Source organism: Porites lutea, chromosome 9 (genome assembly GCF_958299795.1).
Source record: "Porites lutea chromosome 9, jaPorLute2.1, whole genome shotgun sequence".
Lineage (NCBI taxonomy): Eukaryota > Metazoa > Cnidaria > Anthozoa > Scleractinia > Poritidae > Porites > Porites lutea.
In genome coordinates this window covers 32,477,867-32,549,620 of record NC_133209.1, presented here as the reverse complement: position 1 = coordinate 32,549,620, position 71,754 = coordinate 32,477,867, and the positions used below count along the sequence as shown (strand labels likewise).

General features: G+C 39.0%; 5 protein-coding genes and 2 non-coding genes across 7 annotated transcripts in view; 4 read left to right on the top strand and 3 right to left on the bottom strand.

Annotated features, from left to right (window-relative positions):
• LOC140949253 (tolloid-like protein 2) overlaps positions 1 to 8,446 on the top strand; it is an 18,485-nt gene extending 10,039 nt beyond the window's left edge. Inside the window, exons 3-6 of the mRNA XM_073398478.1 lie at positions 689 to 1,063; positions 2,322 to 2,720; positions 4,343 to 4,768; positions 6,333 to 8,446. Coding sequence (XP_073254579.1) covers positions 689 to 1,063; positions 2,322 to 2,720; positions 4,343 to 4,768; positions 6,333 to 6,406 — 1,274 coding nt within the window. The 3' untranslated portion in view covers positions 6,407 to 8,446. The remainder of the gene's footprint in view (positions 1 to 688; positions 1,064 to 2,321; positions 2,721 to 4,342; positions 4,769 to 6,332) is intronic.
• A 30,507-nt stretch (positions 8,447 to 38,953) lies between these two features.
• LOC140949206 (uncharacterized) lies at positions 38,954 to 46,647 on the top strand. The gene is made up of 3 exons (XM_073398433.1): positions 38,954 to 42,686; positions 42,819 to 45,440; positions 45,677 to 46,647. The coding sequence occupies exons 1-3, from the start codon at positions 38,954 to 38,956 to the stop codon at positions 45,967 to 45,969; spliced, it is 6,648 nt and encodes a 2,215-aa protein (XP_073254534.1). The 3' UTR covers positions 45,970 to 46,647.
• A 1,437-nt stretch (positions 46,648 to 48,084) lies between these two features.
• LOC140947577 (adenosine receptor A2a-like) lies at positions 48,085 to 49,795 on the top strand. Its single transcript, XM_073396718.1, has one exon. The coding sequence runs from the start codon at positions 48,170 to 48,172 to the stop codon at positions 49,262 to 49,264; it is 1,095 nt and encodes a 364-aa protein (XP_073252819.1). The 5' UTR covers positions 48,085 to 48,169; the 3' UTR covers positions 49,265 to 49,795.
• Positions 49,796 to 52,335: 2,540 nt separating this feature from the next.
• Positions 52,336 to 57,204, bottom strand: LOC140948637 (retinoschisin-like). The gene is made up of 6 exons (XM_073397901.1): positions 57,156 to 57,204; positions 55,702 to 55,789; positions 54,631 to 54,750; positions 53,878 to 54,018; positions 53,133 to 53,449; positions 52,336 to 52,523 (listed from the first exon to the last, which is right to left on the bottom strand). The coding sequence occupies exons 1-6, from the start codon at positions 57,201 to 57,203 to the stop codon at positions 52,377 to 52,379; spliced, it is 861 nt and encodes a 286-aa protein (XP_073254002.1). The 5' UTR covers position 57,204; the 3' UTR covers positions 52,336 to 52,376.
• A 538-nt stretch (positions 57,205 to 57,742) lies between these two features.
• On the bottom strand, positions 57,743 to 62,655 carry LOC140948578 (retinoschisin-like). The gene is made up of 6 exons (XM_073397832.1): positions 62,560 to 62,655; positions 61,103 to 61,190; positions 60,032 to 60,151; positions 59,279 to 59,419; positions 58,534 to 58,850; positions 57,743 to 57,924 (listed from the first exon to the last, which is right to left on the bottom strand). Exons 1-6 carry the CDS (start codon positions 62,605 to 62,607, stop codon positions 57,778 to 57,780), a joined length of 861 nt encoding a protein of 286 aa, XP_073253933.1. The 5' UTR covers positions 62,608 to 62,655; the 3' UTR covers positions 57,743 to 57,777.
• A 3,641-nt stretch (positions 62,656 to 66,296) lies between these two features.
• Positions 66,297 to 66,368, top strand: Trnap-agg (transfer RNA proline (anticodon AGG)). The gene has a single exon. It is a non-coding gene; the product is annotated as a tRNA-Pro (tRNA).
• A 735-nt stretch (positions 66,369 to 67,103) lies between these two features.
• Positions 67,104 to 67,177, bottom strand: Trnat-agu (transfer RNA threonine (anticodon AGU)). The gene has a single exon. It is a non-coding gene; the product is annotated as a tRNA-Thr (tRNA).
• Between the last annotated feature and the right edge of the window lie 4,577 nt (positions 67,178 to 71,754).

Sequence of the window (71,754 nt, the reverse complement as noted above, 5' to 3'; positions counted from 1 at the left end):
ATTCATAAGCAGAGTTTGCTATATTTTGCTTATGACATTGTTGCTTATCTTCAAGTGAAAACTAATAATGTCATACATGCAGATGCAAGCAGAATTGGGGGAATAAGCCAATAAAAATAACTTAATTATGAAGCTGGTTCATAAGGGAAATTACATGAATCTAACTCCATCTCCTGTTTTTGGCTTGCATTTGGAGCTATATTATTTTTAGAAAACAATTTTATTACATCAATAGCTTTGTTATTATGTTGTGATGAATCTTCTTGTAACATAAATGTTACAAATCATTTGAAAAATTGGCTAATTTTATGAAATGATTTACATTGTATAGACAAGGTAACTTTTTCTATTAAACTTCTAAAGTAATAAGATTTATAAAAAATAATGGTTGATTCTTATTTAATGTTATTTTCAAAATACAGTGTAACTTTTTATTTTATCAAGTGGTGCTGGTAATTGGAGTGACTAAATGATTTTGGAGCAAACTCCAGTGAATGAGATTACTATAGAGCCTTTTGCAGCAAATTCAAAGTGGGATATTTATAGGTTTAAATTTAAACTAAATAACTTTTTGCAGTATTGATCCTTTTTTCCCCACATGTACCTGTATTCTACCTTAAATACAATCAAGATGTGTTGTGTGAAAAAGTACTCAGATGTATGCATTCTTGTTTTTAACTCCTTATAGCTTGCGTAGCTGGAGTTAATATCAGTGGGGCATCAAGTGGATTTGTAGCAAGCCCCAATTTTCCAAACAACTTTGGTCCTTCACAAGTGTGTGTTTGGACTATCACAGTTCCCAGTGGACGAATCAAGTTGTCTTTTTTGAATTTTACTTTGGAGCAAGGTCAGACTACTGATTGTAGAGGAGCACCAGGTGGTGCCCTTGTTGAAATCACAAACATTGCATCAAATGATGGTCGTGAACCCTTTACGCTGTGTGGTCAAAACATTCCTGATCCAGTGTACTCTGATACCAATTCCATTCAGATTACCTTGAAGACGGCCTCCAATGAACTTCCAGGATTCAATGCTTCATATGAGACAGTTACTGATGAAATGTGTAAGTTCCTTTGTGTTATTCATGTGTTTTCCATAGTAACATGTACAGATGTACAATATTGATTTTTTCCAAAGCTCTCCTAAACAGCCACCTCAGAAAATTTAAGCTGGTTGCTTACTAGAATGAGCTCTTGTAAGCGAGCGCGTGGTGAAACAATAGAGGGTAGTCGCTTACGAGAGCTTCAGAACCTTATTAATAAGTCATAAAGAAAATACAGAAGATAATTGTCTTTATATCTGATATAGGCACGGCTAAACTTTACATCCAATTTTTTAGACCCTTAGCATTGTGTGCAGTTTCAGTTAAGGCACTGTGCAAAGAAAGTAGTGTCCGATAGCCCGGGGCTAGTGGATTTTGCTATCGGGCTAGTGAATTCTGTTATTAACTTGCCCGATGGGCAAGTGAATTTTTTTGAGGAATTCAAATTACAGAAGAATTACTGTGAACTCAATCTGCTGATCAAAACGTTTTTGGGGCTAGTTGAAATGACATTTTGGGCTACTAAATGTTAGCTTCAGCTTGCCCGAATGGCAAGCTGTAAAAATGACTTTCTTTGCACCCTGATTAAGGTGATGAATAATACTCTGAGTGGTCACTTACAAGAGCTTAAAAACAAAGAAAACGTCTAGTTGGGTAAATTACGCCAAAAGGTGGTCGCGGTCACTTGCGGGAGCAGTTGCTTATGAGAGCTTTTGATTACAAAGTTTAATTAAGTCACAGTTCAAACAGGGTTTCATAAAGGTGGTCGTAACTAGAGCTGGTTGCTTATGAGAGTGATCACAAGGAGGGCATTGACTGTAGTTAAGTCAAGGGTGTTACATGTGTCATTAAAACAGTGTTTTTTTTTCTTTCCTTTTAAGTTCCTTTGGGCCCTATTTTTTGAAGCAGGATTTGGGTTTTTACCAGCACATTCTAGTGCAATGTAATTCAAATGTCATCTCTTGTCTGTCTGTCTGTTAATTGTTTATTATTTTATTTATTTACATTGTACAATGTATTTATCCCTTTTAAGCTACACTTTAAGTGAAGTGGTTATTTTTCAATTGTTACCGGTATTACTTTAGCCGTTTATACCATTGAGGTATGTTACATGTACCCTTCCCTTTGAACTCGCCCCACCATATGTCCTACTATAACTGGAGTTAAAAAATATATATATTTATCACTTTTTGTCATTGTTTCACTGTTCATTGAAATCAGTTAGTTTTATGTCTTTTTAACTGCATTTTATTACATATTATCTTATTTTACTACTTAGTGTGCCCAAGTGGAATAAACTTGACAGACATGTCAGGAGTTATTACAAGTCCATTCTATCCCAGGAAGTATCCTCTTAACCAGAACTGTTTCTGGGAAATCTCTGCCAGTAAAGGCAATTTTGTGAAGCTAGATATTACAGCCATGCAAATTCAACGTTGTGGTGCAGAAGGGGTCTGTGCGTGTGATTATTTGGAAATTCTTGATGGCTTTCTGGGCTCTAGTCTGTCACCAGGTGCTGCAAGTGGAAAGCTATGTGTTGAAGACAGGTTCACTCCACCGTTGTTTTATTATTCAACCAATGAACGTCTGAGGGTGAGGTTTGTCGCTGATGGTCAAATTGAAAAACAGCAAAGAGGATTTACAGCAACTTACACCATGCTGAACTATACCCCACCAGGTATGTGTATCACTGTTGAGATCACAATTGATTTATAACTGGTGCAAAATATAATGTAGTTAAGATATTATTGCCAAATGTAATAAAGGCCACGAAATGTGTTTTGTCTTGACCTCTATACTTTGTGTAAGTACTATTTTTACTGAGAGCCTAGTTAGTTTCGCTTGCGTAAGCAGCGGGACTCATAATCTGCAACGCGTTTTTTATCGTATTTAGGAGACAAAAAAGGAATCATTGTGCCAGGCGTTCCTTGCGGAGACGGTGGAAATTGGGACTAAGAATCGTTGCGTGATCGAAGCCACGCTTGCTTTGCAAAGAAAGCTTAAGAAAGAGTAAATTTAGAGCTTTTCCGAAACGTGTTGGTTCACGAATGCTATGGCTTGAAAGCGTTGATCACTTCGGAACAAGTGAACACTACTGAGTGGTCGGAAAAAAAAAAAGAATCTTAATTAGCAAAACTGCGATGATCGGGTGTAAACTTTTATTGTATGTAAATGGTCTTGTGATGAGCATGCGGTTTATTTTCGGCGATGATTGAAATGACGTACCATGTAAATCACTTTTTTGATCTCTGGCAATGATGTAATTTTTCTGGAATCTAGGCCCTTGAATTTTCGTCTATTCATACACGCGACGCGTATAGCCCGTGACCGCAGACGTATTTCCGGTGGTCTCTAACACGCGTACTAAAGTAATTCAGAAACAGAAAGTACCGACGTCGATGAAGTAGTAAGTAAAAACCTTTAGCGAGTGAATACTGTTTCGTGTGGAATTTATTGCCTCCTTTTTTAAACGTACTAATAAAAAGTGAGTGTTTGTCTGTAAATGCAGATTAATCTAATCCCGGCTAGTTTGTCTGCAAATCAGTGCTGAAAGCATTGTTCTAAACCCCAATGGACTCATAGCCCGTTCGACGCCTGCTACGCAGGCTAATGAACTCAACAAATTACTGTCATGCGTATCGAATTTCCCTTCAACCTTATTGGCCAATCGAACAATGACATTTTTAATGGCCAGTCATGGTGCCTACTCTAATCTTGGTACACAGCTGGGGCACCCAGAGCAAGAAATTCTGGACTGGCTCACAGTTGAAGTCAACCAGCAGCCGTTTAGGTGGATACAATGTATCAGACTACATATATGCCACATAAGGCTCCACACCGTATTATGGTGCAAGGTTTCCTGCTGTGTGTGTACATTACACACCGAGAGGGTGATGTAAACTGGACTCCCTTGAAAGGTTGAAAGTCGAGTCAAAATAAAACAAGGCCCACGGATATAATTACCTGATCACAGCGTGTGTACTTAACTGAGTCGAGTTTGTAACTGAAAAGAAAAAAGGACGGGGGTGAGGTTGGGATGAGACAAGCCAGTCTGCATTTAGACAGCATGGCTTACTTCAATCTTGAGTCTCGAAGGCTGGTGGCTGAAAATGTTTGGTTTAAATAATAATAATAATAATAATAATAATAATAATAATAATAATAATAATAATAATAATAATAATAATAATAATAATAATAATAATAATAATAATAATAATAATGTAGAAAATAACATAAAATGTCAGTCTATAATTATTATAACTTGAACTTACCGTTCAACATCATTTCTTTTTTTAGAGTGTCCTACTGAACCAATCCAGTTATCTGGTAATGGTTCATTCAGCAGCCTTAACTACCCTATGGCCAACTACCCTTCAGGAAGAAACTGTTCCTGGATCATTACTGCTTCAGTTGGCAAACGCGTGAAGGTGGAAATCAAGGACTTCCATATGGGAAATTGTGATGATTGCAGTAGTGACATTTGTAGTCGCGTGGAGTTTTTTGATGGCCAAACAACAGATTCACCATATCTGGGTCGATTTTGCACTGGCTCTAACTTAACGGCAGTAGTTTCAAATGGTCGGTTTATGCGTGTGAAGTTCTACTCTTCATTTAGCCCTGATCGTGGTTTTAGAGCTGAATATGTGGAGTCATTTGATGAACCAAGTCCTACTCAAACACCACCTCCAACGACAATAACTACAGCCAAACCTCCTACTACAGGTATGCATTCACCTGTTCCTTTGAAATTGTAGATTCTCTAAACCCCCTCGACCAAGGCCCAAAAAGGGTCAAATGTCCCATTCCAGGCGATATACAATGTAGCCTCCTTTGCCAAATTGAATAAGACGTCTATTGTCAAGCGAGCTCGTATTAATTTGCCCTGAACATTTTTAAAAGACGTAACGGCTAGCTTAGGGAGAGTTGTTGTTGTAGCCCTTGTAAGTATATTAGGAGAAAGGAGTAATATCCGTAGGTCTACTGCGCATTTAATACATGTACCTCTCTAAACAGAAACCAGTAGCTTAATTTGAAGGTTACCCGCTTGCTTCAGGGCTTACTTGCTTCCCATCCATGAAGCGTCTTCGATTAAACTGTGGATGCCTAATATCCTATATCAAATTAAAACTTACAGATTTGTCTATCCAAGTTTTTCCAACTTATTTGTACAAAGCAAGCAAACAATCGAACAAAAACAAAAGTAGACGGCCCTTCTTTTATAATTTTTAAATGGAAACATCCGAATCAGCCTTTGAAAGCTAAAAGGCGAACCTCTTTTTGTATGTTTAGCTAATTTTTGGACTCACAGCGCGAAAAAAAATGCGATAAAAAGTAACAGAAAATTATTTTTATTGTAAATAAGGCTAAAAATATTGGGATGATTATGCAGAAATGCCTCCTTCCCAAAACTTTGACATCTTTTGCAAACTACCCTTTAAGTTTTATGTCAACAACAAGAGCTAAAAAAAACATTCGGCAGTTAAACAGTCACCGCAGTCGTCAGCCTCTTTCCCAGTTGTCCTCGGCAGTCTTGGATATCACGTCACCTGTCAAACTTATCGGCAACCTCGCTCCCAGGTTTCTCTGTTGAGGGAGAAAGGAAGCGAGAGAACCCTGGGAGAGAGGTTGGCTTGTCGGGAGAGCTCGTGTTATCGCGCTCAGTTCCAAGCCTCCTCAATCACTCGGATCAGGCGCGAACTGCCCTAGGGAAAAGGCTGTATCGTAGGTTTTATTCAGATAAAAGGTTCTACTCCAGCTTGTCCTTTATTTTGAGTAAAAGATCAAAATGTTAACGACGTAGTTGATGGGGGCTGAAGGTACAGTTGAACCCCGCTTTTAGTCCGATACACACAAGGGATTTTGCTCCCGGAGCGTGCTCTAGGGGCACGCTGCGGGAGCAAAGCTCCTCCTTGTGTACCAACGATTTCATAGGTAGACTTCATCCTCGGGAGCAGAATTTCCACCCCGCAAAATGCTCCACGATATTTAACTGGTTAAATATTTGGGAGCAAGCTCCCGGGGCAAATTGAGCGAACTTGAAAACGCTCCCTCGTGTGTACTGACACGTGCAAAATGAGCCTGGAGCATGCTCGGGGAGCAAAACTCCTCGTGTGTATCGGCCTTTACGGACACCCGCTTAATACGGGTACCCCCTCCGTTTATACGGACACTTTCTATGGCCTCTTGAGTGTCCATGTTAACGAGGTTTGACTATAATTATATGGTAGCTTCGCGCGAAAACAGAGCAGCAACTTTGCAACCTCAAGCATTCTTTTCTTATTTTTAGGAGCAGCAGCAATATCCATCATCTTGTTACTGGTCATCCTACCATCATTTATTGCCACAATGTTTTCGCCGTGAAGCAGCATCCCTAGCATATGGCAGTTACAAGTCATTTTCCGTTTTCTGATGTGTTTAGGGTACAGCATACCTTCATTGGGGGTCTACACGAAAGTCCTTGAATCTTGGGTATCACAGTTTGTCTCTGTTGCTTGTAAATTTAAATGTAACTAACGCCATCGTTAACTTTCATAGCGAGTAAAGCGAGTGAGTGGAAAACTTCACCAAATGGACTAGACATCTGTAATACAGTCCCTTTAAAATAATCACCAAAATAATCATCGCATCTGTTGGTGTCTGTATGTGCTGATCGAGACGTTCGTTCTAGTGTTATAGACTCCAAAACAGCCCGTACTTTTGCGTAGGTCGTGACCTCGCGAGCTGTCGTGTGGGACTCACGTTCTTCGCGCCAAAATCTCACGCAGTTTCGTCCTTCGCTCCTCAAAAAACCGATTTTGAGGGAAAAAAGGACTGCTTTGCAGTTTATATATATTACGTAATCTATGATGAGAAATCGTGGACCTGAGCAAGTATTGTTTTTTTTTTTTCAATTTTATTTTTTAAGTAGTTAGTATTTTTTATTGTGGTTCTATTGTCACTGGTTTCCAGAAATGCAGGGCCTCCCTATCTTGGTTGTTGTTTTTTTTTTTGTCGTTTTCAAATTTTTTGTATTTCACTGCTCCTGATTTCAAACAGTAGTGTTTGTGGGGCCTTTTTTCTAGTGGTCTGTTACTTTGTGATGACTTTTGTTAAAAAAATGAGTTTCTTATTACCCTGCATTTCTGGACATATCAAAGTTCAGCACTCTCAAGGCGACAGTGGCGAGGACAAAGTCCCTTGTTTGTATCCATGGTATTTAGATTAGTAGTATTATTCATTATAAATAATAGCCAGAGCCGTAGCTGGACCTGTTGAGCCAGACAAATTAAGTCTGTGAATGGATTTGTTTTCTTTAGACTCAGTTATTTGGATTATAGTGACTTGCAATTGTTTGCCATTTTCATATTCGAAGTCGATTTTTCGGTGACATATTTCATGACAAGTGCTGAAAATAGCGTTTCGGAGCCTCCAAATTTGAAAATCCTCTGGGGGAGGATACCCCCAGGCCCCCCTACAAGGTTCTGGCGATAATGGCCCCCCGTAACAAAAAACCTAGCTACGGCCCTGATGGCACAAGTCGGTTTGTTGAGGGCTGATAGTCAGCGCTCTACAACACAACAATCAATAGTATTGTTCTCCATAGCATTTTAAAAATGTTGCTTAAAAGCTCGGTTTTGGAAATTAGACCCCCTTTTTCAAAACTGAAATAGCACTATAGACCAGTAGCTTTTACCTTTAGCAGCTTCATATTTGATTAAATTGTAACAGGGTGAAAGGGAAATGCGGGAACCGAAGAAGTTCTTCATTGTTAAACATCCTATTGTCAACTGCTGATGTTAATGATCACAAGCGCATTGCTTCCGTTTTGAATGATCTGTGGCTTGGTGAAGCAGTTTTTAATAGTCAGATTAGTGCGAGTGTGAAGTTTTATTCAACGTTTTCGACGCGTTGGTTTCCTCTTTTAACCCCTCCTCCCCTATAATAATACTCAAAGGAAAATTTCTAAAAAATAGTTCTTTGCAGCGAAACTTCTGCCAAGGAGGTTTTATTTGAATGATAACTAAACAGCGGTAGATTTCGTCCTCGACACATTATAAAATAACAAGTTTGCTCCGGTAAAATATATTTGCTTGGAGCTCTTGTTGGTTCGTTTGATCCTGCACGTGTTTTATTGTAACTGGCTAGAGTAGTTAAAAAGAGTTTGGTGTTGGCTGTATAGTGAGTTCCGTCATAAACGAAACGGGCCTGGAATAAATGATTGTGCGTACCTGATTTCCAATGGAAGTGCGAAAGGGAAGAGGATAAAACATCCCTATGAGGATTACATACCTGTAGTTTGCCAGAAGTAGAAGGGTTAAACTCACACATGTAGAATTGTAGAAATGCTGAGTCAATTGAGCAATGCAAAATAAAAGGTCATTTCAGGTTTCATTCCAAAAATAAATGGTGTTGAAACATGGACGTGCTATGGAAAGTCTCTGTCTTATGACCAAGTGAAACAGGGTTCGTACAGGTCATGGAAAACCTGGAAAGTCATGGAATGTAAGAATTTCATTTTCAAGGCCTGGAAAGTCATGGAATTTAATTTTCCGTCCTTGAAAGTCATGGAAAATTCAAGTTTTGTTTGGTAGATTAGTTACTGCAGGTGATAAAGCAAGGATAATACAAGATATTTAAAGAGGAGCAATTAAACAGCGTGAACGACACGCAGTTTGGTGGATACCAGAGTTTGTTTCTGTTTAACTGTTTAAGGTAAAAAATATGCTAAAACAAGTAAAGTTCTGAAAATTTTCGAAAGTGACAGCTAAACCCAAGGTCATAGAAAACTAGAAAAAGTCATGGAATTTGAAGAACTCAAAAGAGTACGAACCCTGTGATATGAACAATCATTTGAGTAACACTCGTTTCATCCTTTTTTTGGCTCCATACCCTAAAGGTTCTGCGACAGCTCTACCCGCGGGGGCATTTGTGGTTTACCTTAACCTACAAAAAGCTACACGTCACCCTGTCCCTGACGACTATCCACGTCATTTTTTTAAAAGGGTAATCCTCCCTGTAGCCTGCGAGGAGAGGCAACATTTTCGCGGTATGAACTGACGTTGCACGCTAGCTCATACGAGAAAATGTAGCCTCTGCTAGCAAGGTATCCTTCCTGGAACCCTAATGGGAAAAGATCTGAGTACAGGGTCATTCCGGTGTGACGAAGTTAGTCGTTCGACAGTCTTTACTGTTCATTACATAATACAGCTTTATTCCCTTACAAACAACTCCGATATTATCGTTTTTATGAATGAACAAAAGCCTTATCCAATAAAGTTTTTGTGATGGCGTAAGAGCTATCGGGTTTCGTGTAGACACATCAGAGACAATACACAGAGTAAGATAAGGACCCCTTTCAAGACTTTCAAAGGATAATTGGCCAAACTTCATTCTACAGTGATATGCTGGTTTGTGTTGGATCCGTTAAATTGACGAAAATCTATATTAGAAAAAGCAGAGGTTATATTAGTGATAATGCGTATTTTTTTCCGCCATTAAAATTCCGTATTCTAAGAGTCCTTTTAACTAATAACAAAAATGTCTGATTTGATCGACTCTTCAGCCTTAAATAAATGTGATTATACTACTGCATGAGAAATTTCTGAAATTTGATTGGCTTAGAGCAGTGGAATTTCAGCCGAGCCTAGTTTGAAATACCTACATGTGAGAATTACAAACCTTTTGCGGGTAGTAGTATAAACAAATAATAGCATGATTTGTACGTGATATTTGGTATAAATACCACTCGTGATATTTCAAAATCATCTCAAATTTCACTTTCCTTACAGCTCGTGAAATTACGTACAACAATTTCGAAATCTCACTCGTGGTATTTATGCCAAATATTATTACAAATCATGCTATTACCTATACAAATATTATACGATAAGAAGAGACCTGAAACATTGTAGAGGTGAGGGGTTTCACATAATAAAAACCTAGCATTGAAATATGAGGTCCACTCAACGCGTGAATAGCTATTCACCAGGTGCTTCTGAAATCGGTCTTATTTCTAAAATCGTACTGTGAAATACTCTGACATGTGGTTGCCTTTTTTTCATGGTGATTAACTACTCAAGGATGAGCCATTTTTACTACCCTGTTCTAGGCTCCAAGATAGTGGGGAAAGCAGATAGAAAAAGATGAAAATGCGCGAAAACAGCGTGGAAGTTATGAAGAGACGAACGTGTTTCGCTCGCTCGCTCGCTTTTTTCCCTGCTCGCCCGCTCCTCGTCTGCACTGACCGACGCCTAGCACATGCTATTTTAAACCAAGGTTAATGTTTTCAGCTGTTACCTCAGTGATATTTTCACCACCAGAAGAGTCTGACAGAACTCTTCAAAAATAGCGCAAACTGAAATGGGTAATCTTGCAGATAATGGCGGTTTATTGCCTTCTTTCAGCCACAGCTTTGACTGAACAACATTAACAACAACAACAAAATGAATGTATCAGCGTATAGTATTCAATACGAATTACTCAATGAGCCATAGCCAAGAATCTCTCACCTTAACTTCTATCGAAACTAAGTGCAAAACCTTTCTTATGAAAAACTGATTTATTGGCATGAGAATAAAAAAACACACATTTTCATATCAATGCTACGCACTTAGCCTATCTCTCAAACAGAAGCTTGGGGTAATTCATTTGCGTATTGAGAATACGATAGCTGCGGGAAGGGAATCATTTGTTGACTGATTACTCTGGTCGTAAGGGTGTTCTCCAACTATCGAGTCCAATTAAAAAAGATAGCCAAGCTGTGACTTACAAATCATGCCATCTGGCGTAGCCACTAGGATGCTTGGATTTCTCCGGAGATCAGCTTTGGAACCCAGTGAGCTGGCAAGTTACTTTACCTGTCACTAGTTCGCAGCAACCTCGAATACTGTGCTTGCAGGTGTGGGCTCCTCAAGCTGTTAATCGTATCCTTGACATCGAAAGAATTCAGCGGCGCGCAACAAAATTCATTCTGTCTTTGCCGTATCGGTCTGAAGTTAGTTATGAGCAGATGCTTTTGAAAATTGGGCTACTACTTAGATTTGGTGTACGTGTTCAAATTTTTAGTTAGTTTATAGGACCCTTTTATTTCAGTCATGAATTCCACTAGAACCAGGCGCACTGTCTCCTCTAAGGGAACGCTGTTGAATACGATGAGGGCCAACACCGTTACCTTTGAGAACAGTTTTTACCGTAGAGCCCCAAGAATCTGGAATACTTTACCAGCCTACCTCCAGAACACTGGCTGTTCAGTAGCGCACTTTAAGAAAGATCTTTTTAATTACTACTTACATCTCACTATAGCTAAGTCTGTTTATGATATCGACACCCCCCAGACCCTTAAGAGTGTGTGTATTAAGTGCCACACTAGTCCGCCATTGAACAGCTTGCTCGATCGTATGTGTTGTTGATTTTTTATCGATGTCCTCCCCAATTCTGTTTTTGCATTGGCATTTCTTTTTTTGTCGTTTCTTAGTATTGTCATTTTTGTTAGTTGTATTACTAATTTTCCTTTTTTTTTTTCTTTTTTGTTCTCTGGAACTCGTAGTGGAGCTTGCTCCGTGAGTGATCCAGGCCTCTTGGCGAAGTTTATAAATAAATAAATAAATAAACTCCTGAATCAGGCAGGGAATTTCAAGTATTCTTTTTTTTTTTTTGTCTAAGAAAATTTTATGCTAGAAACTAAATTGATTTCGCTACTCTTTTTTCAGTATTTTTTTCTTCCAAAAGAAAAGAGTTCAAAAGAGATTGCACTTGTTATAAGTGGACGAGAGTAAAAAAACTAAATTGGGCAGCTTCAGTCACGAACATCTTGTCATTTATAGTGGGCAAAAATAAAAGATTCATATCATATCCAAACAATAAATGAACTTTCCCTTTAGGGATCTGGAAATATGTCCAAAGCAATTTTTTTGTATATATTTATTGCATGAAACTGCTAGAACTTAACACAAAGGTTACATGAAAACAACTAAATGCAGAGTCCATATGAAACAATTTCTTGTTGGTATTGCCTAAGAAAGGGGCATTCCCGGAGGATTTTGTAGATCGGTGTCGATCTACAAATACCCTGTTTCTTGTCGGGTCAATTTCTCTAGAATTTCTTAAGGGTTCAGCATTTATCCTTTTTTATTTTGTAAGACAGTTCAGTGAGCATGATTTATATTAAAAAAATAATAAAGGAAATCCAATATGCTGTGAGTTTAATTAAAAATTAATTTTCTCGCCTAGTATACCATCAAATCAATATAGTTCAGTGACTGTTCAGATGAAAAAGTTTCATATCCGCCTCCCGCCGCCGTAGATTTTTAAGGATCGTAGAATGGGGAAGCATTAACTTCCAGTGCTGGCCAGATTAAAAATAATAATACTAGAATAATCACTGATTTGTTTCTCGAATATATAATACCTATCGAAATAAGTGATGCATGCATTTACAAGTAAATTGTACCGTAGATGTAAAATCATAATTTCGGACCTCCAAATATTTTTGGAAAGTGCCCTCTTCCAAACCTTTCTAGCCAAGCTATCGTATTCATGAGAGTTCTGTCTATTGTTTGCCAAGTTAATAATTCATTGCAGCAAAGCAATCGTGAATAGAGTAACTTTAATTAACCCGTGAAACAGTATCCGAGCAATCATTCCAGTACCTAAAGTAAACATCAGAAAACAATAAAATTAGCCAAAGTGTAACCGGTACACTGTTTATTTTCTGTGTTAAGTAAAATCGCTCTGGCAAATTCATCGTCGTTGACTGGTACACACAGAATGAACTCATTCAGTATTCAAGGCTGCACTAACGGATACGTTGGCAACAAATAAGTAAGCCGGGTAACGAAATGCCTTAAGGCTGCAGGTAGGCTAGTGAATCGAACTTCTATAATTGTTTTTGGAACAATGCCTAATACAAAAGTGGCCTACTAATTGGCACCCTAAGATCGAACTCTTTTTTAACAACAGTGATCAACGTCAATTTTCTCATAATAATAATGCCTAGTCAAGTAGAAGGTTATATGAGTTTTAGTCAAATGATGGCCTGAGGGACGATGTTTTAAAAATGGTGCAATATCTGAATATTAAGCTTTATGAGGTGTGTTAAAAGTGAGTATCCATAGTTAATTCTCTATAAAAATCCATCACCATACTGCTCGTGGTAAAGAGTTCAAAGAACATTTACCCATATTGACAACTTCAATTTGTTATAATTATTATTTGATATTACTTTCTGCCAATCCTTGCACTGTATTTTTTCCCTAAATGGTTAGAACTGTTAATCCTAACACAGGCATTTAAAAGCATAAATAGTGAAATTTTGAGATTGGAGATTTCTCTTCTCTCTTTGTCCTTGGAAAAAAGCCAGAAAGGTAAATGGCCTGATTGTCACAAAATAAATGCAAGAACTAAACTTTATGCAATTTAAAGCCGCTATGTCAATAACATGGATATTTTGCCCTTGGCTTTAAGTGAATATTGGCTCTTAAACATGTTTGATGTTTGAGAGGTGATCTTTTATGTGAAATGTTGGAAAAAACATTACATAAGAATACATACACTTAAAGACACTACCTTATCCGAAGTAATTGCGGTTCTCTTTGTTACTCTGCATACCTACTGCAAAGAGTTAATAACTGAACTATCCCAGGATAGACTACCATAATGTTTGGATCACAAAAGACTTGCCCTCATGAAAGAATATATGGTAAGCTCAGTAACATGTTTATCAGTGACATGCTAAAAGACACTTCCCCTTAAGCCGGCTGGGGGATAAGTTCTCGCTCTTATTAAATAAATGGGCAAGAAAATCCCTCATGCTCTCAAACGCACAGCCAACTCATGCAATGTTTTTTTTTTCTTTTTTTGGTAAGGTAGTAAAGTAGGTACCACTTCATGCCAACTATCTCAGGTAATTGTAGCTAATTTATTGAGGATAAGTCTTAGATTAGGAACGCACCGTAAATTAGGACCTACGTATAGGCCGCTTAATCCTTTTCAGCATAAAACCCAACAGCTCTTTTGTGATTATTATTTTCTTGCCCATGCATTTGAGACATTTAAAGTTGAATGAACTAACAGCTCTGAAGAAAGAAGGCAATTAATACTAGCTCTAGATTTTTTTAGAACATTTTAACCAACACTATTTCCACCTGCTAAAAAATGCTCTCAAAAAAAATTCCTTTATGATGCTTTTCTGTTCTTTCATGTTTTTCTTGTGTATTGCTTAGTTGACTGTGCAATTCGTCTGAAAGGTTTTCGTCTCGTTTACTCACAATTTTTGGCATTGCCTGTTTTGGAAACTAGGGAAACCAAGCACCATGGGCGCTTTATAACTTATTCATTCCAGTCAGTTCTTTTGAACAGATTTTCCTGTTCGTTTACTTTGTGTCTTTCTTTCGTCTTTTTAGACGGAATTTATCTCCGGGCGTAGATAGTTAAAAATATAATAGCTTCAAACGCGTCGGAAACTTATAAGTTGCCACTGATTAGCTTCTCGAGTTTTAGCCTGAATTAACCACTGTGTTAACTCTACAAGGTTTGGAGAGAATTCTTTTTAACAAAATGTAAAACTCTTAATAGCGAATGTCTGTAAATATCGAGCAACCGGCGGCCACGGTCAAAAATTAAATTTCGCTCATATTTTGTCCATAAATACTTATTAGTAAGTAACTAAATGTGGTGTAGTTTGGTTTTCAAAAGGCCGCTTGGATTTGGAGAAAATCGACAAGATCAATTTTCGTGCTCGGCGACTTGAAAACAACCAAAGGAGGCAAAATGAGGGGGTCTCAAAACTTCGCTCGCATGCAAAAAGGAAGAAAGCGTGATAAAATATTCCCCGATAAATCAATTTGTTAAGGGTTTTAGCCCTAGTATGGCGGTTAATTGTTAACTTAACGGTAATGTGGAAGGTACACAATTATATTTTAGTTTTGGTTCTTTCTTAACTCAACGTTTAAATTTACACCTTGAGTCGCGATTTAATTTTCAAGCAAGTGCTACACCTTGGTTTTTCCTGAAACTCAAGCTATAAGTTAGTTAAACATTGTACTAGAACATATGTAAGAAGTGACACTTCCTCTTAAGCCGGCTCGGGGATAATTTCTCGCTCTTATTAAATAAATGGGCAAGAAAATCCCTCATGCTCTCAAACGCACAGCCAACTCATGCAATGTTTTTTTTTTTTTTGGTAAACAAGTAAAGTAGGTACCACTTCATGCCAACTATCTCAGGTAATTGTAGCTAATTTATTGAGGATAAGTCTTAGATTAGGAACGCACCGTAAATTATTAGGACCTATGTATAGGCCGCTTAATCCTTTTCAACATAAAACCCAACAGCTCTTTTGCCCATGCATTTGAGACATTTAAAGTTGAATGAACTAACAGCTCTGAAGAAAGAAGGCAATTAAGACTAGATCTAGATTTTTGTAGAAAATTTTAACCAACACTATTTCCACCTGCTCAAAAATGCTCTCAAAGAAAATTCCTTTATGATGTTTTTCTTTTCTTTCACGTTTTTCTTGTGTATTGCTTAGTTGTGCAATTCGTCTGAAAGGTTGTCGTCTCGTTTACTCACAATTTTTGACGTTGTCGGTTTTGGAAACTAGGGAAACCAAGCACCATGGGCGCTTTATAACTTATTCATTCCAGTCAGTTTTTTTGAAATGATTTGCCTGTTCCTTTACTTTGTGTCTTTCTTTCGTCGTTTTGGACGGGATTTGTCTCAGGGCGTAGATAGTTAAAAACATAATCGCTTCAATCGCGTCGGAAACTGATAAGTTGCCACTGATTAGCTTCTCGAGTTTTAGCCTGAATTAACCACTGTGTTAACTCTCCAAGGTTAGGAGAGAATTCGTTTTAACAAAATGTAAAAATCTTAACCCGTAACTCACCACCGCGGAATGAATAAACCCCAGAAACTGTATCCTTTAACGTCGTTAACGACAACTGAGGACGTCAATGCATGAAGCGATTGCGTTTTAAAAATTATCGAACGAAGAAGCCGTCTTCGATCTGACACATTTCGTACAACTTCCTTTCAAAAAGAGGAAAGAGAGACGTCGACGAGCAGGTAAATCATTCAGTTCTATTTTTTTGAGCCTTGGCCCCCTATTCAGTTGAACAAATTCATTTAGTGCTACTGCAATACGACTTGCATGACGGTGAAATAATATTGCATGTTTGAGTTAAATTCACCGATGGTCACACTAAAACTCAGTAAAAAGCAATCGAGCTTTTTGGGTGCTGTTATGTTTCACACACTCATAATAAATTAAAACAGAATTGTTTCTTGCGAACGGAGTTTTCAGTAACCGGTTTCAAGACACAAAGGAAAAAAACATTATTAAGGGGAACATTATAATATGTCAAATATTTCACGGAAAGTGTCAACGAAAATAGTCTACAGATATAGGGACGGCACTCGCACGTTAGGTTATGTTTAGTTTTATTTGATTTCTTTCACCACTTTCATGAGCATAGTCACGTTCCGGTGTCTAGCATAAAGCTAAATGATTTAGTTACTGATGCTTACGAGTCTTGACCAAAAGTCTTCCCAATTACTAACGTTTTCGACTACCCGCCAAAATACCTTCGACTTAAATAGAAAAAAAAACGATTTTTTTTTATTTTGAAAGATATGCCCTAGAATTCTCTGGGCGCCATTTAGTTTTCTATCATCGGAACATTAGAACTTCAGGCTAGAATAACAATATTATATTTATTGTCTGTATTTAATTTTGGTTCATTTTGTCTTTAATTACAGGACCTGTAATGAGCGTCTTGAGCATCTTGGTGATTTGCCTACAGTTCCAATATTCGCATTCGACACCGTCTCAAACACAATTACAAACACCATCGGAAACTTCGACAACAGCTTCAATAGAATCGCTAGCGACGACATTGGTGTCGTTGTCTCCTTCAGTGTCATTGTCAGCAGAAACATCAAAATCAGTCTGGCCATTACCTTCTGGATCAGCATTAATGTACACTTTTCAATCAACATTACCTTCAGTGGCATCTTCAGCATCTGAGTCCGCATCACGGGAAGAAACATTGTTAATATCATCAGCAGTATTGGCGTCGGTGTCTCAGACAGTCTCAGTGTTAGTATCAACATTATTCTCATTGTCACCATTAGCATTTGCATCGGCATCAGCATTGCTGTCACCCACAACACCCCTATTCAAGCCCTCAACCCTGCTGGTTTTACAAGCGGCATCGTCAGCTTCATTTTCAGCATCATCACTGGAAGTGTCATCAGTATCACTACCAGCGTCGGTGTCAGAGTCACCATCAAAATCTTTTTCAGTGGTGCCTTCAATTTCATTGTCACATTCAACATCAATAACAGTGTCACGATTATCATCAGTGTCAATATCACAAAAAAAATCCTTGTCAGCATATTCGGCATCAGTGACAATGTCTCGACCATCATCTTTGCCAGCATTATCATTTGTTTCAGTGTCTGCATCACAATCACTGACAGTGTCATCGTCAAGTTTATTGTCACAGACAAAATCTATGTCAGCGTCGCGATCATCAGTATTACAAACAACACCATTGTCACTGTCTGCATCAGTCTCGAAACAAGCAGTACCTTCAATACCGTTGTCAAACAAAACATCCATGTCAGTTTCACATTTATTATCAGTGTCCTTGTCACCCACATTCCTGACAGTTTCATCGTCAGCACTGAAGCCAGCAAATCTACCTCCTCTTTCAGAATCAGAACCAGAATCCCCGTCAGTGTCAACATCTGCATCCGAGTCCATATTAAAATCAATAACAGTTCTACCTTCGCCGCTATTGTCACACACGCCATCTGTGTCGGTGTCAAAACTATCATCGATACCATTGGTACTAACGGAATCCATGTTAGCGTCACCATCAGCACCATTGTCACGAGCACATTCTGAACTATCGTCAATGTTACCCTCAAAATTTATGTCAGAGCAACTGTCAGGATCAGTGCATGTGGCCATTTCGGCAGTATCACTGCTGACAACATCTTTGCGGGGGTCGCCTTTAGTGTCAACGTCAGTAACACTACCTATCGTGAATTCAGCATCACTTTCAGTATCGCCAACAGCATCAAGGTTTTTTCCTCTATCATCATCATTGTCCGCGCTACTACCGATAACAGTGTCACCACCGGCATCCTCGTCAGTGTTTTTTTCAGCACAATCTTCAGAGGCAGAATCAGTTTCAGTTTTACCAACACCATCCTTCTCAGATACACAATCATCATTCCATCTTACAGCTTCATCATCAGTCACATTAGTAACGACTCAGTCAATATCATCAGCAGCACCAGTGTCATTAACAGCTTCGTTTTCAGTGTCACTATCAAAATCTACATCAATAGTTGCTTCAAAATTATCGTTTCTGCCACCTACAACATCTATTTCAATATTAGCATCCAGGCTAGCTGCACCTTCAGCTTCAATGACAATGTACTCTTCGTTGCAAGTGTCACAACAACAACTGAAATCCATGCCAGTGTCGACATCATTGCCGGTGCCTCCAACGGAAGTAGCTTATCCAACATCATCCACCTCTGTGCTGCAATCAGTATCAGAGCCTGTATCGCCATCTTCGTCATGCATAGCATCAAAATCGAAGTTACCATTATCGCTGGCATCATTAGAATTAACGTCAATGACACCCTCCATTTCAATGTCATCTATATCGGTACCAATTCCGTCATCATTCACGTCGGGATCCCCTCAGGAATTTTTCTCAGCTACATCTTCCTCAATAACTGTCCCAGCATCAACGTCAGAAGTTCCATCGGTATCTCTATCACTTGCAAAACCAGCAACCCTGTCAGCGTCACAATCGATGTCACCATCAGCACCGGTTTCATTGTCACCATCAATTGCCGTTCCTGTGACACAATCGGCAAAAGCCTCACCGACAGCATACATTTCAATACCACCGACACCTTTGCCAGATAGACGATCAGCATCATCTTCACCTAATTTATCAATTTCAGTGCCACCAATATCATCGGTGTCAGCAGTCGCTTCATTGTCTGTATCTCCAACTGCTTCATCACTTGCGTCGTTATCACAATCAGCTTCAAGTGCAGCACCACCGGCAGTATCACTGACACTAACAACATCGGCACAAACGGTTTCTTCGTACGATTTAGTAGAAAAATCAACGTTAGTGTCACTTTCAGTACAACTATCACGAACAAGTTCAGGATCATTGTCAATATCACAACCAACATCCGTGTCGGGGTCGACGTCAAGGCTAAAATCTCTATTAACTTCGGCAACACTATCGAGTCAGCCTCCGTGCAAGTGTCGCTTTCAATAACTGCCCCAGCTTCAACGTCAGAAGCTCTATTAGCATCGCCATCACTAGAAAAAACAGCAACCGTGTCACTGTCAAAATCGATGTCCGTGTTACCACCGGTATCATTGTTGACTAACCGGTCAGCATTAGTGTCACTGACACCATCAGCTCCGATTCCTGCCACAAACTTAGCGTCAGCTTTACCACCAACATCTAATACATTGATACCCACAATATCTGCCGAAGAGGCACAATCAACATCACTTAATACATCAGGGGCAGTTTCACCAGGAGCCCCTTATTTATCTGTGTATCCAACTCTTCCATCTCTTGTGTCAGAATCACAATCAGCATCTCTGTTGGCATCAGTGTCGCTACAAACAACCTCGTCAGTATCACTATTAGTAACGAATTATGCAACAAAATTGGTAGTAAAATCAACATCAGTGTCAGTGTCAACAGCATCTTTGTCAGTGTCACTATTAGCACCATTGTCACGAACATGTTCAGAAACATTGTCATTGTCAGAATCAACATCAATGTCGGAGTCGACATCAAGGCTACTGTCTGTATTACCATCGCCAAGATTATCTAACACGACATCCGTGCCAGTGTCGCTTTTAGTGTCAAGTTCAAAACAGCAACTGCGTTTTTCTTTGTCAATGGTACTACCGAGTGCAGAATTATCATCGACGACTTTATCAGTATCACCACTGGCATCAGTGTCAATATTTCTTTCTGCCCCAGTATCAGCAGCACCATCGGTACCAGTTTCACCAACACCTTCCTTGTCTTTATCTCAATCAGCATTACATTTATCAGAATGGTCGACAACAAAACGCATCTCTCTGCTACAGTCATTCCTAGAGCCAGTATCGACATTATCGTCATTCATAGCATCTTTAGCATCTTAGTTCGCATCACAGAAAGAAACATTGTTAATATCATCAGCTGCATTGGTGTCGGTGTCCCAGACAGTCTCAGTGTTAGTACCAACATTATTCTCATTGTTACCAGTAGCATTTGTACCGGCATCCGCATTTCTGTCATCCACACCACCCCTATTCATGCCCTCAACCCTGTTGGTTTCACAAGCGGCATCGTCAGCTTCATTTTCAGGATCATCACTGGAAGTGTCATCAGTATCACTACCAGCGTCGGTGTCAGAGTCACCATCAAAATATTTTTCAGTGGTGCCTTCAATTTCAGTGTCACATTCAACATCAATAACAGTGTCACGATTATCATCAGTGTCAATACCACCAACAAAATCCTTGTCAGTATATTCGGCATCAGTGACAATGTCTCGACCATCATCTTTGCCAGCATTATCATTGGTTTCAGTGTCTGCATTACAGTCACTGACAGTGTCACCGTCAAGTTTATTGTCACAGACAAAATCTACCTCAGCGTCGCGATCATCAGTATTACAAACAACACCATTGTCACTGTCTGCATCAGTCTCGAAACAAGCAGTGCCTTCAATGTCATTGTCAAACAAAACATCCATGTCAGTTTCACATTTATTATAAGTGTCTTTGTCACCCACATTCCTGACAGTTTCATCGTCAGCACTGAAGCCAGCAAATCTACCTTCTCTTTCAGAATCAGAACCAGAATCCCCGTCAGTGTCAACATCTGCATCCGAGTCCACATTAAAATCAATAACAGTTCTACCTTCGCGGCTATTGTCAAAGACGTTATCTGTGTCGGTGTCAAAACTATCATCAATACCATTATCACCAACGGCATCCATGTTAGCGTCACTATCAGAACCATTGTCACGAGCACATTCCGGACTATCGTCAATGTCACCCTCAAAATCTATGTCAGTGCAACTCTCAGGGTCAGTACATGTATCACTTTCGGCAACATCATTGCTGAAAACATTTTTGCCGGGGTCGCTTGTAGCGTCAAAGTCAGTAACACCACCTATCGTGAATTTAGCATCAGTTTCAGTATCGCCAACAGCATCAAGGTTTTTTCCTCTATCATCATCAATGTCCGCGCTACTACCGGTAACAGTGTCACCACCGACATCCTCTTCAATGTTTCTTTTAGCACCATCTTCAGCAGCACAATCAGTTTCAGTTTTACTAACACAATCCTTCTCAGATAAACAATCATCATTCTATCTAACAGCCTCATCACCATACACATTATTAACGACTCAGTCAATATCATCAGCAGCACCAGTGTCATTAGCGGCTTCGTTTTCAGAGTCACTATCAAGGGCTGTTTCAAAATTATCGTTTCTGTCACCTACAACATCTATTTCAATAACGATATTAGCATCGAGGTTAGCTGCACCTTCAGCTTCAATGACAATGTACTCTTCGTTGCCAGTGTCAAAACAACAACTGAAATCCAAGCCAGTGTCGGCATCAGTGCCAATGCCTCCATCGAAAGTAGCTTATCCAACGTCATCCACCTCTGTGCTGCAATCAGTATTAGAGCCTGTATCGCCATCCTTGTCATTTATAGCTTCAAAATCGAAGTTACCATTATCGATGGCATCATTAGAATTAACGTCAATGACACCCTCCATTGCAGTGTTATCTATATTTGTACCAATTCCGTCATCATTTGCGCCGGGATCCTCTCCGGAATTATTCCCAGCAACATCTTCCTCAATAACGGTCCCAGCATCAACGTCAGAAGTGTCTATACTAGCCTCGGCGTCGTTAGCATCATCAAGAACGGTTACAATATCGTCATTGGACTCATCAGGATCAAAATCTGTATCATTGACACCTTCATCAGTATCAGCGTCACTCTCTCTCTCAGGGCCATATCCGCAGCCTGTAAAAGTGTCAACGTTTGTATTAACATCATCACCATTTTCTCCGTCAAAATCTGTGCCGGAATCAACATCATCACACACGTCAGCTGCCACTGCTGGACTAGAGTCATCGTTATACGAACTTATAACATCGTCAGTACAACAGTCAAAATCGTCGTCTTGGGAATATGTCACACCTGATATGAAAAGCCATGGGGCCCCCCCCAAGTATGAACAGAATTACAGCAACAAAACATACCGTAGTACCAAAGAACTCGGAAACTACAACCCAAATACCCACGAGAACAATACTGGACGAGGGTAAGTTCTTTAAGTCTTGTAAAGTTTTGAAGGTGACAGTTTTTAAGTTTAACTATGTCTCAAATTGAAGCCTGCGAGCAAATTTATAAAAATGTCTAAAGCGATACATTGTGTCTCAAACGTAAGCTCTACATGAGAACTCATTTGCATAACTCTTACAAGATAAAGCTACTATCTCGGTCTTTTTCTCTCACAGGAGATACTAAGGGCTCAAATGGTTCAAACAGCTTAGTACCTGGCGTGGCGGTGGGAAGTTTCGTTGCAGGTGCAGTCGTAACCTTATTAATATGCCTCCTGGTGGTGTTTGTAAAGCGTAGAAAGAAGAGAAAATCCCACGTCTCTGACTTACCATTAACAGTACGTGAGCAACCCTCAGGTGAACCGCAGGTGGAAAATCAGGAAAATTTTTCCAATGGGAGACCACCAAAGGACAAGGGGCCGTTTTTACTAAGAAAGGCTTTCTCGGACGGAAATGTCTTGCCGCTGCAGATGCTGCCTACAAAAAGGACCCCTCCAGAACGATTTTAGTGACTTCTTCTTTCCGGCGTTTGGTGTACTTATACTTTCTATTTATGCTATTCTATGCCTGTTATTCAATATAACGTTAATCAGTGGGAAGATGAGAATGAGGAGATCGAGTGGTTACTCAGTTCGTAAGCAAACAAACATTTTATGTTTTCTTCTTGTTGGCCCTATATATACTCTATCTATGCCGGGGTGACCAGGGGAACTGGAGCCGATAAAAATTGAATGAATAATAAAGGCTAGCTATTAAACAGCTCAAAATGACCGTTCCAGCCGGTTAGTTCTGACATACTAAAGAGTCCTAAATAATTGCTGCCCCTTAGGGTTTCTAAGATGTCTATCAGGAGTTCCTGCACGTGTTGTAAAGCGTAGAAAGAAGAGAAAATCCCACGTCTCTGACTTACCATTAACAGTACGTAAGCAACCCTCAGGTGAACCGCAGGTGGAAAATCAGGAAAATTTTTCCAATTGGAGACCGCCACCGCCAAAGGACAAGGGCCCTTTGCGATAGCCAAGAATCTCTCACCTTAAATTCTATCGAAACTAAGTGCAAAAACTTTCTTATGAAAAACAGATTTATTGCCTTGAGAATAAAAAAAACACTCACATTTTCATATCAATGCTACGCACTTAGCCTCTCTCTCAAACAGAAGCTTGGGGTAACTCAGTTGCGTATTGCTAACCATAAATAGGGAGCTTTAGCAATGAAGACGGTGACGGCAACGAGGACGTCAAAAAGCACCAGGTTTATTACGCAGAACAACAACTTTGCACATGCATCACCCTTTTTTGTACATTTCTTTACCGTTCTTGCACGACTACGACGTCAAAATTCCTAACTGCAAGTTTCATGGAGGCCGTGAACAAGCGACGACGAATCTTTTTTTCTTCTCTCTAAACTTGAGTGTGGTCCTCAAGAAATCAACTCGCCTACACTTGCCATTTTCAGCAAATTGGAATAAACGCGACAAAGTTTGAAAAAACGGGAAATCATTTTAAAACTGACTTTTTCGCTGCCGTTGCCGTCGTCGATGCTAAAGCTCCCTATTGAATAAGATAGCTGCGGGGAGAGAATCATTTGTTGACTGATTACTCTGGTCGTAAGGGTGTTCTCTAACTATCGAGTGCAAGTAAAAAAGATAGCCAAGCTATGACTTACAAATCATGTCATCTGGCGTGGCCAATAGGATGCTTGGATTTCTCCGGAGATCAGCTTTCGAAACTCATGACCATCGAGCTCGCAAGTTACTTTACCTGTCACTAGTTCGAAGCAACCTCGCATATCGCTCGCAGGTGTGGGTTACTCAAGCTGTTTATCTTATCCTTGACATCGAAAGAATTCAGCGGCGCGCAACAAAATTCACTCTGTCTTTGCCGTATCGGTCTGTAGTTAGTTATGAGCCGAGGCTTTTGAAAATTGGGCTACTACTTAGATTTGGTGTACGTATTCAAATGTTTAATTAGTCTATCGGATCCTTTTATTTCAGTCATCAATTCCACTAGACCCAGGCGCACTGTTTCCTCCAAGGGTACGGAGTTGAATACTATTAGGGTCAACACCGTTACCTTTGAGAACAGTTTTTACTGTAGAGCCCCAAGAATCTGGAATACTTTACCAGCCCACCTCCGAAACACTGGCTGTTCAGTAGAGCACTTTAAGAAAGATCTTTTTAATTACTACTTGCATCTCACTATAGCTAAGTCTGTTTATGATGTCGACACCCCCCAGACCTTTAAGAGTGTGTGTATTAAGTGCCACACTAGTCCGCCATTGAACAACTTGCTCGATCGTATGTGTTGTTGATTTTTTATCGATGTCCTCCCCAATTCTGTTTTTGCATTGGCATTTCTTTTTTTGTCGTTTCTTAGTATAGCTTCGTATTGAAATTCTTTTTAGTTGTATTACTAATTTTCTTTTTTTTTTTTCCTCTGGAACTCGTAGTGGAGCTTTCTTTGTGAGTGATCCAGGCCTCTTGGCGAAGTTCATAAATAAATAAACTCCTGAATCAGGGAGGGAATTTCAAGTATTCTTTTTTTTGTCTAAGTATATTTTACTGCTAGAAACTAAATTGATTTCGCTACTCTTTTTTCAGTATTTTTTTCTTCCAAAAGAAAAGAGTTCAAAAGAGATTGCACTTGTTATAAGTGGACGAGAGTAAAAAACTAAATTGGGCAGCTTCAGTCACGAACATCTTGTCATTTATAGTGGGCAAAAATAAAAGATTCATATCATATCCAAACAATAAATGAACTTTCCCTTTAGGGATCTGGAAATATGCCCAAAGCAATTTTTTTGTATATATTTATTGCATGAAACTGCTAGAACTTAACACAAAGGTTACATGAAAACAACTAAATGCAAAGTCCATATGAAACGATTTCTTGTTGGTATTGCCTAAGAAAGGGGCATTCCGGGAGGATTTTGTAGATCGGTGTCGATCTACAAATACCCTGTTTCTTGTCGGGTTAATTTTTCAACAATTTCTTAAGGGTTCAGCATTTATACTACTTTATTTTGTAAGACAGTTCAGTGAGCATAACTTATAGTGAAAAAAAAAAATAATAAAATAAAGGAAACCCAATATGCTGTGAGTTTAATTGAAAATTAATTTTCTCTCCTAGTATACCATCAAATCAATATAGTTTAGTGACTGTTCAGATGAAAACGTTTCATATCCGCCTCCCGCCGCCGTAGATTTTTAAGGATCGGAGAATGGGGAAGCATTGACTTCCAGTTCTGGCCAGATTAAAAATAATAATACTAGAATAATCACTGATTTGTTTCTCGAATATATAATACCTATCGAAATATATAAGTAATGCATGTATTTACAAGTAAATTGTACCGTAGATGTATATCATAATTTCGGATCTCCAAATATTTTTGGAAAGTGCCCTCTTCCAAACCTTTCGAGCCAAGCTATCGTATTTATGAGAGTTCTGTCTATTTTTACTCGATTTAATAATTCATTACAGCAAAGCAATCGTGAGTAGAGTAAATTTAATTAACCCGTGAAACAGTATCCGAGCAATCATTCCAATACTTTAAGTAAACATCAGAAAACAATTAAATTAGCCAGGGTGTAACCGCTACACTGTCTATTTTCTGTGTTAAGTAAAATCGCTCTGGCAAATTCATCTTCGTTGACTGGTACACACAGAATGAACTCATTCAGTATTCACGACTGCACTAAGGGATAAGTTGGCAGGGGCGGATCCAGGATTTTTTTTAGGAGGGGGTGCACTCGTCTCTTGCTCTACTTCCACACACACAATAAACCACATAGTTTTTTTTTTTGCAGAATACCAGTTGTTTTAGAAAACCGCAGGTCATCTTGGGGGGGGGGGGGGGGGGGGGGGACACCCCCTGCACCCTCCCTCTAGATCCGCCCGTGGTTGGCAACAAATAAGTTATTAACGAAATGCCTTAAGGCTGCAGGTAGGCTTAGTCAAGTGAATCGAACTTCTATAATTGTTTTTGGAACAATGCCTAATACAAAAGTGGCCTACTAATTGGCTCCCTAAGATCGAACTCTTTTTTAACAACAGTGATCAACGTCTATTTTCTTATAATAATAACAATGCCTAATCAAGTAGAAGGTTATGAGAATTAGTAAAATGATTGTCTGAGGGACGATGCTATAAAAATGGTTAAATATTTGAATAAGCTTTATGCGGTGTGTTAAAAGCGAGTATCCGTAGTTAATTCTCCATAAAAATCCATCACCATACTGCTCATGGCAAAGAGTTCAAAGAACATTTACCCATATTGACAAGTTCAATTTGTTATAATTATTATTTAATATTACTTTCTGCAATCCTTCCACTGTATTTTTTCCCTGATCGCTTACTTATCGGAATTGTTAATCCTAACACAGGCATTTAAAAGCATAGATAGTGAAATTTTGAGATAGGAGATTTCTCTTCTCCCTTTGTCCTTGGAAAAAAGGCCAGAAAGGTAAAAGGGCTGATTGTCACAAAATAAATGCAAGAACTGAACTTTATGTAATTTAAAGCCGCTATGTCAATAACATGGATATTTTGCCCATGGCTTTAAGTGAGTATTGGCTCTTAAACATGTTTGATGTTTGACAGGTGATCTTTTATGTGAAATGTGAAACATTACACAAGAATACATACACGACTAAAGACACTACCTTATGTGAAGTATTTGCGGTTCTCTTTGGTACTCTGCATACCTTCTGCAAAGAGTTAATAACTGAACTATCCCAGGATAGACTACCATAATGTTTGGAACACAAAAGACTTGCCCACATGAAAGAATATATGGTGAGCTCAGTAACATGTTTATCAGTGACATGCTAAAAGACACTTCCTCTTAATGCGGCTCGGGGATAAGTTCTCTTATTACATAAATGGGCAAGAAAATCCCTCATGCTCTAAAACGCACAGCCAACTCATGCAATGTTTTTTTTTTTGATAAACTAGTAAAGTAGGTACCACTTCATGCCAGCTATCTCAGGTAATTGTAGCTAATTTGAGTATAAGTCTTACATTAGAAATGCACCGTAAATTAGGACCTATGTATAGGACGCTTAATGCTTTTCAGCATAAAACCCAACAGCTCTTTTGCCCATACATTTGACACATTTAAAGTTGAATGAACTAACAGCTCTGATGAAAGAAGGCAATTAATACTAGGTCTAGATTTTTTTAAAACACGAAAGTTTTAACCAACGTACACTATTTCCACCTGCTCAAAAATGCTCTCAAGGAAAATTCCTTTATGATGTGTTTCTTTTCTTTCACGTTTTTCTTGTGTATCGCTTAGTTGTTCAATTCGTCTGAAAGGATGTCGTCTCGTTTACTCACAATTTTTAACGTTGCCTGTTTTGGAAACTACCGACTGGATAATTCACAACACACTGAACAGCTGATTCATGTTAATTTCCGTTAGAAAACTAACTTTGCAACAGGAAATGAAAGTGGAAGTGTTTTATTTTCCATATAAACTAAAGAAATACACAGTTTCTTATGTGCCTCAGTCTCCGATGTAATCTTTCCTTTTCATTGTTGGCACTTTTTGTAACCGTAAAACGAAGAACATTTCTCTAAATTCTTTTGCTTAGCCAGTTATTTCCAAGAAATTGAAACAGGCCCGTTTGAGTCTTTAATTTAAATATTTGAGGCCCTGGGAAAACCTTTAAAAGGAAGCAGTTATCAAATTTTTGGTAATTTGGTGGTAGATGTCCTAACACACATGCATGTTGTGTTAAAAGAGACGAAGAAAAAAAGTAGTAGTGTATATGTCCGTTGCTGGATTTTTACAATAAGAAACCCATGTGGAAGTAAATTCATAAGTTGTTAGCGTACGTTTATTTGGTTGTATCCATGGTAACACGTTCTATACTGTTCACTTCATTCTATTGTAAACATGGAAACCAAGCGCCATGGGCGCTTTGTAACTTATTCATTCCAATCAGTTCTTTTGAAATGATTGACCTGTTCGTTTACTTTGTGTCTTTCTTTCGTCATGGAAAACTAGAAAAAGTCATGGAAAGTCATGGAAGAATTTGAAGAACTCAAAAGATTACGAACCCTGTGATATGAACAAACATTTGAGTGACACTCGTCTCATCCTTTTTTTAGCTCCATACCCTAAAGGTTCTGCGACAGCTCTATCCGAGGGGGCATTTGTGGTTTACCTTAACCTAAAAAAACCTACACGTAGCCCTGTCCCTGACGGGTATCTACGTCATTTTTTGTAAAGGGTTATCCTCCCTGTAGCCTGCGAGCAGAGGCTACATTTTTGCGGTATGAACTGGCGTCGCACGCCAGCTCATACCGAGAAAATGTAGCCTCTGCTCGCAAGGTATCCTCCCTGGGACCCTAATGAAAGATCTGTTTACAGCGTCATTCCGGTGTGACGAAGTTAGTTGTTCGACAATCTTTACTGTTCATTAGATGATACAGCTTTATTCCCAAAACTCCGATATTATCGTTTTCATGAATGAACAAACAACCTTATCCAATTAAGTTTTTGTGTTGGCGTAACAGCTATCGGGTTTAGTGTATACACACCAGAGACAATACACAGAGTAGCATAAGGACCCCTTTCAAGACTTTCAAAGGATAATTGGCCAAACTTCATCATACAGTGATATGCTGGTTTGGTTTGGATCCGTTAAATTGAGGAAAATCTATATTAAAAAAAGGCAGAGGTTATATTTATTTAGTGATAATGCGTATTTTTTCACGCCATTAAAATTCCGTATTCTAAGAGTTCTTGTAACTAATAACAAAAATTTCTGATTTGATCGACTCTCAGCAGCTTGATTTCAGCCTTAAATAAATGTGAAAATATTGTATGATAAGAAGAGACCTGAAACATTGTAGAGGGGAGGGGTTTTACATAATAAAAACCTAGCATTGAAATATGAGGTCCACTCAACGCGTAAATAGCTATTTGCCAGGTGCTTCTGAAATCGGTCTTATTTCGTAAAATCGCACAGTGTCGCGATGGTTGTAGCTTATTCGTGGTAGCCGACAAGAATAACGCATTGTGAGTTTTTTAAAAGGGTTTACCAAGCTGGCAAAGGGAAATATAGGTGACAAAAATACTTATTCAAAGTAGACAGACTGTCAATTATAGTAGCTGCTAAAAAATATATCTACGTGTCCCAACTGTTCATCAGTAGGATGCCTAAAATGCGTGCAATTCCACAATTGGTTTCCGCTCCATTAAATCCTATACCAATTGCAGAACATTTTAGGAGGAGCCACCCATCGTGTGAGCACAGTCGTGGACAACACATATAAGTCTACTATTTTGTCGAGTATTTCATTTGGAAGTTGACTGGTTGGACCGGCATTATCATCACCAACACCATTATCATCACAATTACAATTATCATTTTCTTCTTCTTCCTCTTCTTCTTCTTCTTCTTCTTCTTCTTCTTCTTCTTCTTCTTCTTCTTCTTCTTCTTCTTCTTCTTCTTAACTCTAAAAAAGATTTTGGGTCTTCAAAGAAGAGTTCCTTATATACTCGCTAGAAAAACAGGAAAGCCAGCTGTTATTTGAAAATGTCATTTCATTCATGTGGTGAAATCCTGGAAAAAAAAGTTAGCATAAAAATTCACTTCAAGAAGTACTCCTGGTAGAAATTAAAATCAAAGTCGGGAAGTCAGAGAAACTATAAAGATATACTGCCCTTAATATCTTGCTGTTTATATATAACTTCGTGTTCACAGCATTCTGTATGGACCGACCGACATACTCTTTTGGAAAATGATTAAAAAAAAATTTTTTTTGGCGCAACATTAAAAATCCCTATAGGCAAAAGTAGTCAATTTACCACGATTGTTTCTAATGAACATTAATACTTCCTTCAATTACTAAATTACTACTGTATTTTGAAAACTTTTGTGTAGATTCCATTTGTTTAGGACTCGCGTTTCACGATGTAGGGATGTAGTAGGAAACACGATCGAGACGTAGTTAATTTATGTGTTTCTCCTACTTCTTGAGCGCTCTAGCCGCTTTCTAAGTTAATGAATATCTATGAAGACTACAATAGGGCGAAGAAAGTGAATCGCCACCTGGCTATAACGTTAATATCGTCGCATGTTTTAGTCAGGGACTTTATCAAGTTTCGGGCTGTTATACTACATACATGTATCCATTATATAGGGCTAAAACCTATTACACATATAATTAGACCCTTTATTACATTTAGGGCCAAAAGTTATTACACTTAGGACTTTATTACATTTAGGGCCGAAAGTTATTACACTTAGGACCTTAATTACATTTAGGGCCAAAAGTTATTACACTTAGGACTTTATTACATTTAGGGCCAAAAGTTATTGCACTTAGGACCTTTATTACATTTAGGGCCAAAAGTTATTACACTTAGGACCTTTATTACATTTAGGGCCAAAAGTTATTACACTTAGGACCTTTATTACATTTAGGGTCATTTATTACATTTGAGGCCTCAACAACCCTTTTATTTCAGTCATCAATTCCACTAGACCCAGGCGTACTGTCTCCTCCAAGGGAACGCTGTTGAATACGATTAGGGCCAACACCGTCTCCTTTGAGAACAGTTTTTACCGTAGAACCCCAAGAATCTGGAATACTTTACCAGCCCACCTCCGAAACACTGGCTGTTCAGTAGAGCACTTTAAGAGGGATCTTTTTAATTACTACATGCATCTCACTATAGCTAAGTCTGTTTATGATATCGACACCCCCCAGACCTATAAGAGTGTGAGTATTAAGTGCCATACTAGTCCGCCAAAGAACAGCATGCTCGATCGTACGTGTTGTTGATTTTTTATCGATGTCCTCCCCAATTCTGTTTTTGCATTGGCATTTCTTTTTTTGTCGTTTCTTAGTATTGTTCTTCTTGTTAGTTGATCACTCTGTGTGTGATCCAGGCCTCTTGGCGAAGTTTATAAATCAATAAATAAATAAACTCCTGAATCAAGGAGTGAATTTGAAGTATTCTTTTCTCTTTTTTTGTCTTAGTTTATTTTATGCTAGAAACTAAACTGATTTCGCATCTTGTCATTTATAGTGGGCAAAAATAAGATTCATGTCATATTCAAACAATAAATGAACTTTCCCTTCAAGGGGATCTGGAAATATGCCCAAAGCAATTTTTTTTATATATCTATTTATTGCATGAAACTGCTAGAACTTAACACAAAGGTTGCATGAAAACAACTAAATGCAAAGTCCATATGAAACGATTTCTTGTTAATATTGGCCAAGAAAGGGGCATTCGGTAGGATTTTGTAGATCGGCGTCGATCTACAAATGTCGGGTTAATTTCTTAAGAATTTCTCAACGGTTCAGCATTTATACTATTTTATTTTGTAAGACAGTTCAGTGAGCATAATTTATAGTAAAAAAAAATAAAGGAAATCCAATATACTGCGAGTTTAATTAAAAATGTTTTGGAATAAAACTACCTTAACACAATCAATTTTCTCGCCTGGTATATATACCATCAAATAAATATAGATGGTTTTCATAGTGACGTCATCAAATTGTAAAGTAAAAATAGCGAGGTTTTACGAATTCTTATTTACACTAGGTTGAAGATTAAGAAAAAGTAAATTTTTGTACAAGTTTCCGTTGAGTATAGCACGTTTCATTTCGAAAATGCAGCAATTTGAACTTCCGAGTTTTCACAGTGCGTGACACCAAATAGGAATGCTGTCTCGTTGAAAAAAAGTCTCTCCTCTTGATTTTCAGCAGTATAACCATTTCAAGTATTAGAAGATATGTTTCTGTGCAAGTATGCTAGTTCTCGGGTGAAAAGAAAGAGCTTTTATAGAAAAAGTGAACTCCAGATGTTTTGTTGATTTCCCGTGGGCCATATCATTGGTGCACCAAAACGGTGCAATCATTCCAATACTATAAGTAAACATCAGAAAACAATAAAATTAGCCAGGGTGTAACCGCTACACTGTCTATTTTCTGTGTTAAGTAAAATCGCTCTGGCAAATTCATCTTCGTTGACTGGTGCACACAGAATGAACTCATTCAGTATTCACGACTGCACTAAGGGATAAGTTGGCAGGGGCGGATCTAGGATTTTTTTTAGGAGGGGGTGCACTCGTCTCTTGCTCTACTTCCACAGTAATAAACCACATAGTTTTTTTTTTGCAGAATACCAGTTGTATTAGAAAACCGCAGGTTATCTTGGGGGGGGGGGGGGGGTGCCCACCCCCTGCACCCTCCCTCTAGATCCGCCCGTGGTTGGCAACAAATAAGTTAATAACGAAATGCCTTAAGGCTGCAGGTAGGCTTAGTCAAGTGAATCGAACTTCTATAATTGTTTTTGGAACAATGCCTAATACAAAAGTGGCCTACTAATTGGCTCCCTAAGATCGAACTCTTTTTTAACAACAGTGATCAACGTCAATTTTCTTATAATAGTAACAATGCCTAATCAAGTAGAAGGTTATGAGAATTAGTAAAATGATGGCCTGAGGGACGATGCTTTAAAAATGGTGAAACATTTGAATAAGCTTTATGCGGTGTGTTAAAAGCGAGTATCCATAGTTAATTCTCTATAAAAATCCATCACCATACTGCTCATGGTAAAGAGTTCAAGGAACATTTACCCATATTGACAAGTTCAATTTGTTATAATTATTATTTAATATTACTTTCTGCAATCCTTCCACTGTATTTTTTCCCTGATCGCTTACTAATCGGAAATGTTAACTAACACAGGCATTTAAAAGCATAGATAGTAAAATTTTGAGATTGAAGATTTCTCTTCTCTCTTTTCCTTAGAAAAAAGCCAGAAAGGTAAAAGGCCCTATTATCACAAAATAAATGCAAGAACTCGGAACTTAATGCAATTTAAAGCCGCTATGTCAATAACATGGATATTTTGCCCTTGGCTTTAAGTGAATATTGGTTCTTAAACATGTTTGATGTCTGACAGGTGATCTTTTATGTGAAATGTTGGAAAAAACATCACATAAGAATATGTACACTTAAAGACACTACCTTATAGGAAGTATTTGCGGTTCTCTTTGGTACTATGCATACCTACTGCAAAGAGTTAATAACTGAACTATCCCAGGATAGACTACCATAATGTTGGGATCACGAAAGACTTGCCCTTATGAAAGAAAATATGGTGAGCTCAGTAACCTGTTTATCAGTGACATGCTAAAAGACACTTCCTCTTAATACGGCTCGGGGATAAGTTCTCTTATTACATAAATGGGCAAGAAAATCCCTCATGCTCTCAAACGGACAGCCAACTCATACAATGTTTTTTTTTTTGATAAACTAGTAAAGTAGGTACCACTTCATGCCAGCTATCTCAGGTAATTGTAGCTAATTTGAGTATAAGTCTTACATTAGAAATACACCTTAAATTAGGACCTACGTATAGGACGCTTAATGCTTTTCAGCATAAAACCCAACAGCTCTTTTGCCCTTGCATTTGACACATTTAAAGTTGAATGAACTAACAGCTCTGAAGAAATAGGGCAATTAAGACTAGATCTAGATTTTTGTAAAACACGAAAGTTTTAACCAACACTATTTCCACCTGCTCAAAAATGCTCTCAAGGAAAATTCCTTTATGATGTTTTTCTTTTCTTTCACGTTTTTCTTATGTATTGCTTAGTTGTGCAATTCGTCTGAAAGGTTGTCGTCTCGTTTACTCACAATATTTAACGTTGCCTGTTTTGGAAACTACCGACTCAATAATTCTCACACACTAAATAGCAAAATAGGAAATAACAGGTTAATGTAAATATTTGCGGCCCTGGGAAAACCTTTAAAAGGAAGCGGTTGTCAAATTGTTGGTAATTTGTTAGATGTCCTAACACACATGCATGTTGTGTTAAAAGAGACGAGGGGAAAAAAGCGTAGCGTATATGTCCGTTGCTGGATTTTTACAATAAAAAACCCATGCGGAAGTAGATTCATAAGTTGTTAGCGTACGTTTATTTGGTTGTATCCATGGTAACACGTTCACTTCATTCTCTTGTAAACAGGGAAATCAAGCGCCATGGGCGCTTTATAACTTATGCATCTGTCAATTCCAGCTGCGCCCAGCGCCCCCCCGGGCTGACCCCCGGGCAATAGCATTTTTTTTGTCTTGGATGGCAAATTCGTCGGGGTGGGGACTCTTGAGCTGTCAAATCCCCCGGAGTGGGGACGAAAAAAGAGGGCAAATGCCCCGTCCTCCGTAAACACTGCAACATTTTTCATTGCTCGCATAGTCGAATAGTGCCGTTTTAAGCATTTTAATGTGCAATTTTTTGTTTCAATTAACGTCTTCCTATGTAATAGTGCTATGATTCTAATTAAGACTTCACGCCGCAACGACATGCACCAGTCTATAATTTTAGTATTAATGAATTTAGTATTAATGTAAAATTATTGACGTTTAAATAATAGAGCACTGTCAAGTTTATATGTTATGAATAGTTTTATAAATATGAAAGGATGTTTTTCAAATAATTTGATTCAATAACCAAAAAACGTTGATTCACGTCGATAGCTCCCGATTTCGCTATGTAATTTTGGCTCGATAAGTAATGAAGAAATGCATGCATAAAATCAAGAACATGCCTTTACAAACCTCTTCAATTTTCCCTGTCCTTGACAGATGAGCCAATCTGCTTTCTTTCCCAGTAAAATCCTCTGTGTAGTTATTTTCTGAAAGGAAACCGCGTGCGTGTCAAAAGCTCAGGAATGGCCCCGGGGTTGGCAAATGCCTGGCCCCCGGGCAGCACAAAATTTGCAAATGCCCCACCCCCGGGACTGACGAGGCGGGCAAATGCCCCGCAGTAGCCCGGGGAGGGGGGGGGGGGGGGGTGCTGGGCGCAGCTGGAATTGACTGATGCATTATTCATTCCAGCCAGTGCTTTTGAAATGATTTACCTGTTCGTTTACTTTGTGTCTTTCTTTCGTCGTTTTTGACGGGATTTGTCTCAGGACGTAGATAGTTAATAAAAATATAATCTCTTTAAACGCGTCGGAAACTGATAAGTTGCCACTGATTAACGTCTCGAGTTTTAGCCTGAATTAACTACTCTGTTAACTCTCCAAGGTTCGGAGAGAATTCGTTTTAACAAAATGTAAAACTCTTAACCCGTAACTCACCACCGGGGAATGAATAAATCCCAGAAACTGTAGCCTTTAACGTCGTTAACGACAACTAAGGACTTCAGTGCATTAAGCGATTGTGTTTTAAAAATTATCGAACAGAGAAGGCGTCTTCGATCCAACACATTTAAATCGTTTTCCTTCCAAAACGAGGAAAGAAAGACACAGACGAACAGGTAAATCATCCAGTTCTTTTTTCTTGAGCCCTGGTTCCCCGTGCAGTTGAACAAATTCATTTAGTGCTACTGTAATACAGCATGCATGACGCTGAAATAATATTGCATGTCTGAGTTAAATTCACCGATGGTCACACGAAAACCCAGTAACAAGCAATCAAGCTTTTATGGTGCTGTTATGTTTCACACACTCATAATGAATTCAAACAGAATTGTTTCTTGCAAACGGAGTTTTCAGTAACCGGTATCAAGACGCAAGGGAAAAAAAAGCATTATAAGGGGAACATTAAAATATGCCAACTACTTTCACGGGAAGTATCAACAAAAATAATCTACAGATATAGGGAGGGCACTCAAGTTATGTTTTGTTCGATTTCTTTCACCACTTTCATGAGCATAGTCGCGTTCCGGTGTCCAGCATAAAGCTAAATGATTTAGTTACTAATGCTTACGAGTCTTGACCAAAAGTCCATCCAATTACTAACGTTTTCGACTACCCGCCAAAATTCTTTCGACTTAAATAGAAAAAAAAACGATTTTTTTTTATTTTCAAAGATATGTCATAGAATTCTCTGCGCGCAATTTAGTTTTCTATCATCAGAATATTAGAACTTCAGGCTAGAGTAACAATATTGTATTTATTGTTTCTATTTAATTTTGTTTCATTTTCTCCTTAATTACAGGACCTGTAATGATCGTCTTGAGCATCTTGGTGATTTGCCTACAGTTCCAATCTTCGTATTCGACACCGTCTCAAACACAATTACAAACACCATCGGAAACTTCGACATCAGCTTCAATAGAATCGCTAGCGACGACATTGGTGCCGTTGTCGCCTTCTGTGTCATTGTCAGCAGAAACGTCAAAATCAGTCTGGCCATCACCTTCTAGATCAGCATTAATGTCCACTTTACAATCGACATCACCATCAGTGGCATCTTCAGCATCTGAATCCAAATCACGGGAAGAAACATTGTTAATATCATCAGCAACATTGGCGTCGGTGTCTCAGACAGTCTCAGTGTTAGTACCAACATTATTCTCACTGTCACCATTAGCATTTGCATTGGCATCGGCATTGCTGTCCCCCACAATACCCCTACTCATGTCCTCAACCCTGCTGGTTTCACAAGTGGCATCATCACTGAAAGTGTCATCAGTATCACTACCAGCGTCGATGTCAAAGTCACCATCGAAATCTTTTTCAGTAGTGCCTTCAATTTCATTGTCACATACAACATCAATAACAGTGTCACGATCATCGTCAGTGTCAATACCACCGACAAAATCCTTGTCAGCATATTCGGCATCAGTGACAATGTCTCGACTATTATCTTTGCCAGTATTTTCATCGGTACCTGCATTACAATCGCTGACAGTGTCACCGTCAAGTTTATTGTCACAGACAAAATCTATCTCAGCGTCGCGATCATCAGTATTACAAACAACACCCTTGTCACTCTCTGCATCAGTCTCGAAACAAGCAGTGCCTTCAATGTCATTGTTAAACACAACATCCATGTCAGTTTCACATTCATTATCAGTGTCTCTGTCGCCCACAATCCTAACAGTTTCATGGTCAGCCCTGAAGCAAGCAAATGTACCTTCTTTTTCAGAATCAAAACCAGAATACCTGTCAGTGTCACCATCTACATCTGAGTCCACATTAAAAACAATAACAGTTTTACCTTCGGAGGGATTGTTAGAGACACCACCTCTGTCGCTGTCAAAACTATCATCGATACCATTGGTATCAACGGCATCCATGTTAGCGTCACCGTCAGCACCATTGTCACGAGCACATTCTGGACTATCATCAATGTCACCCTCAAAATCCATGTCAGAGCAACTGTCAGGGTCAGTTCATGTATCTTTTTCGGCAACATCATTGCTAAAAACGTCTTTGCCGGGGTCGCTTTTGGCGTCAAAGTCCATAACACTACCTATTGTGAAATCAGCATCAGTTTCAGTATCGCCAACGGTATCAAGGTTTTTTCCTCTATCACCGCCAATGTCCGCGTTATTACCGGTAACAGTTTCAGCACAATCTTCAGCAGCACAGTCAGTCTCAGTTTCATCAACACCATCCTTCTCAGTTACACAATCATCATTCCATCTAACAGCCTCATCATCAGTAACATTATTAACGACTCAGTCAATATCATCAGCAGCACCAGTGTCGTTAGCGGCTTCGTTTTCAGTGTCACTATCAAAATCTACGTCAATGGCTGCATCAAAATTATCGTTTCTGTCACCTACACCATCTATTTCAATAACGATATCAGCATCGAGGTCAGCTGCACCTTCAGCTTCAATAACAATGTACTCTTGGTCGCCAGTGTCAAAACAACAACTGAAATCCAATCCAGTGTCGACAACAGTGCCAGTGCCTTCATCGAAAGCAGCTTATCCAACGTCATCCACCTCTGTGCTGCAATCAGTATTCGAGCCTGTATCGCCATCCTCGTTATTTATAGCATCAAAATTGAAGTTACCATTATCGATGGCATCATTAGATTTAACGTCAATGACGCCCTCCATTTCAGTGTCATCTATATTGGTACCAATTCCGTCATCATTTGCGTCGGGATCCACTCCGGAATTATTCTCAGCGACATCTTCATCAATAACTGTCCCAGCATCAACGTCAGAAGTTCCATTGGTATCTCTATCGCTAGCAAAACCAGTAACACTGTCAGCTTCACAATCGATGTCACCGGCACCATCAGCATCGGTTTCATTGTCACCATCAGTTGCCGTTCCTGTAACACCATCGGCAACAGCGTCACCGACAGCACATATTACAATACCACCGACACGTTTGCCATATAGACGATCAGCATCATCTTCACCTAATTCATCAGTTTCAGTGCCACCAATATCACCGGTGTCAGCAGTCGCTTCATTGTCTGTATTTCCAACTACTCCACCACTTGCGTCGTTATCACAATCAGCATCAAGTGCAGTACCACCGGCAGTATCAGTGACGCTACCAACATCGGCACAAACGATTTCTTCGTACGATTTAGTAGAAAAATCTACATTAGTGTCACTTTCAGTACAATTGTCACGAACAAGTACGGGATCATTGTCAATATCACAACCAACATCCGTGTCGGGGTCGACGTCAAGGCGAGAATCTTCATTAACTTTGGCAACATTATCAACGTCAGCCTCCGTACAAGGGTCGCTTTCAATAACTGCCCCAGCTTTAATGTCAGAAGCTCTATTAGTATCGCTATCACTAGAGAAAATAGCAACCGTGTCAGTGTCAAAATCGATGTCCGTGTTACCACCGGTATCATTGTTGACTAACCGGTCAGCATTAGTGTCACTGACACCATCCGCTCCGATTCCTGCTACACCCTTAACGTCAGCTTTACCACCAACATCTAATACATTGATACCCACAATATCTGCTGAAGAGGCACGATCAACATCACTTAAAACGTCAGGGGCAGTTTCACCAAGAGCCCCTTATTTATCTGTGTATCCAACTATTTCATCACTTGTGTCAGAATCACAATCAGCATCTCTGTCGGCATCAGTGTCGCTACAGACATCCTCGTCAGTATCACTATTAGTAACGAATTCTGCAACAAAATTGGTAGTAAAATCAGCATCAGTGTCAGTGTCAACAGCATCCTTGTCAGTGTCACTATTAGCATCATTGTCACGAACACGTTCAGAAACATTGTCATTGTCAGAGTCAACATCAATGTCGGAGTCGACATCAAGACCACTGTCTGCATTACCATCGCCAAAATTATCTAACACGACATCCGTGCCAGTGTCGCTTTCAGTGTCAAGTTCAAAACAGCAACTGCGTTTTTCTTTGTCAGTGGTACTACCGAGTGCAGAATTATCATCGACGACTTTATCAGTATCACCACTGGCATCAGTGTCAATATTTCTTTCTGCCCCAGTATCAGGAGCACCATCGGTACCAGTTTCACCAACACCTTCCTTGTCTTTATCTCAATCAGCATTCCATTTATCAGAATGGTCGACAACAAAACGCATGTCTCTGCTACAGTCATTCGTAGAGCCAGTATCGCCATTATCGTCATTCGTAGCATCTTTAGGATCTGAGTTCGCATCACAGGAAGAAACATTGTTAAAATCATCAGCAGCATTGGCGTCGGTGTCTCAGACAGTCTCAATGTTAGTACCAACATTATTCTCCTTGTTACCAGTAGCATTTGTATCGGCATCGGCATTGCTGTCACCCACAACCACCCTATTCATGCCCTCAACCCTGTTGGTTTCACAAACGGCACCATCAGCTTCATTTTCAGCATCGTCACTGGAAGTGTCATCAGTATCACTACCAGCGTCGGTGTCAGAGTCACCATCGGAATCTTTTTCAGTAGTGCCTTCAATTTCCGTGTCACACTCAACATCAATAACAGTAACGCGATCATCATCAGAGTCATTATCACCAACAAAATCCTTGTCAGAATATTCGGCATCAGTGACAATGTCTCGACCATCATCTTTGCCAGCATTATCATTGGTATCGGTGTCTGCATTACAATCGCTGACAGTGTCACCGTCAAGTTTATTGTCACAGACAAAATCTATGTCAGCGTCGCAATCATCAGTATTACAAACAACACCCTTGTCACTCTCTGCATCAGTCTCGAAACAAGCAATGCCTTCAGTATCATTGTCAAACACAACATCCATGTCAGTTTCACATTCATTATCAGTGTCCTTGTCACCCACATTCCTAACAGTTTCATGGTCAGCCCTGAAGCAAGCAAATGTACCTTCATTTTTAGAATCAAAACCAAAATCCATGTCAGTGTCAACAACTGCATCAGAGTCCATATTAAAATCAATAACAGTTTTACCTTCGGTGCTACTGTCACAGACGCCATCTGCGTGGGTGTCAAAACTATCATCGATACCATTGGTACCAACGGCATCCATGTTAGCGTCACCATCAGCACCATTGTCACGAGCACATTCCGGACTGTCGTCAATGTCACCATCAAAATCTATGTCAGAGCAACTGTCAGGATCAGTGCATATGTCACTTTCGCCAACATTACTGCTGACAACATCTTTGCCGGGGTCGCTTTCAGTGTCAAAGTCAGTAGCACTACCTATCGTGAATTCAGCATCAGTTTCAGTATCAAAAACAGCATCAAGGTTTTTTCCTCTATCATCATCATCGTCCGCGCTACTACCGATAACAGTGTCACCACCGGCATCCACTTCAGTGTTTCTTTCAGCACAATCTTCAGCAGCACAATCAGTTTCAGTTTCATCAACACCATCCTTCTCAGTTACACAATCATCATTCCATCTAACAGCCTCATCATCAGTAACATTATTAACGACTCAGTCAATATCATCAGCAGCACCAGTGTCGTTAGCAGCTTCGTTTTCAGTGTCACTATCAAGATCTACATCAATAGCTGCTTCAAAATTATCGTTTCTTTCACCTACAACATCTTTTTCAATAACGACATCAGAATCGAGGTTAGCTGCACCTTCAGCTTCAATAACAATGTACTCTTGGTCGCCAGTGTCAAAACAACAACTGAAATCCAATCCAGTGTCGACAACAGTGCCAGTGCCTCCATCGAAAGCAGCTTATCCAACGTTATCCACCTCTGTGCTGCAATCAGTATTAGAGCCTGTATCGCCATCCTCGTTATTTATAGCATCAAAATTGAAGTTACCATTATCGATGGCATCATTAGATTTAACGTCAATGACGCCCTCCATTTCAGTGTCATCTATATTGGTACCAATTCCGTCATCATTTGCGTCGGGATCCACTCCGGAATTATTCTCAGCGACATCTTCATCAATAACTGTCCCAGCATCAACGTCAGAAGTTCCATTGGTATCTCTATCGCTAGCAAAACCAGTAACACTGTCAGCTTCACAATCGATGTCACCGGCACCATCAGCATCGGTTTCATTGTCACCATCAGTTGCCGTTCCTGTAACACCATCGGCAACAGCGTCACCGACAGCACATATTACAATACCACCGACACGTTTGCCATATAGACGATCAGCATCATCTTCACCTAATTCATCAGTTTCAGTGCCACCAATATCATCGGTGTCAGCAATTGCTTCATGGTCTGTATCTCCAACTATTCCATTACGTGCGTCGTTATCACAATCAGCATTGAGGTTAACTGCACGTTCAGCTTCAATGATAATGTACTCTTTGTCGCCAGTGTCACAACAACAACTGAAATCAAAGCCAGTGTCTACATCATTGACAGTGCCTCCATCGGAAGCAGCTTATCCAACATTATCCACTTCTGTGCTGCAATCAGTATTCGAGCCTGTATCACCATCCTCGTTATTTATAGCATCAAAATCGAAGTTACCATTATCGATGGCATCATTAGAATTAACGTCAATGACACCCTCCATTTCATTGTCATCTATATCGGTACCAATTCTGTCATCATTCGTGTCGGCATCTCCTCAGGAATTATTCTCAGCGACATCTTCCTCGATAATAACTGTCCCAGCATCAACGTCAAAATTTCCATCGGTATCTCTATCACTTGCAAAACCAGCAACCCTGTCAGCTTCACAATCAATGTCACCAGCAACAACAGCATCGGTTTCATTGTCACCATCAGTTGCCATTCCTGTAACACAATCGGCAACAGCGTCACCGACAGCATACATAACAATACCACCGACACGTTTGCCAAATAGACGATCAGCATCATCTTCACCTAATTCATCAATTTCAGTGCCACCAATATCACCGGTGTCAGCAGTCGCTTCATTGTCTGTATTTCCAACTACTCCACCACTTGCGTCGTTATCACAATCAGCATCAAATGCAGCACCATCGGCAGTATCAGTAACGCTACCAACATCGACACAAACAATTTCTTCGTACAATTTAGTAGAAAAATCTACATTAGTGTCACTATCAGTACGATTGTCTCGAACAAGTTCAGGATCATTGTCAATATCACAGCCAACATCCGTGTCAGGGTCGACGTCAAGGCTAAAATCTCCATTAACTTCGGGAACATTATCAAAGTGAGCCTACGTGCAAGGGTCGCTTTCAATAACTTCCCCAGCTTTAATGTCAGAAGCTCTATTAGTATCGCTATCACTAGAGAAAATAGCAACCGTGTCAGTGTCAAAATCGATGTCCGTGTTACCACCGGTATCATTGTTGACTAACTGGTCAGCGTTAGTGTCACTGACACCATCAGCTCCTATTCCTGCTACACACTTAGCGTCAGCTTTACCATTAACATCTAATACATTGATACCCACAATATCTGCTGAAGAGGCACGATCAACATCACCTAATACATCAACGGCAGTTTCACCGGGAGCCCCTTATATATCTGTGTCTCCAACTCTTCCATCACTTGTGTCAGAATCACAATCAGCATCTCTGTCGGCATCAGTGTCGCTACAAAAATCCTCGTCAGTATCACTATTAGTAACGAATTCTGCAACAAAATTGGTAGTAAAATCAGCATCAGTGTCAGCGTCAACAGCATCCTTGTCAGTGTCACTATTAGCATCATTGTCACGAACACGTTCAGAAACATTGTCATTGTCAGAGTCAACATCAATGTCGGAGTCGACACCAAGACCGCTGTCTGTATTACCATCGGCAAAATTGTCTAACACGACATCCGTGCCAGTGTCTCTTTCAGTGTCAAGGTCAAAACAGCAACTGCGTTTTTCTTTGTCAGTGTTACTACCGAGTGCAGAATTATCAGCGACGACTTTATCAGTATCACCACTGGCATCAGTGTCAATATTTCTTCCTGCCCCAGAATCAGCAATACCATCGGTACCAGTGTTACGATCATCATTAGTGTCATTATCACCAACAAAATCCTTGTCAGAATATTCGGCATCAGTACCAATGACTAGCCCATCATCTCTGACAGTATTATCATTGGCATCATTGTCTGCATTACAATCACTGACAGTGTCACCGTCAAGTTTATTGTCACAGACAAAATCTATGTCAGCGTCGCGATCATCAGTAATACAAACAACACCCCTGTCACTGTCTGCATCAGGCTCGAAGCAAGCAATGCCTTCAATGTCATTGTCAAACACAACATCCACGTCAGTTTCACATTCATTATCAGTGTCTCTGTCGCTCACATTTCTAATAGTTTTATCGTCAGCCCTGAAGCCAGCAAATCTACCTTCTGTTTCAGAGTCAAAACCAGAATCCCTGTCAGTGTCATCATCTGCATCAGACTCCTCATTAAAATCAATACTAGTTTTACCTTCGGCGCTACTGTCAAAGACACCATCTGTGTCGGTGTCAAAACTATCATCAATACCATTGGTATCAACGGCATCCATGTTAGCGTCACCATCAGCACCATTGTCACGAGCACATTCCGGACTGTCGTCAATGTCATCCTCAAAATCTATGTCAGAGCAACTCTCAGGGTCAGTGCATGTATCACTTGCGGCAACATCATTGCTGAAAACATATTTGCCGGGGTCGCTTGTAGCGTCAAAGTCAGTAACATTACCTATCGTGAATTCAGCATCAGTTTCAGTATCGCCAACAGCATCAAGGTTTTTTCCTCTATCATCATCAATGTCCACGCTACTACCGGTAACAGTAACACCACCGACATCCTCTTCAATTTTTCTTTTAGCACCATCTTCAGCAGCACGATCAGTTTCAGTTTTACCAACACCATCCTTCTCAGGTACACAATCATCATTCTATCTAACAGCCTCATCATCAGTAACATTATTAACGACTCAGTCAATATCATCAGCAGCACCAGTGTCGTTAGCAGCTTCGTTTTCAGTGTCACTATCAAGATCTACATCAATAGCTGCTTCAAAATTATCGTTTCTGTCACCTACAACATCTATTTCAATAACGATATCAGCATCGAGGTTAGCTGCACCTTCAGCTTCAATGACAATGTACTCTTCGTCGCCAGTGTCAAAACAACAACTGAAATCCAATCCAGTGTCGACATCAGTGACAATGCCTCCATCAAAAGCAGCTTATCCAACGTCATCCACCTCTGTGCTGCAATCAGTATTCGAGCCTGTATCGCCATCCTCGTTATTTATAGCATCAAAATCGACGTTACCATTATCCATGGCATCATTAGAATTAACGTCAATGACACACTCCATTTCAGTGTCATCTATATTGGTACCAATTCCGTCATCATTTACGTCGGGATCCCCTCCCGAATTATTCCCAGCAACATCTTCGTTAATAACTGTCCCAGCATCAACGTCAGAAGTGTCTATATCAGCCTGGGCGTCGTTAGCATCATCAACAACGGTTACAATATCATCATTGGACTCATCCGCAGCAATATCTGTATCATTGACGCCTTCATCAGTATCAGAGTCACTCTCTCTCTCAGTGCCATCTCCGCAGCCTTTAAAAGTGTCAACTTTTGTGTTAACATCAGTACCATTTTCTCCGTCAAAATCTGTGCCGGGATCAACATCATCACACGCGTCAGCTGCCACTGATGGACTAGAGTCATCGTTATACGAACTTATAACATCGTCAGTACAACCGTCAAAATCGTCGTCTTGGGAATATGTCACACCAGATATGAAAAGCCATGGGGGTCGCCCAAGTATGAACAGAATTACAGCAACAAAACATACCGTAGTACCAAAGAACTCGAAAACTACAACCCAAATACCCACGACAACAATACCGGCCAAGGGTAAGTTCTTTAAGTCTTGTAAAGTTTTGAAGGTGACAGTTTTTAAGTTTAACTATGTTTCAAATTTAAGCCTAAGAGCAAATAACCCATATCTTTTTTTTATCATTAGAGTACAAATTTTCCTTAACAAAAATGTCTAAATCGATACATTTTTCTCAAACCTAAGCTCTAAATGAGAACTCATTTGTATAACTCTTACAAGATAAAGCTACCATCTCGGTCTTTTTCACTCACAGGAGATACTAAGAGCTTAAATGGTTCAAACAGCTTAGTACCTGGCGTGGCGGTGGGAAGTTTCGTTGCAGGCGCAGTCGTAACCTTATTGATATGCCTCCTGGTGGTGTTTGTAAAGCGTGCAAAGAAGAGAAAATCTCAAGTCTCTGACTTACCATTAACAGTACGTGAGCAACCTTCAGGTGAATCGCAGGTAGAAAATCAGGAAAATTTTTCCAATGGGAGACGGCCAAAGGACAAGGGCCCTTTGCGAGACGGAATAACGAATATCTGTTTACCGCTGACCTGCGTGTAGGCCGTATTCAGTGTATGATAAGTGGGTGTAAGAAAGTATTTAATTATTACGTATTATGTCTGTTCGATGATCTTTAATCGTCTTGTTATTATTCTATACCTCAGTAATAATCTACTGTGGTAGCCATCTTCCGAACACTAGGATACGGAAGAATTTCTAACAAAGACGAAGTTTTCTTTTTTAAAATTCAATATGATTTTTAAAACGATTTCTTTCTTTCATTTTTTGATTTTTTAGCTCAATTAATGTTAAATAACCAACCAATGTACAATTTGGGACGCTTTTAAGTACGCTGTTATAAGGTATTCATAAGATGTAACATTTTGGACAATGAGGGCATGATGCACTTATCGCATTCAAAACAATACACAAACCATTGTCAATTAAATGTTCCTATATTTAAATCAGGTATATTCACAGAACATTGCTCCTAGGAAAATGTTGATGCATAAATGGAACAGGAACTCTATGTGGCCTTCCACATATAGGAATACCGTATTTATTCGAATAAGCGCCCAACCTCGAATTAGTACCCACCTCGAATAAGCGCCCTTCCTAAAGGCAGGAGAAAGAAGAAGACGGAGTTTTCTTCAAAGTATTCTACAGCAACCTTGCTTTATTACATCTTCGTGTTTCGTTATTACCGTTTATTTTTCGTTTTTTCTACACTTGCTGAAAATGGTGAAAATTTAATAAGCAGCCAGCCTCAAAAAAACGCCCAATCGGATAAATACGGTACTGAAATGGTTCAGTGGTGCGTTTTAGATCTACGTTCAGTTTGTTGTAGAATCTGAGCAGTGGTTTTTTACTAGGAATTACTGAGAAAGACAAATTTACGTTAATCCTCGTTTTACTAAGAAAGGCTTTTTCTGATGCAAATGTCTTGCGGCTGCAGATGCTGCCTACAAAAAGAACCCTCCCAGAACGATTTCAATCACTTCTCTCTCCAGCGTTTAGTGTACTTATATTTTTTATTAATGCTATTCTATGCCTGTTATTCAATATAACGTTAATCAGTGGGAAGATGAGAATGAGGAAATAGAGTGGTTACTCAGTTCGTAAGCAAACAAACATTTTATGTTTTCTTCTTGTTGGCCCTATCTATATTCTATCTATGCCGGGGGTGACCCGGGGGACTGGAGCCGATAAAAATTGAATCAATAATAAAGGCTAGCTATTAAACAGCTCAAAATGACCGTTCCAGCCGGTTAGTTCTGACATAGGAAAGAGTCCTAAATAACTGCTGCCCCTTAGGGTTTCTAAGATGTCTACCAGGGGTTCCTTGATGTGTTCATTTATACCCCCGGTTTGAGTGATATTTTGCCCAGAAACACATGCATATCAGTTTTAAAATACTACAAGACATGACCTGACAGTTACCTTAAGTTTAAATGTCCATGCTCTTAACTGTAATTCTAATTAGGAAAACACAAAACTTAAAATACCCAGGTGTTAACGTCAGCCAGAGTAAATATTCTACAAGACACGTTTTATGGTAAACTATCTTTGCCACTGACATCTGAATTAACAATTAAAAACCAATAGATCACTGCCCAAAACGACTGAACTTGGTATTTTTCTTTCGAAGCTAAGTTTTTTATTATTTTGCAAATCTACGCTTGTAGACCTTGTTATAATTGCCTCCTTGGTGTTTCTATCGTCAGGTGGTAGTTTCTCAGAATCATAAAACAATTGATTTCGTTCTTAGCTCATTTGAGGTACGTGCTCATAAATTTTCCTAAAGCAGTGAGTCAATTTGTGTCTCAGAGCAAATTACTTTCGTGAGAAATGAAGAGCCTGTCAGGAACCCCATGATTTTGATCAATAATATTGTCACAAGGTTTTTGTTATAAATAAACTCCGATCCTTGTCAATTCTGATGCTAATTAATTAGAAATGAATGAAACTGAATTTAGTATTTAAACCCTGGCGTTGTACCTCCTCTCGATAATTGTAAACGTTTAATACATTTATATTTACTACTTGGAATCAGGTATTCAAGGAACGTTCCTTTTGTAAAGTATATTGTCATGTTTCAATTCACAGAGTGCGTCACTAGATCAGATAATCGCAAACAAGTCATTGAGAATGTCAGAAAAACGCCAGAATATTCTACCATGAGGTCTTCATATCGATCGCGGAGCATATTCTTGTGAATATTAGATCGTGACTAACAACACCCTGTTTTAAAGATCACGTCATGGCTATGATGAACTCGACGCCTGCAACGAACATAAGCGAGAAGCCTTCAACTAACTCAGTGTTATTGAGTCCAGAGTTACTTTTGCTACTGATAATTGCTGACATCACGTTCGGATTCATTATTACTCTAGGTAACGCCACTCTCTTCTTCACAATTTACCGCGATCCGTGCCGCTGTCTACGGACACCATCTGTATTTCTGATCGCAAATCTTTCAGTGGCGGATTTTTTCATGGGAATTGTTAGCTACCTTAGAGCCGTGGAGCTGATATACCAGTACTGTGGTTTACCAGACTTAACTATTGTTAATATAACTGGGTATTTTCTGGGAGCGGTGTCAATTCTCGCGGCAGTATCTACTTTGATGGCGATGTCATACGATCGATTTATTGCCATCATCAAGCCATTTCAATATCCGCAGAAAGTGACTATCTCCAAAGCAAAGATTTCCATAGCCATTATTTGGATAAACGCGCTGGTCATGTCCGTTCTGCCAGTATCCGATGTGAAACAGGAGAATTTCTTGCTTGCTTACTGTTACTCTCATTTCCTCGTCCCCTCATTTATTTTGACAACAGCATACTTGAAAATTTACAAGAAAATTATCTTGCAAAGAAATGAACTTCAAGAAGTTAGAGCAAGCCTGACAGCGATTAACAGAAAAAAGCAGTTGGAGAGGGACAACAGAATGGTTATTGCATTCGTTTTGATCCTTTTGGTCTTTTATTGTTCTTTTTTACCTTATTTTATCTTCGTACACATTTTATATTTTTGTCCATGCCGGACCTCTCACGCGTTTGGCTTGTATCGTTACGTCGCCAACGAATTTCTATCTGTAAGCTCCATGGTCGACCCTTTCATGTACGCATGGAGACTTCCTCGGTTTAACCGTTCCTTTCGCTCATGCTTCCAGCGACTAAGAAAAAGAAATGCTGTGGCAGAATTAAACGGGACGAGTACAAACCTAAATCTTGCCGCTGTAGGAAGAGACAGGGGGAAGCTGACGGTGGCCCACTCTGAAAACTCTGGCAAAACCAATCCTAAAACTTGCATGGATGTCGGCAAAAAAGAATCCACTTTGAAAACAACTTGATGAACAACTGTATCTGGTCTTTAAATAAACGTGAAAGGGATTAAAGACCATACATGTTTTTTTTTTGACACCGAAACGGCCTTCGATTTTATCCGCGTTAATTTTTACTTGTTTTTGTATTTCTTTGGCCTATTTAAAAGGAACTATTAGCAATGTGCGAATAAAAATTAAATAAAACAAAACAAAAACGAGACAATTCAGCCTCAGGTCAAAAAATATTCTCACTTGAAGTGGTCTCTAAATTTCAAAGTCCATTATCATTATTATCATATTATTATATTCATTTTTTTTTTATCTCCTGAGGGCTGTAAATTTGCATATCCTTATAAATCGAAACGCTACCTGGAGATAGAAGTAAGCCGAGATATTATAACAGTTTCCTCTATATTTCAATCGTCAAAACGGGTAACCTAAGCCAAGAGAGTACGTCAGCCGCAAAGACTTCACGGATATCAATTAATTCTATTTAGAACTACACCACTGCAGCTGTCTATTTCCGCTATTTCTGTGGGTGTTTATTCACATCAAAAGAACCTTGTGCCTCATGGAGAGGGAAACTGTTTCCCGAAGATTCCTGGGAACCTGTGCACGGGAGTATCAATTAGGTCTCTGTATAGACTTCTTATAGAAAATCCTCGGAAATCGTTTTGTTCTCCAGAATTTCTAACCCCTTGGCTAGTACTGAGGTGTAGTTCAATCAAGCATTCCTATTTCATACTGGTATTTTGTACAGATGTCAAGTTCCGTAACCTCTTCCGTCACTTCCAAAGTGGATGATGGCGTCCAATACTGATCAGTTCTCATAATGTGGTTCCAACTTGTAAACGGAATTCAGTGGACGAAATTCTGCTTTGCGCCGGACCATTTTTGAACCTGTTTAGCAACACTTTATTTCCTTTAATGCATTCGTCAAAATGAAGTTCAGAATTTTTGTCAAATTTGGGCCTCCAGGGCATTTCTAGAAGCGAAACGGTTGAATTATTCCCTCTAACATAAAGACTACCTTTCATATAATCGGACCCTTGTATTTTGTAAGGTCTTCTGAGACAATTTGCATCAGGTCAGAGTTCAAAAAAGTTCACTTCTATCTCTCAAAAACATGCGTGCACTTTGCTATCGTCCTCGTAGGAAATGGCTAATTCGAAATGAATTGCGCAAGCACAAAGCCTCATGTTACCGGTTTCCTTAAGGTGGCTCGACCCAATATTTTTGTAGGCATATCGTTCCAGCTTTGGATCTCTTATACTCAAACAAATTGATCTTTATTGTAATAACATTAAAACATATGTATTACACATAGACTTAGATATTATTTTTTGCGCGATCGGGATAAATATCACGTGATAATAATGTCACAATAGTTTTAGCTCTAACTCGAATTTCTGCCCTTATTCTCGGTTTTCACATGACGTCATTAATATTCAAACGAGGAAACTATCGATTCTTCTGAGTTTCTGAGTTTCATAAGGTATTAAAGCACCTGAACACCTTTATTTAAACAAAGTTTTGGTTCGAAAGGGTTCTTTGTTTTGCGATAGAGGAAGCTTGAATTTCAAGGCTTTGGCGTGACTTTACATTGAGCTGGCGGCCGGGAAAACTCTCACGTGGGTTAAGAACGTTACTGATTTTTTGAGATTTTGCTATCTAAACATTACTTGTCCCAGAATGAATATTACATTAATCTTTATGAGTTCCTCAAGCGATTCATTCACGCATTAGTAGGAAAAGTCAAAAACAGATGTTTCTGTTAGTTTTCGGCGGACATATTTGTGCCCCTCAAAGGGAAAGCACTAGATAACATCGACCGAAACCAAATGAGTCATCGATTTGTCAGTGGCGTGTTAAGAAATCCCTCGACTTCCGCTCACTTGATCGATCAGGGGCACCCAACTTCAATTTTCGGAAAATATCTGTTCGGAAGACGATTTGACACCGATTTGCCTGCCTCTCCTAGGATTTTCGGACATCTAAAAAATAATAATTGCCCATTTCTAACGGATTTTTACCCTAAAAGGTCACCAAGAATTTTGAGGAGCCTTTTTTTCTGGCTGAAACTGTTTCGAAAAGGTAAGTCAAGTTATAGGGATCAAAACGACTATAGTTTTTGGATCAGCAGACTCTCAGCTACGAAATCCGAACAGATAAAAAAATTTTAGGGGATAAAAATATGCCTATATCTACCGTTTAAGAACTAAAATACATTTGAAAATGCTATGTTTAAGTGGTTTTAAACTATATATTCTCTTTGGGTGCCCGCAGCGAGGATGTTGTATTTGAGTTAGTTGAGTTATAAAACGGTCAATACTGTCGTTTCCAGCTTATATTACTAAACAAAATCGTTAAATCTGTAATAGACTCAGCTGTATTGCATATTGAACGACGCGGCTTATGGTCTTTCCGAGGAACGCTGGTTTCGGTCGATCTTATTTAGTGTCCACACGTCGCGAAATCCAATTTAACATCGACCGAAACGCGAAACCTCACCGGAACTCCGAAAAAAACAAGTTAAAATAAATCCCTGCGAGAGTGCCAATCCCATCCCAGTTTTATTGCTGTTATTAGCGTCCCAAACAGTTGTTTCCCAGCTTTGCGACTTTCACCTAAGAAAGTTTAATTGTTTTTTGGGAAACTTCGCACAACAAAAGACAAGCACCCAACGTACACGTAGCATAAAGCATTTCCAAATAAAATGCCTATAAGGGCAGAAATTCGATTCAGAGCTAAAACTATTGTGACGTCATTGTCACGTGATATTTATTCCCATCGCGAAGAAATAATATCATAATAACGTTAAGACTGTGTGTACTACCTGCGTTATAATGTTTTTATAGTAAAGATCAATTTGTTTAAGCATAAGAGATTCAAAGATTGAAGGTGTACCTACAAAAATACTGGGTCGATCCCCTTTAAGGAGGATGAGAAACTGATAAAAACAGGTGCACTCTGGGGGAGATTATTAAGATGTTCTAATGGTGACTTTAATTAGACTCTCCTTTTCTCGCATCCTAACCAAGACACTGCAAATAGGCACACAAACTGAATTATTAGTTTAACAATAATATATTCAATTATATTAATTGTTCTCATCTATTATATTTTTGTTCATTGTTCTTTACGAAGAAATGCAACCGTACAACTCAAGCTTCATAACAAGGGCGTCATTCCAAGAAAGAGGGTACAGTCGCACGAAGCGAGTGTGAATTGGTCTCGGCAAACTGTTTGTAACCACTCGGTACGGATCTTTGTTTCCATTAAGAACCTAAAAAGTAAAGGATCTTCATGAGTTAGAAAATACGTATGCAGTGGATGCATTTCCACCAAGTCTTGATTAGGTTATTTGCAATATGGTAATTACAATACAACTTGTTTCAATTATATTACAATACAGGAATTACAATGTTCTGAGGAGCTGCTATAGTGACCTACTGACGCTGGCTGTGAGGAGCTTCTGGTGACCAAGGGAATGTAACAGGCAGGTTGTTTCGTAGAACAGAAAGGAAGATATAAAAATCTCGTTCAGCAGTTTTAATAATCCTTCCCGCCTTGTAGCGTACAACTTCTCGCTCATCGTGCAATAATATCACGTGACTTTAAAAATATAAACAACTTTAGGGGGTGGGCTAAGTACTTTCCTCCAAGAGCCTGATAGCTTTTAATTAATAGACTTGTGAGCAAATTTTATGACTTCATAGCGGACAGCGTTATACCATCTGAAAGACGGGGTTTATTTATTTGTTAAGCTATTTGCGGATGCATTTATTTTGTCGCATTGATCTTGCTGTTTTTAATGAAGTCTTTAGTCCATGTTCATTCTCCCGAGTCAAATAACAATATGTTTAGGACAAGACACACTTTTGACCGGCCCTACCTTATCGTTGTCACTGTCACCTCGGTAGTAAAACCATGTGACTTGGTCCTGCGAATACGCCAACTTGTATGAAGTCACATACATTGAGAACATCTTGCCTTGTGTCGCTACACCTTTCAGCCAAGTTTGCTTTCCAAGGTCCACTTGTATCCATGGCAACGGGTCATATGGAAAAGCGTACCAACCTTTAGCAATCCCGGATCGAAGCCGCGCTGCCCAAGGAGGATACTGGGGATAGTAGGAACTGGCTGTGATAGATTGGTTTTTAATTTTGCCGCTCTCCATTCCAAGTGCATCACTCCCGCTGCACATCTTTGCTAAAAAGAGCAAATGTTGGTTAGAATACATAAGTAATTACTAAACTGTAACAGCCTTCTTTGCAAGACTGACATAATAAAATGAGCTTATTGCTTGAAGGAAACGTTTTCCTCCGATCAAGTAATCGCTATAGTTTTATTCTAACAAAATTTGCAATTGTAAGGCTTCTGAAATAGAACGAAGTATTCTTTGACTCCCGATAACTCAGTCGAATCCTCGCTAACTCGAACTTCCCGCAAACTCGAACCAAAGTCGATTTCCCCCAGATTTCCTTCATACATTTACTGTAATTTTACCGTCGGTAAATGGAAGCTTTTCATAGTCACATATTAGCTTGCATGAAACAAATTATGTTCTTCGTTACCACTACATAGAAGAAACGTTTTGGACAGCGGCGTCTGCAGACCAGTGAGTGTTAATACATTACATGACGTGAAGGCAGTGCAGGTGTTGTTGTCCATTTGTTGATAGCCTTCTTTACACTGACAAGAGTAGGATCCTGGTTTATTTACGCAATGTGCTGCTTTTAAGTCGCACTTGTTGTCGCCATTTTTGCATTCGTCTACATCTAAGGATATCAACAAATTATAGTGAACAAACACCATCAAATTGTAAGTTTGAGTGTTTTTGAAAAGTGGTATCTCTTACTTCACTTCCACTTCTACTCTGTTTTTGTGGGGTGGGAAGATCAAACTACTCAGCGAATCGGTATTAAATTAATCTGATGACTGTGCGTACCTGTCGTTTTCAATAATATATCGCTCCTCCTGCCTGTAAAAAACTATCTAAGAGCGAGGATTATTGACTCCAGGACGAAGTTGACGTTCGGGGACCATACCTCATGCTTCTATTAAACCTATCCTAACATTTATTGATTTCTGCTGACTCGTTCTCTCAGCCATGGCCATTACGAGTGTTTTTCTTAACTAAAGGTTGTTTTTTCAGTTTAATACTTTGATCTGGAACAATACGAGGGCTCTTAAAAAGATTCGTTCATGTTCACTAGGCAACGTACCCTTATCAACGACTAATTCAAAAACCGTTATCCTACTCTCTTTTTTCAGTGCAGGTCCACCCTTGAAAGTTTATTTTCCAAGAAGATATTTCTTACTTCCCAATATGCACAGTTTTAGGCTAGAGAAACGAGTGAAATATGACTCTTCCCCAAGTCTTTGCATACCTTTGCAACGGTTCATTTGATGTAGCTCGAATCCTGGGTGACAATCACAACGAAATCCCGGATTAGTGTAGATACATAAATGTTGACAGTCTGAATGACCAGATCGGCATTTATTTTCCTCTGATTAATTTAAAAAAAAATTGTAATTTGTTATTTTTATATACAACTTCGTTTTTTTCAGTATTTGACCTATGGTTAAAAATCTAAAAACTCCTGAGCTGCTTGTCGCAGCGGTAGAAACTACGACCAAGCGTGCTTTTGCGTGAATGAAGCAGTAAGTTAACATGACCTAAGTATTACGTCGTAATTCTGTGTGGCTACCATATACAAACCGTTGCCGGTAAATATAATTAATACTAAGTCAGCAAAGTAATAAAACTTGCCAAAACTGATTAGATATATGAGAAATGCCGGCATCATAATAGCTAATTAAAAACATCATCGGATTTGAGTTACTTTGACCCAGATCAAGCTTGCTTTTAAAAAACTGGTTACTTTAAAAGTGTTGAAAGTCAACCGAAATTTTGTCAGATGATTTTTAGAAACAGGCAGTCCAACTTTTGGTTTGTTTGTTTGTTTTTTGTGTGTTTTGTTTGTTTGCTTTTGTCTTTATTTTTTGATCTTCTCTTTTTTTTCAAAAGTTAAAGGTTTGGTCACCCAACAATTCCACGAACATCATTAAAAATATAAGCGCCCCGACTTCAAGATCATGGTGCAGATTTGGGAATTATAGCTCACTTGCCGGTAAAGAAAAATTAAAATTTCAAAAGATAATTTTGAATTAGTTATTTAAGATAAGAGTGTGAAATGGTGACAATTTTATAAGGAATGCCTTAGCAGTTTGTGGGACCCACTTGATTAGTATACTTTACTACATTAAATCAATGTTCCTGGTTCTATTCCATCCTGCGACATATACCGCTCTACCGCGGGTTAACTTCGAAATGTTCCTAGAAATTAGCCTGCGTCGCAGACAAAATAAACCGCTGTACAGAACGGTGAAAAAACAATTTCCTGGCATCACCCTTAAGTGTGGAAGTAAAACATAAATTGGAGGGCTAACAATCTCACCGTGTAATGTCACCTCCTTGTTAGCACTTAACCATTTGTTGAAGTAAAACGTATACAAGTCAGAGTGACCTTGGATTCTTATGGTTACCTGTGGTATCAACATTAATTGTAGAATGAAGATGTATATTTCTTCTTAAAATTTGAGGCAGTAACTCTTTGGAAAGAGACTGATTATGATCGGAAGAATGAATATATATGCAGCTTTTATTTGGGGGGGGGGGGGTGGGGGTGGCAAGGGTGATGTTGTTGGTCATGGCGGAAAACATGGACTGCATTATTCTTCACTAAAATAATGATACGGCAGCCAAATTTTACTTTAAAAACTTGCTTTCCCCCGATCGATATGTTAAGGTCAGCCTTCTTCATCTGTTCCATTCAGGATTAGTCTAGCACTGGAATATAATTCTTCAAGTAGCACGTTTCATCCATAGAGTTATATTTTTCTGTTTTGGTACGCTTTTTTCGGCAATTTTCTTCGTTTACGTACGACATTTCTCTAAAAGTGAACTCACGCGTTTTCAAAATTCATCACTTTTACTCCATGGCGTTCAATCTACCAAATGTTTGTAAATTTTTCCATGTTTTCTGGAGTTAAATTATAAGAAATAATAATTTAAATGGAACATAACAGGGTTAAAAATCCCAAATGGTGGGAGGCGAACCAGTTGGCTTTTTTACTAGTGTGGCCGAGAATTTGAACTCGGCACTACCGAGAACAAAATTAATAATGCAGCTGGCAGTCATTCAGCGCGGGACCTAAACATGGAACCTTCTAGTTAGAAACTTAAAAAGTTTGGTACTCAAGATTTTACTGATCCAGGTCGACTAAAGATCCGGCGGACCCTCACTGGTTTGTCGTTGTGGTTTTGCCTTCACAAGTACCTACTAGTTACAAGTGCAACGCCCTAACCACTCGGCCACGCTACCTCAAGTTCTAAGGGTGCGTTCCTTTGGAATGATCCGGATCAGGATCAGTGAACGATCATCCTAAAGGAACGATCATCCCAAAGGAACACACCCTAAGGTGGTTTAAATCAAATAAAAAAGAATCATGAAGTCGCCATCTTTTGTTCTCATCCTCAAGAAAACGTGAAATTAGGCAGATTCTCTAATGTAAATAAAGTGAGAAGGACAAGCAAACTTGTTGTTTTGCCAATCTAAACCATGTTGTTTTCTGCTGTTTTCGTTGCCTTCGAGGTCGTCGTCGCTTAAGCTCCCTAAAGGTGATGTTACACGGGACGATTTGCAACGTCGATTTTTAGCGCAACAAAGCGTTGCAATGTTGCAACAATGTTGCAGCTACTCGAAACAATGTTGCAACAATGTTACAGCTATTCGAAACAATGTTGCAACAATGTTGCAACGTTGCGTTGCGTTAAAAATTATTGTTGCAAATCGTCCTGTGTAACATCACCTTAACTGTTATTTAGCTGCTGCCGCTGTGCGCTAATTACCTTGAGCAGTTTCCATCCTGGAGTGTACCAATCGTTGTTGCGCATCATTTTTATAAACTTGATCGGTTTTATAAATCTGGCATCGCGTTTCCCAGCTTTGCGACTTTCACCTAAGAAAGTTTAATTGTTTTTTGGGAAACTTCGCACAACAAAAGACAAGCACCCAACGTACACGTAGCATAAAGCATTTCCAAATAAAATGCCTATAAGGGCAGAAATTCGGTTCAGAGCTAAAACTATTGTGACGTCATTGTCACGTGATATTTATTCCCATCGCGAAGAAATAATATCATAATAACGTTAAGACTGTGTGTACTACCTGCGTTATAATGTTTTTATAGTAAAGATCAATTTGTTTAAGCATAAGAGATTCAAAGATTGAAGGTGTACCTACAAAAATACTGGGTCGATCCCCTTTAAGGAGGATGAGAAACTGATAAAAACAGGTGCACTCTGGGGGAGATTATTAAGATGTTCTAATGGTGACTTTAATTAGACTCTCCTTTTCTCGCATCCTAACCAAGACACTGCAAATAGGCACACAAACTGAATTATTAGTTTAACAATAGTATATTCAATTATATTAATTGTTCTCATCTATTATATTTTTGTTCATTGTTCTTTACGAAGAAATGCAACCGTACAACTCAAGCTTCATAACAAGGGCGTCATTCCAAGAAAGAGGGTACAGTCGCACGAAGCGAGTGTGAATTGGTCTCGGCAAACTGTTTGTAACCACTCGGTACGGATCTTTGTTTCCATTAAGAACCTAAAAAGTAAAGGATCTTCATGAGTTAGAAAATACGTATGCAGTGGATGCATTTCCACCAAGTCTTGATTAGGTTATTTGCAATATGGTAATTACAATACAACTTGTTTCAATTATATTACAATACAGGAATTACAATGTTCTGAGGAGCTGCTATAGTGACCTACTGACGCTGGCTGTGAGGAGCTTCTGGTGACCAAGGGAATGTAACAGGCAGGTTGTTTCGTAGAACAGAAAGGAAGATATAAAAATCTCGTTCAGCAGTTTTAATAATCCTTCCCGCCTTGTAGCGTACAACTTCTCGCTCATCGTGCAATAATATCACGTGACTTTAAAAATATAAACAACTTTAGGGGGTGGGCTAAGTACTTTCCTCCAAGAGCCTGATAGCTTTTAATTAATAGACTTGTGAGCAAATTTTATGACTTCATAGCGGACAGCGTTATACCATCTGAAAGACGGGGTTTATTTATTTGTTAAGCTATTTGCGGATGCATTTATTTTGTCGCATTGATCTTGCTGTTTTTAATGAAGTCTTTAGTCCATGTTCATTCTCCCGAGTCAAATAACAATATGTTTAGGACAAGACACACTTTTGACCGGCCCTACCTTATCGTTGTCACTGTCACCTCGGTAGTAAAACCATGTGACTTGGTCCTGCGAATACGCCAACTTGTATGAAGTCACATACATTGAGAACATCTTGCCTTGTGTCGCTACACCTTTCAGCCAAGTTTGCTTTCCAAGGTCCACTTGTATCCATGGCAACGGGTCATATGGAAAAGCGTACCAACCTTTAGCAATCCCGGATCGAAGCCGCGCTGCCCAAGGAGGATACTGGGGATAGTAGGAACTGGCTGTGATAGATTGGTTTTTAATTTTGCCGCTCTCCATTCCAAGTGCATCACTCCCGCTGCACATCTTTGCTAAAAAGAGCAAATGTTGGTTAGAATACATAAGTAATTACTAAACTGTAACAGCCTTCTTTGCAAGACTGACATAATAAAATGAGCTTATTGCTTGAAGGAAACGTTTTCCTCCGATCAAGTAATCGCTATAGTTTTATTCTAACAAAATTTGCAATTGTAAGGCTTCTGAAATAGAACGAAGTATTCTTTGACTCCCGATAACTCAGTCGAATCCTCGCTAACTCGAACTTCCCGCAAACTCGAACCAAAGTCGATTTCCCCCAGATTTCCTTCATACATTTACTGTAATTTTACCGTCGGTAAATGGAAGCTTTTCATAGTCACATATTAGCTTGCATGAAACAAATTATGTTCTTCGTTACCACTACATAGAAGAAACGTTTTGGACAGCGGCGTCTGCAGACCAGTGAGTGTTAATACATTACATGACGTGAAGGCAGTGCAGGTGTTGTTGTCCATTTGTTGATAGCCTTCTTTACACTGACAAGAGTAGGATCCTGGTTTATTTACGCAATGTGCTGCTTTTAAGTCGCACTTGTTGTCGCCATTTTTGCATTCGTCTACATCTAAGGATATCAACAAATTATAGTGAACAAACACCATCAAATTGTAAGTTTGAGTGTTTTTGAAAAGTGGTATCTCTTACTTCACTTCCACTTCTACTCTGTTTTTGTGGGGTGGGAAGATCAAACTACTCAGCGAATCGGTATTAAATTAATCTGATGACTGTGCGTACCTGTCGTTTTCAATAATATATCGCTCCTCCTGCCTGTAAAAAACTATCTAAGAGCGAGGATTATTGACTCCAGGACGAAGTTGACGTTCGGGGACCATACCTCATGCTTCTATTAAACCTATCCTAACATTTATTGATTTCTGCTGACTCGTTCTCTCAGCCATGGCCATTACGAGTGTTTTTCTTAACTAAAGGTTGTTTTTTCAGTTTAATACTTTGATCTGGAACAATACGAGGGCTCTTAAAAAGATTCGTTCATGTTCACTAGGCAACGTACCCTTATCAACGACTAATTCAAAAACCGTTATCCTACTCTCTTTTTTCAGTGCAGGTCCACCCTTGAAAGTTTATTTTCCAAGAAGATATTTCTTACTTCCCAATATGCACAGTTTTAGGCTAGAGAAACGAGTGAAATATGACTCTTCCCCAAGTCTTTGCATACCTTTGCAACGGTTCATTTGATGTAGCTCGAATCCTGGGTGACAATCACAACGAAATCCCGGATTAGTGTAGATACATAAATGTTGACAGTCTGAATGACCAGATCGGCATTTATTTTCCTCTGATTAATTTAAAAAAAAATTGTAATTTGTTATTTTTATATACAACTTCGTTTTTTTCAGTATTTGACCTATGGTTAAAAATCTAAAAACTCCTGAGCTGCTTGTCGCAGCGGTAGAAACTACGACCAAGCGTGCTTTTGCGTGAATGAAGCAGTAAGTTAACATGACCTAAGTATTACGTCGTAATTCTGTGTGGCTACCATATACAAACCGTTGCCGGTAAATATAATTAATACTAAGTCAGCAAAGTAATAAAACTTGCCAAAACTGATTAGATATATGAGAAATGCCGGCATCATAATAGCTAATTAAAAACATCATCGGATTTGAGTTACTTTGACCCAGATCAAGCTTGCTTTTAAAAAACTGGTTACTTTAAAAGTGTTGAAAGTCAACCGAAATTTTGTCAGATGATTTTTAGAAACAGGCAGTCCAACTTTTGGTTTGTTTGTTTGTTTTTTGTGTGTTTTGTTTGTTTGCTTTTGTCTTTATTTTTTGATCTTCTCTTTTTTTTCAAAAGTTAAAGGTTTGGTCACCCAACAATTCCACGAACATCATTAAAAATATAAGCGCCCCGACTTCAAGATCATGGTGCAGATTTGGGAATTATAGCTCACTTGCCGGTAAAGAAAAATTAAAATTTCAAAAGATAATTTTGAATTAGTTATTTAAGATAAGAGTGTGAAATGGTGACAATTTTATAAGGAATGCCTTAGCAGTTTGTGGGACCCACTTGATTAGTATACTTTACTACATTAAATCAATGTTCCTGGTTCTATTCCATCCTGCGACATATACCGCTCTACCGCGGGTTAACTTCGAAATGTTCCTAGAAATTAGCCTGCGTCGCAGACAAAATAAACCGCTGTACAGAACGGTGAAAAAACAATTTCCTGGCATCACCCTTAAGTGTGGAAGTAAAACATAAATTGGAGGGCTAACAATCTCACCGTGTAATGTCACCTCCTTGTTAGCACTTAACCATTTGTTGAAGTAAAACGTATACAAGTCAGAGTGACCTTGGATTCTTATGGTTACCTGTGGTATCAACATTAATTGTAGAATGAAGATGTATATTTCTTCTTAAAATTTGAGGCAGTAACTCTTTGGAAAGAGACTGATTATGATCGGAAGAATGAATATATATGCAGCTTTTATTTGGGGGGGGGGGGGGGGTGGGGGTGGCAAGGGTGATGTTGTTGGTCATGGCGGAAAACATGGACTGCATTATTCTTCACTAAAATAATGATACGGCAGCCAAATTTTACTTTAAAAACTTGCTTTCCCCCGATCGATATGTTAAGGTCAGCCTTCTTCATCTGTTCCATTCAGGATTAGTCTAGCACTGGAATATAATTCTTCAAGTAGCACGTTTCATCCATAGAGTTATATTTTTCTGTTTTGGTACGCTTTTTTCGGCAATTTTCTTCGTTTACGTACGACATTTCTCTAAAAGTGAACTCACGCGTTTTCAAAATTCATCACTTTTACTCCATGGCGTTCAATCTACCAAATGTTTGTAAATTTTTCCATGTTTTCTGGAGTTAAATTATAAGAAATAATAATTTAAATGGAACATAACAGGGTTAAAAATCCCAAATGGTGGGAGGCGAACCAGTTGGCTTTTTTACTAGTGTGGCCGAGAATTTGAACTCGGCACTACCGAGAACAAAATTAATAATGCAGCTGGCAGTCATTCAGCGCGGGACCTAAACATGGAACCTTCTAGTTAGAAACTTAAAAAGTTTGGTACTCAAGATTTTACTGATCCAGGTCGACTAAAGATCCGGCGGACCCTCACTGGTTTGTCGTTGTGGTTTTGCCTTCACAAGTACCTACTAGTTACAAGTGCAACGCCCTAACCACTCGGCCACGCTACCTCAAGTTCTAAGGGTGCGTTCCTTTGGAATGATCCGGATCAGGATCAGTGAACGATCATCCTAAAGGAACGATCATCCCAAAGGAACACACCCTAAGGTGGTTTAAATCAAATAAAAAAGAATCATGAAGTCGCCATCTTTTGTTCTCATCCTCAAGAAAACGTGAAATTAGGCAGATTCTCTAATGTAAATAAAGTGAGAAGGACAAGCAAACTTGTTGTTTTGCCAATCTAAACCATGTTGTTTTCTGCTGTTTTCGTTGCCTTCGAGGTCGTCGTCGCTTAAGCTCCCTAAAGGTGATGTTACACGGGACGATTTGCAACGTCGATTTTTAGCGCAACAAAGCGTTGCAATGTTGCAACAATGTTGCAGCTACTCGAAACAATGTTGCAACAATGTTACAGCTATTCGAAACAATGTTGCAACAATGTTGCAACGTTGCGTTGCGTTAAAAATTATTGTTGCAAATCGTCCTGTGTAACATCACCTTAACTGTTATTTAGCTGCTGCCGCTGTGCGCTAATTACCTTGAGCAGTTTCCATCCTGGAGTGTACCAATCGTTGCTGCGCATCATTTTTATAAACTTGATCGGTTTTATAAATCTGGCATCGCGGTAAAATGTATCATTCCTTCAGAGAATATAAAATGCATAGTTATGATCAGTGTCTAGCTACAATCTTGGACAAAACTGTTGAGAAAATTACATTCTTGGGGGGCATTTTTTCTAAATTTCGTAGCCGACCGATTCTTCCCTCCCCCTCCCTCTGGAAGTAGTGTTGTTGGGTCTTCAAAAGAGAGACGGATCCCTAAGCATTTGTAGGAAGCGACTTTGAACTGGGGGAGGGGGTTTTCTTTACGCAAAGCCGTTGATTTGGAAATAGTTTTGTTGCGTTAGGTAGTGCGCATTAATGAAAACATTTTCTCAAGTAGTTTTGTACAGGATCGTAGCTAGTAAAAATCGCGTTCCTCCAAATCTAATAAAGTGGATAGTCATTTTTATGTTAATCAGCTGTACTTTTCACTAGAAACAAAAACATTTAAGTCCTCTTAACTTCGTTCCCTGTGACGGGATAATACGCGAACATTATGCTGCGTCAGGATACTGAGCTTTTTTTAATTTAGCTCATTCCTTACGATACACAGCGAATTTAAAAAGCTTTGTTAGTTGGTCCAAGATCTGTTTCGTTGCTGGACCTAATTAATATAATGATCGTTATGTCCTGCCTGGAAAATTGAGAATGGTGAAACGAAGGCAATCAGTCACGTCTACTTACGCTCCAGCTTCAAATACGTTTTTTCCATCATCAGTAAGCTCAAACCATCCAGTTTTTTCAGCGTTTCCTCCATACATTTCAATAAAGACTCTTGCATCTGTTCCAGCGAGAAATTCATCCACTGTTGAAACTGTAATTTCATATCCTACGGACAAAAATGTTTGACCGACCCGTACAAAAGTTAAAATTAGTCCGCCGGATGGGGTATTCCTAGGCGTATTTAATATTTCTTCCTTTCTGATTGGTTTAAGTAGCGTTCCAGCCTACAAGGGTTGTTTTGTTTTGGGTGATTTATACCCTTTATCAAATTTATAATTAGCCTGAACTTCAGATTAAACGCTGAACCATGCAACCTTTAAAATAAAAGACACTAAGCTGGCAGCACCATTCCAGCAGTGATATAACGCAGTAAGATGAATGTTATTCGAGATTATGCTACTATCCTTTTGAATGCTCATTTTTCCATACATCCTTTGAACCCTGTGCTAAACAACCGTTCAGTTTTCTTTTACCAGTTATATGTAAGGAAAATCCAAACTCCACTCACTTTAAAAGGAAATTTGAAACGTTCCTTTATCGCCTTAGTCTAGCTTTTTCAGACTTTTTCATATTATATGGAAAATATGATTCTTTTTTAGATTATTTATTATAACTTACTTGCTGCTTGAGACTTTGAAAAGAACAAAATAAAAGCAACGGTTACTGGAAATGCTGTCCAGGACATTTCGAAGATTTGCGGAGGCAGAGAGATGTATTATTTTTAAACCAATCGTGGACAACCGTTGTAGTCAGCTCTTTGAAATGGAAACCAAAGAAGCTTTAAACTGTTACATGCAAATAATTGTCATGGAACGATTTGCTCAGGTGTCCTTAAATACAATGAACGAGAAACTCAAACCATCATGCAGAGGCAAACGGAAGTATTTTCACCAGGAGACCACAAAAGAAAAGAGACAGACTTGTTTAACAAAAAACAGCTGAATAAGTTATTTCGCCTTCATACTATGTATTAAAAAAGGACCCGGTATTGATGATGTTTAGCAGATGAAATGAATAAGACTTATAAAAGAGTGTAATAATATTTAATATTAACCTTTTTTGTGCAGATATTAAAATAAGAACATTTGAAAATTTACGCATCATCTTGATGATAAAATGAATATATGAATTTCATATATTTTAACTGCGGGATGAAAAAATAATAAATGTAGAGAAGATCATCTCAGTTGAAAACATAAGTAACAAAAGGAAGCCTGAAAAAATTCCGGCAAACCAGGATCACTCTTCGAGCCCTGACCTCCGCAGTATATACCGTTGCAGAGCTCTAACCAATTTAGCTAGCAAGCAAACTGGGAACTGGTTATTACACGAATTGGTTCGTGATAATCAAGGAAAGAAGAATCATTACAATGCTTAAGAATTAAAGAACATTTAAAATTCTGCCCGGTCATTCGTCAAGATTGAAAATCAAAACACTGAGATTTGATTCCAAGTTTAAATTCTAGTTCCACAAATTAATCGTAGAAATAAAGACAACCGTATTACAACCGTACTAAAATACTTTTCTAGTTCAACTCCTAGTTAATAATTAAATAAAATTAGCTAGGAAACCCCTTCTGAAAAAAATGTGTTTTAAGAGACTTTTTAAAGCTATTTACACAAGATACAATTCTCATGATTTGGGAAGTTTATTGTTCCATAATTTGGAGGTAGCAATGAATTATCGCTATCGTTTTAGAATCTTTGAAAAACAGAAGGAAGATTTATTGCAGAGAGGTGAGTAAAAAATTGTTACTATCATGTAAAGGTGATAAACACAAGATGATTTGCAATGACAATTTCTAGAGGAAAATGTTAGAACACTATTACAAAACTTGGAAACAATATCACAATTGTAATCAATGTGATGCAATGTTTTGAACTGATAATCGTGAACTGCAAATCGTACAGTGCAACATCAACCCCTGTCCTCTAACTTCTTCAAAATAAGCACTAAAAGACCGAAACACAATGAAATTAAGAACTTCATTAATGTAGGACGTCGATTAAGATGAAACCGGCAGCTACAACCGACAACAAAAACTACATTGGAGATACTTGTGGTCTAAAGTTTGTTGTCCTAGGGCACCCTGCTTAAGAAAGGTCAGTTTATCCATCTCCATCTGAAATTTTTTTATTGTGTGTGTGGTGATTTCGTTTTCATTTTCGTTTTTGTTCTTCTTTGCCACCTTCTTTTCTTGCAGTAGGCGAGGAACTCTTATGGCCGAAATAATAACTCCACAAAAAAACCAAGTCCACTAAATAAATGACGCTATATTCGATATAAGTGTCCTGCGTAATGTAGTGGTACAAAAGTGGGCTGAAACTAAGACGGTAAAAAGGCAAAAAGGAACAAGTTTCTATAAACGAACACGACATAAAGAAACAACAAAACTTCAACAAAGCGAGTACGGTTAAACACACTTACTATTATTACGGCCAGAGAATACCTGCTGTAGTAGTGGACTGCGTAAAAAGCGAAAACCCGTAGAGGGCACTGACGAGAAAAGCGCTTATCGCGGATCAAAGCTAACTGAAAATTATTCTGCAGAACTGCAATTAAAAAAAATACGGTAGAATATGCAGAAAAGAAACTAAAAAAGGCGCTAATGAAGATGAAAACAGACACAAAGTACTAAACACCTAGTATAAAATTCGCAAAAGGATGAAAAGATCAACTATAAGCTTAATTAGCGCACGACAAAAAGGAAAAAACGAATTATGGAAAAAATTGTCACACTTGTATCTTTAAAATGTGGTGTTGCTAGTTTGCTTTCTTTTCCCGCCTCTGCCTACATCGCGGACCTAGTATCTCATACTTGCGGGTACCCGTTGATCATGGGTGCATTTAAAAGGATTCGAGTGAGCGCTTTATAGTGATTCTATTTGATTAATAAATCATTGAAAGCATTTCTTTACATACTTAAAATTGCCGTTACCTTCCACTAACGGCCTGTTGGTCTAGTGGCATGATTCTCGCTTAGGGTGCGAGAGGTCCCGGGTTCGACTCCCGGACAGGCCCATTATTTAATTTTTTTTTCTTGCAAGTTTCGGAAATCAGAATAATCAGCAAGAATTTGTTTAAATCATTCTGATTTGTATGGTAATTTTTGTTTTACTTCTGATTGCAGGGTTGCAAAAATGCCCCTTCTTTACTGAGGCGGTTTTGTTTTCTCTTCTATTTCCTGGATATGAAACTTGTGTTTTCTAAAAAATATTTATATTTATATTTAGGAAAGCCAATGTCTCTTATATCATCTCAGATCGACGCCATTTACAGAACCAGTCAAACGTCAAAAATGCCGGTTAGTTTAATTTGAATGAGTACGAAAGAAAACCTCTGCTCTCCGAAAAAAGCTGTTATATTTGGATTTATTGTTGAAACTATCACAACTCCCCTCTCCGGGAGTCGAACCCGGGACCTCTCGCACCGTAAGCAAGAAACATGCTACTGGACCAACGGGCCAGGGTAGTATCAACTTGCACACAGTTTATTGTAGAAACGTTTTTGATTTAAAAGCTTGCAGGACACTTTACCTCTTTAATAGTTCACCAAAGTTGTTCCAAAAAATACAACAAATCGTTAACCCTTTCTTTTTCACTTTAATAGTTTTAAAAAGCGCGAGTATCGAAGAATCGATTATTCATCCCTCTCAAACAGACAGAAGAGATAGAAGATGCAGCTCGAAAAAATTTGTTTAAACGGGTTTGTTACTTTTTTTTAAACAAAATAATAGCCTTGCAGTTTTAATTTGCCAGGCACCGATGGGATTCGAACCCATGACCTCCTGTTTACTAGACAGGCGCTCTAACCAACTGAGCTACGGCGCCTTCGTTGCAGTTAATTTTTAGAGTCCAGTTAGTTTAATAGGAATTAATTTCATCTGTGTTATGAGATTCAGAATCGCTACAATATTGGAGACAAATGCATCGATATATAAGATGTCATTCGTCATTTATTCAATAAATGGGATATTGTGAGAAGAATTGTTATTACGTACAAACAGCTGGCGGCATTTGCCCTTCTCGCCTGGTGTAGTCAGGGCACTAGCTACGAAAGGGGGAAGGGGTAGTGCGCCTGAACTACGCACCAATGTGCCAAATCCACTCTACCCCATATACCAAATCGTTCCCTAGCTAACGCGCAAACAAGCCTTGTCTACACGGTCCTTCGAAACGTCAGATTGCAGCTGAGAATTTCTCAAAATAGAAAATGAGCACATAAAAGCAGTTCAAAACAATTCTTATGGATAAAAAATTGCGTGAAACTACTAATTTAGATGTAGAAATAATGAACAGTAAACGACAAGTAAAGGGGAAACCTGGTCACGTGGTACAAATCGCGTTGAGTTGCCGTTTCTATAATCGTCGTTGACGCAAATTAGTATAGGTAATAGCATGATTAGTAGTGATATTTGGCATAAATACCAGGAATGATATTTCAAAATTGTTATACGTAATTTCACAAGCCGTTAGGCGAGTGAAATTAGAGACAATTTTGATATCACGAGTGGTAGTTATGCCAAAGATCACGTACAAATCATGCTATTATTTGTTTATACTTCTACTCGCAAAAGTTTTTTAAGGTGAAATATCACTGCTCTAAGCCAATCAAATTGCAGAAATTTCTCATGTAGAAGTATAATTAGAAATTGAAATACAGTTGAATATCCATTAACTGCCCACCCGTTGAGCAGCGGCAAGGGGTCACGGAGTCTATCTTTTTGTCGAGGGTCGAGGGTCGAGGGTTCCATGTCGAGGGTCGAGGGTTCCATGTCGAGGGTCGAGGGTACCATGTCGAGGGTCGAGGGTTCCATGTCGAGGGTCGAGGGTTCCATGTCGAGGGTCGAGGGTTCCATGTCGAGGGTCGAGGGTACCATGTCGAGGGTCGAGGGTACCATGTCGAGGGTCGAGGGTACCATGTCGAGGGTAATTTTTTTCCCTTTTTTTCTTTTTTATAAAATAAATGTGGTGTTGTTTTTGTAACAGTTGTTTAATTAAAATAGTACGTGGACATTCGAATTCGCAAAGCAAAGAACCTTAGCAAAGAACCTTCTCTCTTCCTGCGAAGCCTTGTGGACAGGTTGTGCCTAAAAAAATATCATAGAGCTTAGGCAGGGGCAACGACTGTTTTCTGTAAAATTTCTGTTCGGAGAAGCAAAAATTTGCCCACAATTTTCTATTACTTGAGGACGGCTAAAAATTTTTTAGATGGCCGTTCCATTCATGTACAATTTTCGTAAGTTATCTAATAAATTCCCTACGATTTTCTAAAGTTTAGTTTTCGCATTTCAGTCCCCAAGTTAGCCTATTTTTCGTAGAAAAAGGAAACTTAAAATTTTCGGATTCGAAAATGCGATGGAGGGAGGAATCAGAAAAATTCTCACTTTCGTAAAACCTAAAATTGTATCTAAAATTTTCGGGAAAATAATACTGAGGCCCTAGAACAGAACACGTTACTTGATAACAGGTTTCTCAATATGCGTGACTGCCAGAACGTCTTCGGCTCTGTTGACGAGCTACCATATAGTAAAAAATGTCGTAAAAAAAGTTTAAAAAACTAATTCAACTAATATATTACTGTCAAAATGACCTTGGCCGCCTGTGGAAGCAGGAATTACAAAATAGCAAATGAAGGATATGCGGCTAAATTAGCGATAAAGGCTAGGCCCTAACCTAACCCTTCCAACTTTTCCCAGTTTTTGGCTAGGAGGACCGACCCATCTTCATGAGATGGGGGCGACGAATAACAAAACATATTATTTTATTGAAAGTTAGCATAATCGTCTGCTTCGATCTGATCGCTGTTCGTGAATAAAAGCTCCCCTTTTCGTGCAAAATAGGAAATAATCGCTGAAGCCGTTGTGAAGAAAGTTTTTTGCGAAGAAACCTCTGATTTCTGTTTGAAATGCGCACTAGGGTTAAAGATGTGTACAAAATTAGTTTCGCCACATGACTTCCTATTATCCCACTGCCGCCATCAACTGCGCCGATAAGTGTTGGTTTTGCGTTCGTTTTGTGTTTCAGGGTGTTTCAAATTTCTGCAGTGATATACTTTTTAAGCTGCACAACATTAACGTTGGTAATTGAAGGAGTTTATTAATGCGGCGCGACTCGGGCGATAGCATCAACTGTCTATTTAAAATTATCACTCTAGCTACGCACCTACGTACCTACAATAGGTCACGATTTCCGGTGTCGGTGATTGTCGATGACTTGTATTTTAAAATTTCATGGCCAGTTTCTAGTTCAATGAAAGCACGACAAGTCGGTCGCATACAGTGGGATAGCTTAAAAAAAAAGAATCAGTGAAATATCTAGAAATTTTTAGCCTTCCTCAAGTAATAGAAAATTGTAGGCAATTTTTGCTTCTCCGAACAGATATTTTACAGAATTCGTTGGGTGCCCCTGCCTAAGCTCCATGCTCATTTTTTTTAGGCACAACCTGCATACCTTCATAGGAAGGGAGAAGGTTCTTTGCTTTTAAGCGAATTCGAATGTCCACGTACTATTTTAATTAAAGACCAACAACAACAACTGATTCACCTCGACATGGTACCCTCGACCCTCGACATGGAACCCTCGACCCTCGACCCTCGACAAAAAGATAGACTCCAAAATGAAGATTAGAGACAATTTGATATCACGAGTGGCAGTCATGCCAAAGATCAGGTGAAATATCACTGCTCTAAGCCAATCAAATTGCAGTAATTTCTCATGTAGAAGTATTATTAGAAATTGAAATACAGTTGAATGTCCATTAACTACCCACCCGTTGAGCAGCGGCAAGTGGTCGCAAAATGAAGATTAGAGACAATTTTGATATCACGAGTGGTAGTTATGCCAAAGATCACGTACAAATCATGCTATTATTTGTTTATACTTCTACTCGCAAAAGTTTTTTTAAGTGAAATATCACTGCTCTAAGCCAATCAAAGTGCAGAAATTTCTCATGTAGAAGTATAACTAGAAATTGAAATACAGTTGAATATCCCATTAACTACCCACCCGTTGAGCAGCGGCAAGTGGTCGCAAAATGGGTAGGTACGTGGTGTAAGCATCATATAGTGGTTCCCCGTTAGTTACTACAAGCAGTGTACATAATCCTACATAGCCCTACATAACCATACATAGCCCTACATAGCCATACACAGCCATACATAGCCCTACATAACCATACACAGCCATACATAGCCCTACATAGCCATACACAGCCCTACATAGACCTACATAGCCCTACATTTAAAACATGGCGGGATACTCGCAGCTTAAGGAAAGCATGTGCCTTGTAGCTGTCAACATAACAAAACCCGATCGATGCTTGATTGAAAGTAATTGTACAAATCTGGTACCAGACAAACCGCTTTTAAAAAACAAAAAAACAAAACTAGTTTATGGTTATTTCTCATTAATTTCACTTATCAAAACAAATATTTAATTTTATCAGTTTTCCCGTTTCTTTCAAAACATCCGTTATTTCCGGGCGTTTCACTGTAGTCAATGAAAGACACGTTTTATCAGTCTTCTTTTACGCGGGAATATCAAAATTTTCATCTTTCAAAGGCGATGAACCAAAGCTCGCAGGGTACCAAAGCGCCAAAGGCGCACGATGCAGTCCCGGTGTTTTGTGAGCACCCGTTAAAAATATTGAACGCCAAAACTATCAAGTTTTGGTACTGCGAAGGGCAGCTAGTTTCTGTACCCAAAGGTTAGTGCATGGACAGGCTATCGAAAGAAAATAAAAGGGATGCTTGCCCAATGGATAGCAGGCCTAACTACGCAAATAAATGCCTCATTACATCCTTGTCTGCGAGGTTAGTACTAAATTTACTCTCTAGAATACATTACACAACTCAATCAGCAACACTTTGCAAGTAGAATTGGCGATCAGTGTGGGCAATTTATATTTCTAAGGGACGTCCGTCGCACAAAGAGTTAACGCGCGGGGCTTTTTAGTCAATGACTGACATAAGAGTTTCCTCACAATCGATCCAGTTAGAGTGCGATAATGTGCGCGTGAACTTTGCCTACAACTGGCAATAAGCTGAATAAACCGGAAGCTGAACACCATGAATCAGTTACTAAATCACATCGCTCAGGTTTTTAGGTGGATATTAAAAATCGTATTTTCTCAAGTACCGGAGGGGTTTTTCGCGCATTCTGTTGCGCAGTTTGGCAGTGATATACGGAGCATCAGACAGGTAACGCACCGAAAGCCACCATTTTACTCTTCTTCTACCAAACAGTTTTCCTGCAATGGTCTTAGTACTGGTCCCGTTGCCGAAACCTTGCACGAGCAAGATACGGTAATCGAGAGTCGAGAATCGAGAATCGATATTGTACTCGGGACAAGAAAAGGTCGCCGTCCATGGACCAACTGATGCAATGCTAGAGCTTCAAGCTGCTGA

Coding starts and splice junctions, on each gene's coding strand:
- LOC140948637 (XM_073397901.1), bottom strand. CDS start 57,203: ATGATGCGCAACAACGATTGGTACACTCCAGGATGGAAACTGCTCAAG. Junction 55,790..57,155: donor CAGGATGGAAACTGCTCAAG/GTAATTAGCGCA, acceptor TTGATACCACAG/GTAACCATAAGAATCCAAGG. Junction 54,019..54,630: donor TCAAATGAACCGTTGCAAAG/GTATGCAAAGAC, acceptor TGATATCCTTAG/ATGTAGACGAATGCAAAAAT.
- LOC140949206 (XM_073398433.1), top strand. CDS start 38,954: ATGTCAGAAGCTCTATTAGTATCGCTATCACTAGAGAAAATAGCAACC. Junction 42,687..42,818: donor AGTACGATTGTCTCGAACAA/GTTCAGGATCAT, acceptor TAACTTCCCCAG/CTTTAATGTCAGAAGCTCTA. Junction 45,441..45,676: donor GACAACAATACCGGCCAAGG/GTAAGTTCTTTA, acceptor TTTCACTCACAG/GAGATACTAAGAGCTTAAAT.
- LOC140948578 (XM_073397832.1), bottom strand. CDS start 62,607: ATGATGCGCAGCAACGATTGGTACACTCCAGGATGGAAACTGCTCAAG. Junction 60,152..61,102: donor CAAGGAGGTGACATTACACG/GTGAGATTGTTA, acceptor TAAATTAATCAG/AGGAAAATAAATGCCGATCT. Junction 59,420..60,031: donor TCAAATGAACCGTTGCAAAG/GTATGCAAAGAC, acceptor TGATATCCTTAG/ATGTAGACGAATGCAAAAAT.
- LOC140947577 (XM_073396718.1), top strand. CDS start 48,170: ATGGCTATGATGAACTCGACGCCTGCAACGAACATAAGCGAGAAGCCT.